Consider the following 72089-nt stretch of genomic DNA (forward strand, 5'->3'; position numbering starts at 1 on the left):
AAACAGGAGAAATGTTACTCTAAAGGATTTCCATGAGAGTAAATATATATTTATATATATATATATATATATACACACACACACATATACAACAAGAATTTTTTATTTATTTATTTATGGTAAATTCAAGAGAATATTTTAAGAACAGTTGCATTGCTTCAAAGATCATAATTAAAAATGCATTAGAATACTATATGGGAAAAATAAACCATATGTAAACTAGTTAGCAAACCATTAATATATAATTTTTGAATCTCAACTTAATGCAAATAAAGAAAAGTCTTAATTTTAAAATCGTCCGATTAATTTGATGTGATTACAATTAATCTAGAAGCCACGCAGTGAGAGTTAAAAAAAAAAAAAAATATTGAGGCTTTACATAAAGAAACAATAATCATAATAGAAACAACAAAATGAAAAAAGCAAGCAGTAATCATAAGCAAAAGAGAAGATATTTTTTTTTTGCCCATAAATTCCACGTGGTATAAAATCAATTGAATCAAAAACGATATCCAATGGTGGTGCGAGCCCGCTGAAATTTGATCAGAGCTAGTCTCTCAGCCAGACCAAATAAAAGTTAATGGTCAATTATGTGTTTTTTTTTGGTAAGCCAATAATTTCCTAAGCAATTGCATATCTTATTCGAAATTAATTTGAGAGAAAAACAGGCCACCGATAAAGTGCAACAAACGGAAAAAAATGATTACCAGCAAAGTTTTGGAAAAAAAAAAAAAAAAAAAGGAAAAATGAGAACTACAATATCTTCTTTTACATTTTTTTGTCAATATAATGCTATTAGCTCAAAGAGATTAAGTGGGTTGTTTTTCTTCCTCTAAATATAGTAAAAAAAATTAGCAAACCAGAATGAGTTGGCAAAATATATAGTTTTTGACTAATTAATATCACGTGTTTTTTTTTTTTTAATGCTATTATATACACATATATTAAAAATATTGATTTTGTGATAAAAGAATATTATCTTCCAATTTATAATGGAATAAAAAATGTTTAAAGAAACATATCTACACGGAGTGGTAAAAAAAGATATAAAATAAATTATTATTTATTTTTAATCAATTTAAGTTTTTGAAAAAAATAATAATTCAATTTAATATATAAAATAAACCCACATATAGATCTGTATTTTTTGGTTTTTTGTATGTGTATCTTTTTTTTTTTCTTTTTATGATAGAATTGCTAAATTAACTTTGATACTAAATTAAATTATTATTTTTTTCAAAAATTTAAACCAATAAAAGGTAGACAATTATTTCTTTCATATTTTCTTTAACAGATCATATAATATGATAAGATAAATAAATATGAGTGACACCTTAAATATCAATTAAAATTAAAAAACTAAAAATTTATTTCAAAAGATGTAACAACCTTAAACATTTGCCAATCTTCTATTATAAATTGAAAAAGGATTTTCGTACTATTGGTTTTTTTGGGGGGGTTGGGGGTGGGGGGAGCTTCCATAGGCTTGAGAGAGTCTTTGGTAGATCAAGTACGTACATTATTAGCTTTTCTAAAGGTTTGATCTGGGGCCGGTTTTCACCCAAAAATAATAAAATAAAGGGCTTGTGTCACACACACGCCAAGTTGTAGTATCATAGGAATTTAAAGAGGCCTGTGTCAAACACACGCCTAATATTTACCTACGCGAAGCAAGAGTCAGTCTTTATCCGCTTTTCTTGACCACATTCCCTACTACATTTTCAAAAATGTAAAATATCCTATTAAGTATCATAATGTTGTTACTTCACCGAACCTTAATGTGATTGTGGGGTTCATGATTCGACATCTGCTCAAGGCATGTGCTTCACACACGACTCTATTTTTGTACTTTTTTTTTTTTGTTTTTTTTTTTGTTTTTTTTGGGTTAATTAATGTTTTTGCTTTCGACTAAGACTCTTCTGGTTGACTCGTATATACCAACCCAATTAATAGACTGCCGAACCTGTGGTGGGATGCTATACCAAAGTTAAGTTAGAATTATTATTAATTTGATGGATTTATGATATGTGGAATATTTGGAAAAGTGTTTAATGTAAACTTGATTAAAGATTAGGATACTTGGAAGATATTATGAAAAAATATATATTATGAATGATATTGGTCACATAAAATAGATGAAGTTTATGTGGGGAAATATTTCATCATTTTTTAAGACCTATTTGGTAAGCAGGATATGATTGGATTAGTGTAGGGATTGGGATTATATGAGATAAAAATTAATCTAATCTTTTGTTTGGTTTCAATAAAATTAGACCAATTTTTTTTTTATAATAACTAATAAAAATGAATATAAATTTTCAATAACATATTAATTTTAAAATTAATCCAAGTGATTTGAATTAGATTTCTTTATTTAATATTTTTTTAATTATTCACGTAACTTATTATATTATTAACATTAATTATCCAAATTGTATATATTATTTTGAATATCCAAAAAAATTCTTAAATGTAACTATTATATTGCAAAAAAATAAAACAAAACTTAAACATGAGAGGAGGAAACCTAAAAAAGAAAAAAAAAATGAAAGCTGAAGATAAACAGAAAAAAAATACTGGAAGACAAAGAAAAACAATTAAAAAAAGTAGAAACTAAAACATTAGGAAAAAAAAAAAAACTAAAGATAGTAGAATGAAAAGAAACTAAAAGATAGAAAATAAAAATAACAATGTAAGGTAATTTAAAAAAAAAAAAAACTATGGTCGAGAGGTAGAAAAGAAAAAAAAATTAGAAAGTAAGTTTTTGCTAGAGTGGTATAATTTTATTCCGGGGATAGAAGTGGGATAATTTTATCCTGCTAGAATGGGATAATTTTGTGGGTTTAAGATTTTCTTTATTCTGTTAGCTGCTGCAGCATGGGATTAAGACTATTTTATCCTAATCCCAATCTTTATCGTGCTTACCAAATAGATTTTAAATATTTAGATACAAAAATATGTATATATTCAAAATGTCTAAAATAATTAGGATTATGTGATCTAATATATTTAGATTGTCTTTTTTTAGACAATTTAGATATAATTTTCTTTTTTGTTTAGATATTTAAAAAGTGATGAAATGTTTCCACAATGTCCCATAAATATTATATACAATGCAAGCATGGAAAATGAAAAAGTAAAAACAAAGCTAATTAAACTAAGCAAAAAGACAAGCAAATCAGAAGTTGGATATAGAAGATAAACAATTTTGATCAATTTTTATACTACTTTGATAGGTGTATATCTATCAGCTTTTTAATTAATTTTTTTATTACTTGTTTGTTTGAGTAATTTTATGTCCATTCTCTCATTCTACTTCTATTTTATTTATTGAAATATTAGAAATCCCCTAATCAATGAGCCATTGGTTAGGTTTGGAAGTTTAAAGATTTCAAATAAATCTCATTTATTTTGTCTTCTTATTACTAATGACATTTATATTTCCAAGTTTATATTTAGTTCTTTTATGTGTCTAGGGTTTATAGGGTTCTAGATTTTAGGAGAGAAGCACCAATTTAGAGTGAGCACAACTTTTTGATTTTTCCCCAATCGGCGGCAGAACAAAAAGCAGTGGGTAAGTGGACCCAGAAAAAGAAAAATATTCTTTCTATTTATTTATTTATTTGGGGTGGGGGGTGGAGAATCTGAAGAAAACCTACCAACTTTTCTTAATTTTGCTTTTAGACACCACTTAATTCAACCCACATTTCCTGCTATATAAACCCTTCAACTTAAGACTCCGAACACAAAAAAAAAAAAAAAACCACTTCAAGCATTTGTTTGGTTACTAATTTTCCTTTTCTCATATATTTTCCAAGAAAACAGTTTGAAATGGAAGAAAATGGGTTTGCAGACTTAGAGAAGCAGATGTTGCTTCTCCATGATGTTCATGAAGAGAAACACTTCACGTCCAGTGAAGTCGTTCGTGACATCATCATCGGTGTATCGGACGGTCTCACCGTTCCGTTCGCCTTGGCGGCAGGTTTATCCGGCGCCGATGTTAGCTCCTCTATCATTCTCATTGCTGGTGTTGCTGAAGTTGCTGCTGGTGCCATTTCTATGGGGCTCGGCGGGTATTTTATTAATAATTTATCTCTCATAATATATTATTAATTTTTGTAATATGCTTAGTTTATTATTATTAATTTTTGTTAGGGACTAATTTATTAATTAAGATAGCAAAAGGTATTATTGCAAATAGAACAAATTATAGAAAGTTAATTAATATTTCTTTGCTAGTGTGGGTTTATAATATACTTCATATATATGTGTATGGCAGGTATCTCGCAGCAAAAAGTGAAGCGGACCATTATATGAGAGAGCTAAAAAGAGAACAAGATGAAATCATCACTGTCCCTGAAATAGGTCTCTATTTATTATAGTCATTATTATTTAATTAATTAGATTGGATTAAATAAAATATCACATAAATCTGACATTATTAATTTTAAATGAAATATTCCATAGAGGCTGCTGAGGTTGCAGAGATATTGGCACAGTATGGGGCAGAACCACATGAATATGGGCCAGTGGTGAATGCTTTAAGGAGAAACCCCGAAGCATGGGTGGATTTCATGATGAAGTAAGAAATTAATATTAATCTCATTAACATATTAATTAATCTTACTTAGAGTAATTAATTAGCGTTATATATATATAGAGTAATTAATTAGCGTTATATATATATATATATATATTGAGGGTGGGAATTTGAGCTTGGGATTATTTTGCCGCTGGACAAGTACTTGATCAGTTAATGGGGATTAATATTTAATTGATTAATAATATATAAAAATGCAGGTTTGAACTAGGGCTGGAAAAGCCAGATCCAATGAGAGCACTACAGAGTGCATTGACAATAGCAATTTCATATATAATGGGAGGAGTGGTTCCATTGATGCCATACATGGTGATTCCAGCAGCAGATGAAGCTGTGGTAGCATCAGTAATATTGACAATAGTAGCATTGCTGATATTTGGTTTTGCCAAGGGATATTTCACTGGTAGCCAACCCTTCAAGAGTGCCATGCAGACTGCTTTAATTGGTGCCATTGCTTCTGCAGCTGCTTATAGTATTGCTAAGGTTTTCAGAGCTTAATTATTAAGATATATATATATATATATATATATGTATCTTAATTTCTCTTTTATTTTTCTTGTCTTTTTTAACTTGATTTTCTATTTAGGAGAACGGGATAGTGCGGTGTTTGGATTAACTAGTGAAGTAATGTTGCTTTGTACTTTTTACCTAGTTAATTAATATATATATATATATATATTTAATTTCATAAGCAATTCACTTGCCTTAATAAACTTTTAATGCAAAACTAATGAAAGTTATGCAAATTGAATGAAAGTTCATCCTAGTATCAATTTAGCAGTGAAAAAACAGTGTTCACTATTATAAACTCACAATAATTTTGAATTCAAATTTCTTGAAATGAAAAGCTAGCTCAAATGATTAAGATTGTCCTAATATCTAGATTAAATACACAAGGGAAGAGCATTCGGACTTTCCCTAATAGGCCAATGTAATTATTAATTTTGGATTAATGCTTGATTAAAGATTATTAATATTGTTTGAAGTGTATATATATATATATATATATATGCAATATAAGCAAACGAGACCCCTAAACTGTCTGCCATATTTTAAGACCTTGACGATTATTGAAATACTGGAAAATATATCACCTGGTTTTTGAAGTTCGATATTCCCCCATAAAGCACAATCATTGTGTTACCGATATGCATCAACAAAAGTATCTTGGACTATACATATAAATATTAATTATTTTATCCACACCTTTTCACCTAACTCTTTTTGAAGCTGGAAACTTGGTAATAATGATCAAAGTTAATATATATTATTGATCACTTCCTGTTTCAAACGCTCTATATGCTGAAGAAAAATAAAATTAAAAAAAAAAAAAAGAAGAAGGGAAACTCCTCTATATCGTGTGTGTGTGTGTGTGTATATTATTCAGGTCATTATAAAATAAAAATGTGGCATCATTTAACCATGTGGTTCTTCCTGAGATACGTGTTAGGTTTTTAATTTGAAGGGCAAAAGTTAGGAAGGATGTAATAATGGCTTTCTCTCTCATATCTTTCATTTTCTTTTAATCTAGTATATGAAGGGGTCGAACTCAGTATCACTATGTGACGAAATAGTGGTTTCTCCTCTAATCATTATCAAATTTCGTTTTTTAATTAATGTATATATGTATGTTATGTAGAAATTAACACCGTGTAAAAAAAAGGCTAAGTGGTTATTAACTACAGCCATTTAGAGAAATTTGCTAGGTTGGCACTTTTGAAAGAAAGCCAAGATTCCATTTGATACATCTCATTCCTAAGCTTCATGGACTACAGTTGTCAACTGGATTGGGTAGGAAATTTGGTTTGCAACTCTAAATGGAAAAGTACTTTCTCAATTATTTTAAGAAGTCTAAAATATAATAACATTCCAGTTGCTTGGATTTTCACTTGGGCACCCTATCTTCATGCTAAAATTTCAGATTGCAGATTGCTTTTTCTAGATCTACTTAATTAGACGGTAGTCACACTTAAATTGGCAGCAAAATAAAGATATAATAATCTTAAGCCAGTAATTCTGGATCTTGAAAGGGAAACCCCATTTATAGTATATGATGATGCTGATGTGGATAAGAACTATTTAATTTCAATACTTATGTATATAAGCGGAAAAAAAAAAAAATTAAAGAGGGATGTGAGATTTAGGTTAGAATATTGAGCCTGTAGGTGAGAAGGGATGTTTTTGATGGTTAGAAACAAAATTGAGGCATATGGCTTCAACAAAAATAAGCTGCTAATTATGTTCCTTTCATTTTCAGTCTCTCATTCAATATGTATATTAAGATGAAAATTTTTTTTTGGACGAAGTGATTGAGAAAGGGAACCGTGTGAATTAGCAGTACTAAGGCAAGACTATGGGTGTCAGGACCCGTCCAGAATTCCTCCTCCGGAACCCTAGACAGCCCTGATCCCAGGGAAATACCACCGAACCTTCCAACGGAAAATCCGGCAGCACCTCCCCTAAGGGATTTACTTACCACAAATTTACCTGCACTGAAAACACACTTCAAAAATATCCCCTTATTCCTCCCACAAACTACAAATTGGTTCCACAAATTCCAGCACTTCAAAATACAGTAATCCAGTGCAAAATAAATACAACAAGAATGAAAGAAATAGTACAACCGCAATAAAGAAGAACAGGGTACTTCACGAAGTAAAACAGCGAGGAAGATCAAGTCCGCTCCGAATGAACACCGACAACCTGGAACCTAGAGGAACGGAATTTAAGAGTGTGAGATGCTAATCATCTCAGTGAGCGACCCTACTACTATACCATATAATATCACAGTAATAAGTATAAATAATAATTATTTGGAAATAATATTTTCTCTCACAACCCTTACAATTCTCTCAGTTGGAAAGGTTCCCCTTTTAAAACAATTTCACAAAACCCTTTATCCATATTCCCCGAAAACCAAGACATCAATTAAATACCATAAGCGGTAACAATTATATTTTTAATTCCAATTCAGTTTCCAAACATTTTATTTTTTTAAAACACAGTTCTGAAAATCATTTGATGCACCCACTATATACCAGTGGCGCCAACAGTACCCAGCGTCCCAAGGTACCGCCAGACAGGAGGTTATAGAGAGAAACCGGCATACGGTCGCGTGGCGTCCCACAGCGCCGCTGCTAACCTGGTGTCCCGGCCAAAGGGGGGTGGCCGCCCTCTCCGATGGCATCCACAGGACACCCTCATAATATCAACCGCGCGCTACTCACACCCACCTGCGCGCTAATCACATCACCTGCGCGCTAATCACACCCACCTGCGCGCTAATCACAACCGTGTGCACACTAACCATATCACATATACCATATCACATAATCAGAACACCAGTACGTGCACGGTGCATCTAAAAATCATAAAATCCATAAATTTAAATCATAAAACAAATTTCACATTTTTCATAAGCATAGCGGGCATAATCCATCCGCTTGAACCGGGAAATTCTCCACAATTTCCTTATAATCCATACCATAAATTCCATGATTTTCAAATCCACCAACTTCCAAATCCATCAATTCAAATATCCACATTTTCCCAATAGCATAAATAATTTCTCGAAATATCATAATCAAATCTCATAATATTCCATGGGCATATTTTATAAAAATTGAAATCACCAATATAACCAAATATTTTCTTTGAAATATTTGAAAATCAAATCATGCCCAATTTACCATTAAAACCACACCAATTTCAAAATCCTCAAAACCATAAAATAATTCCACATGGCATAAATTGTAGAATTCGCATTTTCTTAAATCCAATAAATTCATAAATAATTCTACAATAAATTCAATAAATATTTGGCACATAGAAATTAAATTCCAAATATTTAATTCACACATAATATATTCATCAATTAAATTCCCCAAAATTAATTTGAAGGTGGGTCACTCACCTGGAGCTCACAGACAGTCAAATAAATTAATATTTTATTCGGGTAAATAATACCCGGTATCTGGGGGGTCAAAACACAAACGATAACTAAAATTTACGAATCATATACCGAATCGAAGCTCGAGTGATGCTAATCACAGATCCGGTCTTAATTTCCGATGATCGTACCCGACGGGGTTTGAATTTCGTCGGGAAGCTTTTCGGGTTTCGGCTCCGCAATTCTCCCAAACCGTCGCGAATTGGCGGAAACGGAAGTCGGATTTGGGTTCAGGAGGTCGAACACTGCGGACTGGAGCTGGCCGGAATTTTCGGGTACTCGCCGGAACAGTATTTTCCGGCGGGCCGCCACGTCACCGGCAACCATCGTCGGAACAGTATTTTCCGGCGGTGGCCGTTTGCTGTGAAATTTTGCAGATTTGTAGATCGTGAGGAGAGCAATCCAACGGGACCGACGGTGAGTAAAACGGAGGTCGGACGGCGGAGAAATCACCGTTTGAAGATTTTCGACCCCTCGCCGGAAAACGCTCCGATCCCGGCGCGTCGGTGGTCCGATGGCCGTGATTTTTGGTGGGTAGGCCGGACTTGAGGAGAGGATCAAGGCTGTCAGGCGCGTGTGGCCGGAAAATGGCCGGAACAGTGCCGATTCGCGGTGGCCGGCGGTGGAGGGGAAAAATCGCCGCCAAACTTCGGACATCCGATCCGGGCGCGTCCGGCGGCCGTTCGCCGTGAAATTTGGAGGTTTTGCCGGAAATGAGGTGGGCAAGCTTTCTGTCCGGTGCGTGTACAGTAACTCAACCGGAACAGTGGCAAAATCCGGTGGCCGGCGGTGGCTCTCTCTCTCTCTCTTTCTCTCTCCTCTCTCTCTTTCTCTCTCTTCTTTCTCTTTCTCTCTCTTCCCCGAGAGTTTTTCAAAATTAAAACCCTGCGTGACACTGTTCATGCCACGTGGACCACTCAGAAGCTGACACGTGGCATTTCACTGTTCACGACCCAAAAACATTAAAATAATACAGTATCCGATAAACTTCAAACGTCCATAACTTTTTAACCGGATGTCCGTTTTGAGCGTGCCGCTAGTCTGTGAACTCGTATCGACGAGCACTTCACAACCATGCATGAGTCAAAGCTCAATTCCCCATAAACAAAAAGTCAACTCCGGCACCCCTTGGACAGTTTGGACCGCAACTTGTTTCGTCCATAACTTTCAAACCGTAGCTCCGTTTTCGACGTGCTACCAGTCTACGAACTCGTGGCATCGTGCACTTCGCCACGGTGCCCTAGTCATCTCGAAATTCCCACCGAGTCAAAAAGTCAACTTTTGACCCCTTTGGTCAACGGTCAACGGTCAACCTCGGTCAACGTGCACGGATTCCGGTGCGATTTGGGACGGGGTGTTACAATGGGTGACTTAAGATAATGTAGTATAGATATAAACATGTATTCATTGCCAAACAAACAAAATCATTGGCATTGAGGCCATTAAAAAAAGAAAGAAAGAAAGAAAGAAAGAGGGTTTTACCATGTATTTCTTTTCACTTCCTCTATGTAAAAAAACCAACTATGATTTTCATGTACAGAAAATTTTCGGTTCTTGTGATTCCGTGCAAGGATTAGAATGCAAGGTAGTAGAAAATCTGTCGTCAAGTCGTACAAAGTCTGATCTTTTAGAAAGATTTTTTACAATGTTAAATAGATGGATTGCTTAAGACATCATGAGAGTGGTCAAAAAGGAGAATGTCACTTAGGATGAGAAGAGAATAGTTTAAGAAAACATGTTTACATATTGTCTTGTAATAAAGAATACCTTTAATTAAACCGCATTTTCAAATTAAATTTCTTTTTTTTTTTTACGAATAAATAGTCAATAAAAAATACAATATATACCAAAAAAATTTAAAAAATGATTCCTCATAATCAGCTTACTATAATTACTTTATATAATCATTGGTTATTTTTATAACCATATAAGCTTGAATTTATACAATTAATCCAACAAAAAAAATGAATAAATTTCCAATTGAATGTGTCTAATTTTTGTGTAATTAAGCACGTGCAAACATGGAATAATCCAGTGTATATATACATTTGTTTGGATATAATTTAATTTGGAATTTTTATTAATTTAATATTTAATTATTGAAATATTCTTTTAATTATTGCTCATATATTGAAAAAGAATGGATTGTTCTACTAGAAAGCTTTAAATAGTCACAAGTACAAATAAAATTCATTAACAATGTAAAATGAAAAGTCCCACATCGGAAATACAACAAATATATTGAGAAACTTTCCACCTATACATACATATATATACAGACTTCTACATATAATTAAAAGACTTTAAAATATTTAAATTTATTCTTATTAGAATTTAATTTTAATTAGTCAGTTGTTCTTAGTTAAAATTTTATTTTTTAAAGTTTTTTTAATCATTAAGGTAATTGCAATTGAATCTTATAGATTTTAAAGCTATTGCTGTTGAATCTTGTAGATTATTTAGAAGCCAATTCAATATATGTTTAAAGTGGTACACATTGACATACATTTCTTGCATATTTAGAGAACAAAAGATTGTTGAAAATTTTTCTAACATATGTTTGAAGCGGTTTCCAACATGAAATGGTATACCCCAATGCACATTTCTTACATATTTATAAGACAACATATTATTGAAAATTTTTCCAACATATTCCAAGGACAGTCAAAATTACATATTAATTGCTTTTTTTGTTTTCTATGTTATAAACCATTTTGTATTACGGAATAAAAAATTTAAAAAAAAAATCTTTAACAAGTGGTTGAGAATTTTTCAAGAAAAATAATATAATTGGTAAGGGTAGTCTTAGTGTCATAGCTTCCATTTGAACTCTAATAAAATTTGATTTGACTGCTTATAAACTTTAAATTATTTAAGTTTATTCTTATTAAAATTTAATTTTAATTAGTCAGTTGTTTTTAGTTGAAATTTTATTTTTTAAAGTCTTTAATCATTAAGGCAATTGCAATTGAATTTTGTAGCTTTTTTTTTTTTTTGAATAGTTTTTTTACTTGGATAGTTTGAAGTTGTACACCTTGACGCATATTTCTTACATATTAGAAAATAATAGATTGTTGAAATTTTTTCCAACATATGTTTGAAGTGGTACACCCTAATGCACATTTCTTACATATTTAGAAAACAACATATTGTTGAAATTTTTATTTTAACATATTCCAACAACAGTCGAAATTACTATCAATTGATTTTTTTGTTTTCTATGTTATAAACAATTTTGTATTACCAACGAAAAAAATTAAAAAAATCTTCAACAAGTGGTTGAGAAATTTTCAGGAAAAATTGTATAATTGGCAAGGGGTAATCCCTGTGTCATAGCTTCTGTTTGAACTCCAATAAAATCTGATTTTTAGCTGCTTACAAATTTACAAAAAGATTTGTGTATTATTAATTCATCAAAAAGAAGGTTGGTGTACATTATTAAAGTGCCACAAGATCATGGAATACATGAGATTTTGTTTCATTTGATGGAGATCTCTAAAAAAGGCCAATTTTTTAAATTACATTTTAGGTTAGCATCTCTCTCCTAATTATATTATATGAATATATAATATAAAAAATGGATAAATTTAGCACGATCGAATTCTATTTTTTTTTAATCAAAATTTTAGTATCTATGATTTAGAATTTTTTAAGTGAACATATTTTCATAAAAATAGAAAAATATCAATTTAATATCATTAAAAAACTATTATATAATTAATTATTAAAATTTTGATAAAAAAATTTAATACATGTAACATTTCTCATAAAAAATAGTTTGACAGCACCTCGTGAAAAACCCTAAAATACATTTATTGGTATATATAAAAATTAAGCCAACCTTTTTTATAACTTTCTTATTGTATTAATAAATTTTATTAGAACAGAGAAGCCTACCTTTCACCACGCCTGAAAGAGAATATAGGCCTGAAAATAAAGTGAGTCACTATTCGCTTTTGTCTAGTTAGTATTCACTTTTTAGTTTTTAGATGTTGTTGTTCCTGCTTGGCATGTCACTGCTGAGGGTTGAGGCTCCACTTGTGATGTGATTGCTCATGTCATGCGCTTCAGTACTCGTGCCCTTTGCTTTGAAACACCTATATCCAATTCAGATTGAGGTGTCTTGGTCGCTGGGTGCAATTTCTTCAAGGTGTCCATGTGGCCATGGGTCCCACGTATACTTGTTGAGTTGGCCTTCGATCATGAATGTTTGACTCTGATCTTTCCTACCCAACACAAAAAGGTTGGTTTGGTTGGTTGGTAAAACCTAAATACATTTTAATGGTGCTTGGTATATTGGTATATTTATTTAAATTACAAAAAAACTCTAAAAAATTAAAATTAGCGATAAAGACTTGGGGTTTATTTGAATATATATATATATATATATATGACAGCACTGTGGTTAAAATGAAAACTGCATTTCTAGAAAAAGAAAAATGTAAGAGAAAAATACAGAAGCTTAAAAGCCGCACTAGATTAGAATATATATATATATATAAATATTTGAAAAACCCAGAAAAAGCAAGCATCCAATTATCGTACATACACTGAGTTAAAAATCCACAAAGAGGAAAAAGTCATCTCACTCACACCATAACCCACGTTCTAAAGCACTGATACATTATTTAATAGAAAAACTAGAATTTAAAAATGGGCCAGAAATATCAACAGCCTTAACACCAGGCTTCTTCGCCTCCTCTTTTGGAACAGGCTCTTTGAGAACTCCATTCTCCATGCTGATCTTTACTTAATGCATCCATCCATTCTCTAGCCTAGTCTTTACTTAATGCATCCATCTTAGCATTTTTAGACCGTTTATACCGGTGAAGAAACTTCTCACTGCTCCTCTCTATCCAATATCATTTATAATTCTTCTTCTCTTGTTCTTTGTCCCTGTCTCCAATGATCTGCAGTATTCTGTCATCTTCAAATTCAACCTCCAATATCTCTTTCAGGAAGAATAACCTTGAAAACATGAGTTTCAAGGGTCTTCTTCTGATCAATAGAGGAGAAGAGACAAAAAGTATAGATTTTACGTTTTGAAAATGTTCTTTCAAACCTATAACATGTTTCATTTGCTGTCACAGTTGAATTTATGAAGATCGGTTAATGATTGTTCCCTTCCTTGGAAAAATGATACTCAGGAGCTTTCACCTCCATGTCTCCGCTTTTTCTCTTCCCTCTCTTCAGAATCGCTTCCTCTGGTGACGTTGCACAATTTTAAATGGACGATGTCATCTCCCTTGTTATGGGAAGTTTCATACTTGCTCTCACGGTTGACCATTATAACATCCATAGACGCTTGGCTCTCAATGTTAGAATTTTCAAAATACCTCTTCTCTTCATTTCCTTTTTTATCTTTTACATATATGTATATATATATATATATATACAAGTAGCCCAAAATTTCGTAGCATTTGATATATGAAAACCAAGATGAACCCATCTATGCTTCAAGCATTCTCATTATATATTCAGATTAAAATAATTAGATATTCACATGAAAATAAATACATAAACGAACCCAAAAAAAAAAAATCCTGGCATGTATTAAACTTTGATGCTTGTTTTTCTTTCTTTACAAAAAAAGGAACTGACCGCTTTCACTAGAAAAGAAAAATAGAGGAACTGACCTCCAGTAATTATATATGTTACAATCAAAATTGTGCTACAGATTGATTGCCAAGGACATATATGCAATGTTGGAAACTGTGATTAGTGACTGCAGTTTTAACCTGTTTCCTTATTCAGCTCTACTGGTGCTTTGGACCGTCCACCATGTTCCAATTTGTATGAAGGCCTTTGCTTTGTTTTCGGTCATGAAAAAAGTACTTGCCCTTCTTGTATAATTTCCTCACTCTTTCAGTAGATAAGCTATGAAAATCTTCATTTGAAGGACATTTTGAAGTTTGGAAAATATGCTAATCTTACAAGGCCACAAGATCTTTGACAACTGGCAGGGCTTTGCAAAAGCTGTCCCAATATAATTTAAATTTGCCAATGCACGTCCATATTAGTCTCCAGATAATTAAACTTCAACCAAAAGCCCATTCCTCCTGTTGGGAAAAACTTTCGTGAATAAGAAGCCTTGCTGTTTATCATTCTTTATATTCTTGTTGATATGATTTTCAAGTATTCAATTAGTGTACAACATAGTTTGTATTAGGACTATAATTAAAATCATCCTAATATCCAGATTAAGTAAATATATAAAGGAAGAGCATTGGATCGTCCCTTATAGGCGAATTAAGTAAGCGATGTCCCTAAAAGTCTGGCATATATATTTTAAGAGCATGGCAATTATTGAAATACTACAAAATATCACCGTGAGTTTTTGAAAACTGGACTTGGATCTTCCCCCATAAAGCACAATCATTAAGCTATCGATATATGACGTCAACAAAAGGATCTTGGATAGTTGGACTATATTTAATGATAAATGTTACTATACATTTACTTTCTATTTCAAACGCTCAATATGCTAAAGAAAAAAAAAAATGCTAAAGAAAAAGAAAATGCAAAAAAGAAAAAGAAAAAGAAACCACTCTATATCGTATATATAATATTCAGATCATTATAAAATAAAAATGTGGCATCATTCAACAATATGGTTCTTCGTGAGCTCCGTGTTAGCTTTGTAATTTGAAGGGCATCATTTAACAATTAATATGGTTTTTATTTATTTATTTATTTTTCTCTCCTTTTTATTCTGATCTAGGATATGGAGGAGTCAGAACTCAATATCATTATGTGATGAATAGGATATGCCTCTAATCATTTTCAAAATTTATTTTTTAATTAATATATGTATGTTATGTAGAAACATTGATACGATGTAACAAAAAGGCTATAATTAGCGGTTACCGACCACGGCCAATCAGAGACCCTTTTTCTTTTTATTTTATTTTTTATTTTTTGGTGTTTGGCTGAGAAAAAGAATAACAATGTCAAATAAATTACCATTTTCGATCTCTTCTGCATGTTTACAACAATGCCATCGAAAACATTTGTTTCTAATTCAAGCTAGCAAAATAATTTTTTTGTTCAAACTATTCTAATGATAAAGAGAAGAAACACTCGTAAAAGTTTGATTTTTCTTTTCATAAATATATTGACTTAGATTTCTAGGTAATTGAGAAAAATTAAAATTCATTATGAGTAAATAAGTAATTATACAATTATATTCATTATTATTGATATTAAAAGAAAACAACACAAAACAATGTCACTTATTATAAATTGATTAGAATCATTTACACATTAAAAAAAAAAAAAAAGAAGGATAAATTTTGTTTGAATTATTAGAAATAATTTATATGGCATTATTGTAAACATGTGAAAGAAAATAATTACTTTAGAAGTGAATTGTAACACCCCGACCCAAACCACATTTGAATTCGTGCATGTTGACCGAGGTTGACCGTTGACCGAGTGGGTCAAAAGTTGATTTTTTGTTCCAGTTGAAATTTCTAGTTGACCATGGTACCGTGGCGAAGTGCATGATTCCCTGAGTTCGTAGACTAGTAGCACGTCGAAAACGGAGCTACGGTTTGAAAGTTATGGGCAAAACAAGTCGAGGTGCAAACTGGCCAAAAGGTGCCGGGAGTTGACTTTTTCTTATTGTGTAATTTTGTTTTGACTTTTGTATGGTTGTAAGGTACTCGTCGATATGAGTTCATAGACTAGCGGCACGCTTAAATTGGACATCTGGTTAAAAAGTTATGCATGTTTGAAGTTCGCCGGATACCGTAATATTTTATTATATCTGGCTTAAGTGCACAGTAATGCCATGTGTCATCACCTGATTGGTCCATGTGGGTGAACAGTGTCACTCACGGTGGCTTTTATTTGGCAAAAACACTGGGGAGGAGAGAGAGGAGAGAGAGAGGGAGAGAGAAACGACCGGCCGCCGAAAATCGTCAAATTTTCCGGTCGATCCTTGCTACACGCACCGGCCAAACGGGAGTGCCTTCCCATTTCTGGCCGAACCCCAAAACCTCACTACCGTCTGTCGCCGAACGTGCCCAGACCGAGCCAGCGAAGCTCGGCGGCGATTTTTCCCCTCCACCGCCAGCCACCGCCGTTGACCTGTTTCCGACCACTTTTAAGCCACACGCGCCTAACCAGTCTCTCACCCGTGGGGATTCCGGCCTACCCACCAAATTTCACGGCCACCGGACCTCCGACGCGCTGGGATCGAAGCATTTTCCGGCGAGACGCAGAAAATCTTCAAACCCCAATCTCTTCGCCGTCCGGCCTCTGTTTGCCTCACCGCCGGTTCTGTTGGAATCCTCTCCCCTCGATCTACAAAACCCCCAAAAATCTCAGCCAACGGCCACCGCACGCGCCGCCGCGGGTGACAGTTGCAGGTGACCGCGGCGGCTCGCCAGAAGTCACTGTTCCGGCGAGTACCCAGTTGCACCGCCGGTCCCTGTCCACTGATTCCGACCTCCTGAATCCAAATCCGGCATCCTTTTCCTCCAATTTGCGACGGTTTGGGAGAATTGAGGAGTCGAATCCCAAAAGCTTTCCAGCGAGATTCCAGCCACCTCGAGTCCGATCTCCGGGAAGTAAGACCGAATCCGTGATCCTCATCACTCAAGCTTCGATTCGGTATATTATTCGTAATTTTTAGTTGTTGTTTGTGTTCGCTCCTCGGGTACCCATTTGGGAGTTACCCGATTAAAATATTAATATAATTGGTTGGTGTACTGTGGATGTTTTAGGTGCGCGTGCGAGTAGTGGAGTTGATCCTGTGGAGGATTTTAGCTGATCTACGCGCTTAAGGTGAGTGATCCACTTTTAAAAATATTTTGGAGCAATTAATTATATTTAATTGGTGTTTAATTGGTATTTGAATTATGCTCATGTGGTGCAATTTAATTATGATTTTATTGTGACTTAATTTCATTTATTATGCATGAGCAAGGTATTTTCAGTAATAAATCGTATGTGGTTTTAAATATTATTTTTTGGCATAATTGGTTTAAATATTTTGAGAAAATATTTGTTTGGTTTAATTTTTATAATTATGCCCATGGTATTTTATTTGTTGAACTTTGTGTTATGAGAAAAATTATTATTTTATTGTTATCGATGCTTTCGTACCGGGTTTGTTAAAGGAAAATATGTGGGATGGTAAATGTGAAAATTGGTATATTTCCCACGGTGATTTTGGAAAAACGGTACGGTTATAATTAATTTAATAATTATTTTAGAGGCATTCATACAGTATTGGTGTTCTGGTGTATATGTGGTTAGCGCGCAAGTATTATGTCTCCCGTGAGTTGCCATTGGACCATGGGTAGGCAAGTTTGATATTGGCCACAGCCGCCCCCCTCCTTGGCCGGGATGACGGTTTCAGCAGCGGTACTGTCGGGATGCCGAAGTGCGGTTTGCAAGTTTCTCTCTTTAATCTCCCCGCCAGTCGGTGCTCAGGACGCTGGGTATCGGAGGGCATCACTGGTATATGGTGTGGTGCGTCAAGTGTAAATTTTCAAATAAAATTTCAAACCCCAAAGTGTTCAAAAGCTATTTATTATATTTATCTACATTTTAATTACATTTGGGGTATTTATTTATTTATTGTTTATTAAGTTGTTTGATCCCTTGGTTTTCGGGAAATACGAATATCGGATTTTGTGAAAATGTTTTAAAAAGGGAACATTTCCAACGGAGTGATTAGTGAGAGTTTTGAAAGAAATTATTATGTTCAACTGTTATTATTTATTTACCTATTTAATTGCTGGTATTAATTAAATTCCCTTATTTGTTATATTATTACTATTAAAAGTGTTCAATAGCTAGGGTCGCTCACTGAGATGATTAGCATCTCACGTTTTTAAATTCCGTTCCCTTAGGTGCAAGGGGTGGTAGGCGTTCTTCCGGAGCGAACCAAATCCCCGCCGCTATCGTGTTTCGAGAAGTACTTTTGTACTCATTCATTTCAATTGTATTATTTCTTTCATGTTTGTTGTATTTTCTATCAAATAGCACTTCATGAAGCTCCATATACTGTTCTGGACACTTATGTATTATTTATGCACTGAATTATTGTTATTCCTGTGAAGTGCTGTAAAATTGTGGAATCAATTTGTAGTATTGTGGGAGGAATAAGAGGATGATTATAGAAGTGTGTTTTCAGTGCAGGTAATTTTTGGTAAATCCTACCCTTAGGGGAGGTACTGCCGTATTTTCCGTTGGAAGGTTTAATGGTATTTCCCTGGGATCAGGGCTTGTCTAAGATTCCGGAGAGAAATTCTAGACAGGTCCTGACAGAATCTATTTGGCTTTGTACGTTATAAAACTGTTGCTGGAAAAGTGAATTGGTAATTAAGATTAATTATGATTGGCGAGTGAGAAAATTAAGGCCCTGTTGTCAGCTTTACTTTCTCTTGGTAATGGCCGATGGGGAGCAAATCACAAGTCATAAATCACAAATCTCAAGCTCATGGGGGTTGGGTCATTGGGCGGGTGTGAAGGTTCAATGAAACATCACACAAACTTTTGAATTTTATGTAGAACCAAAAAAAAAAACAATGGACCATACGTAGTATTATTGGACCCAAATTATGATATACGCTTTCTATATGTATGTTCTTTTAATTTTCTTTAATAAGCAGAAAAGTCACCAACAACCTTTTCAATTCCTTTACAATCCCCACCATTTCGTGCTACAAGACCATCTCAAGAGAGTGAGAAGAAAAAAAAAAAAAAAATGCCTTCTGTATCATTGTTATATCATTGTTTTCTTACTTTAATTACTCATTTTCCCAAGAAAATTAATTAAATAGTTTTTCAAATGGGAGAAGAAAATGGGTTTGCAGACATAGAGACCAATTGCTTCTTCTGCGTGAAGAGAAGCATTTTACGTCTAGTGAAACCGTTTAGGACATCATAATTGGTGTATCGGACGGCCGCACTGTTCCGTTTGCCTTGGCGGCAGGTTTGTCCGGCGCCGATGTTACCTTCTCCATTATTCTCATTGCTGGCATTGGTAAAATTGCAACTATTATTAATAATAATCTTTGGATTTTATTTTTTGATAAATTTTTTTTTTCAACTGCATCCATAAATTTCTGTATCATAGAATTTTCATAGATTTCTATATCTAGATATATATATATATATATATATATGTGTGTGTGTGTGTGTGTATGAAATGGAGGTATCTTGCAGCGAAGAGTGAAGCTGATCACTATATGATAGAATTAAAAAGAGAACAAGATGAAATCATCGCCGTCCCTAAAATAGGTCTCCATATGATTCTAATTTTTTTATTTTTTATTTTTTGCTTTCCATAATTAAATTAATCAATTTGATTAAATAAATTTAAAATATATGCGACAAAATTTTAAAACTATATGTTAATGTTGAAGAACATTTTAAGCAGAGGCTGTGGAAGTTGCAGAAATATTGGCACAATATGGGGCAGAACAACATAAATATGGGCCAACGGTGAATGCTTTTAGGAGGGACTCTGAAGCATGGGTAGATTACATAATGAAGTAAATATATGAATTAATTTCATAAATATGTATAGATATACAATAATTTTTAGCTTCCAATTACATATGATCTGTGAGATTTTTCATTTGAATTGTATAAAATCAAGCGTGATACTCCCCCATTATAAATTGGACGACCACTTGAGGAGTATAATAATATTTTAGACACATGTATTTAATTAATCTTAGAAAATAAATTGATAATTATATTTTTAATTAAATTACTGATAATTAAAAAAATGGTATTCTAGAAATCTGAACTGGGACTGGAGAAACCAGATCGATTGAGAGTTATACAGAGTGCATTAGCAATTGCTATGTGTTACATAACAGGAGGGATAATGCCACTGCTGCCATACATGGTGATTTCAGTGGCAAGGGAGGCTGTGGTGGCGTATCCGTGGTAATAACAACAACAGCATGGCTAATTTTTGGTTTTGCCAAGGGATATTTCACCAATGACCAGCCCTTCAAGATTGCTTTGCAGACTGCCTTCACTGGTGCCATTGCTGCTGCTGCTGCTTATGCCATTGCTAAGATTTTCGGAGCATAAATTAAAATCTATTATTTTCTTAATTATATTTAAAAAAAAAAAAGGGTATAGGGGCATATATGTATCATTACCGGTAATCAAATGTGGTTATTTTCTTGTTTCTACTGCTTATGTTTAATATCTATGTATGTTTGTGAGTAATCAGTCGGTCCAAATATATTTTATTTGCTTGTCTTATACCTTCAATGTATAAATAAACAATAATCATGATTAATTTTAGTGTCAGTAAAAAAAAATTGTGATTAATTTTTTAAAATTGTTTCAATTTATCAACATTAATTAAAACATCATAATTAAAAACAAAATCTATAAAAAAATTCATATTTTGATTTTTTTTTTTTTTTTAATTCTTGTAAGATTTTAAACTCAATTCATTATATATATATATATATATATATATATATATAAAGCTTTTACCTGGAATGTCACTACAGAAGACCAAATACATCACCCTGTTTGAAAGCTGGAAAGGGGGGGAATTATGCGATCGTTCTTTGTATTAAGGTTTTTTTACTAATCTTTATGATAAAAATTTTTAGCTTTTCATATTTTATTCACTGTTAGATTAAACCATTTCAATTTCAATGTTCACGATGATTTAGTGGACTATTTAATATATTTTTATTATTAACTATTTCAAAATAGAATCAGTAAAATTATATATAACAGTATTAATTTAATCTGTTATATCAAAACTATATATATATATGTAAGAAAAATATATATTTGTATAATTTTTTTCGTACGCAGAAAATTCCAGAAGAATTTTAAAACACTGATAAAGAGGGCTTATTTTTAGACTCTCTCTATATTTGTATATATATTATTGTTATGTAAGAGTATCTTTTTCATTTGTCATTTCAAAATGCAGTAGAGTTGGAAAAAAGTTGTATTTCATCAAATTGTCCTTTATTTGAAAATATTACCTATTTTCTACCTTTAATTCAAATATCTTGCCCAGTGCCAAAGCTAATTGTTTTTAATAATTTGCCCCAGATTCGGACTTTCAAAAATATGCCCGATCCGTTGACCCTGGTGGGCCAAACTATCTGGCTCGCACAAGTAAAACCCGACCTACTTCAGAAGACTAGATTCCAAAAGAAGATAATTCATCACACGGATAGAGACAATTCACAAGAGACTACTATTAGACACTTTGATTTCTACAACACAAATCGGTTGTGCTCATTACCCACAAAAAAAAAAAAAAAAAAAAAAAAAAAAAAAAAGGTTGTGCTTTCTTCAGCTAGCTATCTTTTTCCTTTTTTTTTTTTTTAACGGCTTCTAGCCCTTCCCAATTTGTTTTCCATAATCCATAAATTGTGTTTGTCTTTTATTATAAATGCTAGAAAAATAAATAACTTATTCATGGATATGAATTCTTAACTTGTTTTCAGCAAGTTTCTTCTAAAATAATATATATATATATAATAATTATTCAGGATATCTTAATTTTATAATTTTATAAAATCAAGATACAGTAAAAAAAATTTAGACTGAAATGAAAATGACTAATTTATCACTATTGGTTTTAACTGTATCATGATTTTTTAAAATCAAAACATCTTAAATTTTTAAAAACTAGATATTCTAATTGAATCAGAACTATATATATATATATATATATATATATGAATATATATAACGAGATTCAAATCAATTCTTAATATCAAAACATTTTCAACTCTGGATTGCTTTAATGATTTAAATTTAAAATTATATTAATTAATTATTGAAATTCGATAAAGTTTATTTTTTTTAAATAGAATTTTAAATTTTACTGCATCATTAAATTTATATTTGATTTTTTCTTTTATTTATTTATTGTGGAATGTTGGCTATTCTGGAAGTGGAGATGTAAATCTATCTTTAATGAATTTATTTTTTGCCTTTCAATCCTAGTGAAGTTATTAGTAACTATGCTTTGGATATGAATCTAGCTATTTAAAGTAATCAACTTGGTCTGTTAAGTAGACTTGTTAGTTTAAATGGGAGTTTCCCAAAAAGGTTTTATGAGGTTAAATACTGATGACAGTTGTAAATTTGATTATAAAGTGGCTAAAACTGGAAAGGTTATCCATAGATAGAAAGGTAATTGGATCGTGAGTTCTATTGCTAATATTGGAAATGCCAATTTTATTTTAGCATAATTATGGGCTCTCTATTAGGGTTTTCAATTGGTTAAAAACAGAGGCTTTACGAAGAATACAATGGATCTAGATTTGGCTATCGTGATTAAATGGATAACTGCAAAGTTGTGATTAAACAAAATCGAGATTTTGTTGTTAATCATATTTTTGATGAATGATTATACTGTGGATGGGTTAGCTAATATTGGTTACCAATATAGTGTTGGGGTCTATGTTTTTGATAAAGTTCCAAAAGGTGGAAGTCATTTAGTGTATTAGGACAGTTTGAGAAAAATTTCTTCACATGTTATTGTAGGTTTTTGTAATTCTTTTTCTTTATTAATAAAAAAATTCATATTTGATCACCTTTTAAATTTTAAATTCTAATATTTAATTTAAACTTAAAATCTTTTAAATCAGTTGATATTATACAAGTTGAATTAGCATTTCTACCAAGAGTTTAAGCTAATAGGAGGTACATTATCATTTCTTTTATACTTTTTTTAATTTTCTATAACAAGAGCTAATTAAGAAATTCTTAATATTAAAATCATCAAATTGTTCTGATGTAAACTTAACTCTTATTCTCTCTCTCTCTCACTATCTATCTATATATATATATATATGTTTAATTCTATAAAATTGCATCGCCTATGTAATATTATAAATATCTTTCTAGGAGCATCTTCAACAAATTTTTCATAAGTTTTATTTTCTCTACATTAAATAGAAATACTTTTTTTTTCATAATTTCATTAGACTTTTTAAATCAAAAGATTAAAATAAATCATGGGATTTTGTTTTTCATATGTAGAAAGTCCAACTCACTTCCTATATAAAACTTTTAATAAATTAATTTATTGTCCTATAAATTTTTATGGAAAATTATAATTTCGTATTTCTTTTTCTTAAGAGAAAAAAAAAACTAAATCCTAATTGTACAATTATGGGGAAATATAAAATAATAATAATAGAAAATGCTATTAGAATCAGATAATAAATCTCACTTTTTATTTTTTTTAATTTTTAATTTTTTTTATTTTTAAAATTATACTATTTAAAATGAAGAGCACTATTGCACATGCTAAGTGCAACATTCCAAAGAAAATTTATTTTTGCGATTTGAATGAACGTGCCTTATGAAAAAAAAAAAAAAAAGGAATCTACAAAAGTATGGGAATTAATATTAATTTACATACTTTTTAAGTTTTCTCAATAATAATAATAATAATAATAATAATGATACAAACCAATACTCAAATGCTAAAAGATATCATCTATAAAATTTAATATTTTGTTCAAAAATTTATATCAATTAATATAATAATTGCAATATTGAACATGGCCTTTGAGATTCATTTTTTTTTTTTTAAACAAAAAACTTAAATTTATCTAATGTACTTGTGTAACCACAAGTTGAATAGATAATTAATGCTTAAAAAATAAAATAAAATAGCAAATTAAAATGACCCAATTGAGCGCGACTTGTTGGAGTGCACAATATAGCACGAAACTATCCATATATATAAAAGAAATCCAAAAATAGGTCATTAATGCTATTGTCCTAGTTAATAATTAGACCAACAAAATTTGATTAAAACAAAAAATATACCTATTTGATCGATATAGTGAGTAGGTTTTGAGTTCGACAAGTTTCATATTTGATCTAGATCTATACCTATTTATTTGATCTTTGGTTTTTAGTTAATCTAAGGAAAAGTTCAAAGTTTTTCGGAGCTTTCTCTGAACTCATGCTATTCAATGAATCAAAACGTACCAAAACCATGCAAACTAAGCAATGGCCACAGCTTTTTAATTAACAAGTTTAGTACTCCAACTTACATTATCAAATCGCAAAACTTAAACCCATATGGATATATTCCCTTTACACCCATATAATATATACATATCTGTATAATAAATTTTATAGATTATTGGCCTCCTCCTTAATTGAATTTTACTATGCATCTTTACAGGTGCCAAAATTTAAAATGTATGGTATGTTAATATAATTTATTTTTACTTTAATTAAATGAATATACACCTCCAAATCTAGAATTAAAAGTTTAAACCTAATAAATAGACTGAAATATATGCCACCTCAGTTATTTTTTTATGCCATCTCGATATTAAGGACAGTTATACAAAAAGCTTATATTTAAAAAAACAAAAATGCTAAAATGAAATTCTATATAGAAGACACATGAGTTAATTACTAGTTTCTCCTCTATATAATCTGTATATATATATATATATATATACACACACACATTCCCGTGTACATTCCTTTCCAACTAATTGATCTTCTTATCTGGTGTAAACTTTATCCGTCTCTTTCGCACAAAATATATATATATATATATATATATATATATATTTATATTTTATAATAAGAAAAAACAAATAAACTCCCAAGTACCATTGTAATCTTTAATTTATTAACTGTAATAATAAATAATAGAGTTATCAAAATTTTTATTAAATAACATGGCAAACAATATGATAATATTATTTTTTTAAATCAATTGTTTATATGAATTTTATATAAATCTATCAACTAATAATATTTTAACACATCATTTTATATATATATTAAATATTTTAATGCTTTTATCATATTGTTGTGATAATTTCTATATATATCATCAAATTGAAAGACTACATTACTATTATTAATTGATTTTTATTTAAATTTTAGTTAACTTTTTAAAATTGAAGAAGTAAAAATAAACCAATAGCATTTTGCCAATTAAATTAGTACTTTAAAACATCTCTAATGGTTTTATGACTTGTTTTGTAACATAAAGGTTGAAATGTTTACTTGATAGACATTCAATCTAAAAGTTCTTTAATAATTTTACCTAAATTTCAATAAATTAATGCTATATATATATATATTATCAAAAAAATAATAATAACCGATAATTATTTATTTATCTTCTAAAAGTAGACAGTTTTTTTTTTACTATATTTTATTTTTTGCCATATTAGCTTTGGAGACAAAGCCATTATAATGATGTTTTTTTTAATTTGAAAATTTTGTTTATATTTCTAATGAAGAATATAACAAATCACAAAGGCGTTAAAGGATCCTTTTATATCCAAGTCCCGTAAGTATTTATCGCATTGCCTTATATGTGTGCCCTTGTGATACTCAATTGGAAATGGCTATTAATGTTTAAGATTTGATGCTAAAATATAATTTCTTATTTTATCTCAAAAAAGAAAAAAAAAATTGCCTTATATGTAATTTGTTGGTTCTCTATCTATGGGGTAACAACACATTACCCAAATCGACGTTGTTATCATTTGCACTTTGGCATCCAAAATATAGATCTCATCACTTTGTCTTATAGACCATGTATTATATTTCAGTCAATTTAGTCTACTCATACAATTTTTTATATTAAATTAAACAAAATTACTCATACATATATGATCTAAAAAGTAAATTAAAATAGAATAAAACAGTTTTTAAAATTGAGTTACATGAGAGCTGTATATGATCAATTTATGCATTATTCAGCTTAATTGATAAAAAATTAATAGTTTTGTGATTAGTTTTGTAGTATAAAAAAGGCAGAGTGCAAAAGTAACATAGTTTTTTTTACTAGAAAATTTACTTACCATTTATTCATTTTTTGGTTACATATTACGTATAAAAAAAGGGTGTACGGGTTCAACAACAAGAAGCAGCCTAGCAGCATATATGTCCAATGATTAGCGCATTGGTTTCGCTTATAAAAACGAATCCAAGCAAAACCCATTTATATTCACCAAAAAAAAAAAAAAAAAGCAAAACCCATTTATACACAACCAAACACCAATTCTCAGACCGACAAAAAGAAAAGAAAAACTTTTCCTACATATCACCTTCTTTTCTTCTCTCTCTCTCTCTCTCTCTCTCTCTCTCTCTTATTTCATTACCTTCCTTTTCTCTTTACTAATATCTATGGCTGATGAACAAAGAATCAGTTTGGAACCAGAGAAGCAGACCCTCCTCAACCATCACAAAGAGAAACACTTCACCGCCGGCGAGATCGTCCGTGACATCATTATCGGCGTTTCCGACGGCCTCACCGTCCCTTTCGCCCTCGCCGCTGGACTTTCCGGTGCCAATGCCACGTCATCCATTGTCCTCACCGCCGGCATCGCTGAGGTCGCCGCCGGTGCCATCTCGATGGGCCTCGGCGGGTATTCATTTTCCCATCCCATTATTTATTTATTTATTTTTTTTTTGTCTTTTTCTCGATTGTGCTGCTGTATCGTAAATTGGGATTTTTTTTTTTTTTTCTACCTTTCCGTTTTCAAAGAACTGAAACGTCTGAATTAGTAAATTTGCTTTCGAAACTTTCCCAGTAGCCAAACAAGGCTTTTGTCTTCTTTCAAAAATATTGATAATAAAAAAGAACTTTCCGTGTCACCAAACAAGAGCGTCAGACGAAACATGTGATCTCTTGCTGGGTTTTTCCAATTTTAATTTTGATTTTTTTTTTAATTTTTTCGCAGATATCTCGCTGCCAAAAGTGAAGCTGATCACTATAAGAGAGAATTGAAAAGAGAACAAGAAGAAATTATAACCGTCCCAGAAACAGGTTTGGGGAATTTTTTTTTTTTTGTTAATTATTATTATTATTATTATTATTATGCTTTCATTGATGGTTAGATATTCAAATGGAAAATTAATAAAAAATCATAAAAAAAATAACTAATTAATTGCAGAGGCTGCAGAAGTAGCAGAGGTACTTGCACAGTATGGAATAGAACCACATGAATATGCACCTGTTGTGAATGCTCTTAGAAAAAGGCCCCAAGCATGGTTGGATTTCATGATGAAGTAAGTTCAATTTTTTGAAATTAATATTACATAAAGTTCAATTTTTTGAAATTAATATTACATTTTTGCTTCTTGGGCTTTTTTTTTTTTTTAGGCAAATTAAAAAAAGAAAAAAGAAAAAAAGTGCTTACCCATAATGATCTTAATATTTGGATTCAGTATATGGCATTTTGCAAGAATGTTGGAATGGTAAATAATGCATAAAAGTGGACCCAAAAAAGATATTGGAGTGGGACTAGTTTTGAAAGGTGGGAACAAATATCGACCATTGCCGACCATATGGAATAATAGAAAAGCCAACTTTTGCTTTAAAAAGTTGGTATCATTTCAAATATGGACAAGCTTCCATGTGCATGCTTGAAAAAAAGTTTAAGCTTTTTTAGCTTCTTATACTAATTTTTAATTTGCTACATAATTATATGCTTTCGATTACTATACATATATATATATATATATATATATATGTTTTTCTTTTGTGATATTAGAATTAAAACAAAGAAGATGATTATCATATCTTAACCGTTTGATTTTGATGATATATAGTTTTGTTTACATGGTTTTCTTTTCTTTATTTACTTTTTGGTGCTAAAATGGTACAAAAATATTGATTACGTGACTAACAAACAATATGCAAGGAAAAAGGTAGATGTAATTGGTCATTTTTTTTTTTTTTTTTTGGAACAAAAAATTAATGACAAGGAAAACATAGTTTTAGATTTTGGTTTATTTTTAATTGTTCTCAAGCAGCTAAAATATCTTCTTGATGGTTTTGTCTCCTGTGCCTTTTTTGTTTTCTTTAAGTTATTCTTCTTCCAAGCTGTTGCTGTTGCCAACCGTTAATTTGTTCACAGAAATGAGCAATACTAAGAAAACATGTTGTGAACACATGCCACCAAATATTTATATACACATGAAGGTTTAGTGAAAAATTTACAATTTAAAAAGCATATTTCAGTTTCCAAGTTGAATTCTTATATCTCTATGTCATTTATAAGAAGGTGAAAAAATGAAAACCGAAAAAAAAAAAAAAAAAGGAATTGCATTTTATCTTTGATTTTGTTTTTGTAGATATGTTAAAAGAACTTGCTTCTATCTCTTCTTGTTCTGCAACATTTTTTTAATTTGTAATTAGTAGTGCTTGATTTTCCAACTAATGGAAAACAGGTTTGAACTGGGATTGGAAAAGCCAGATCCAAGAAGAGCACTGCAGAGTGCACTTACAATTGCAATTGCATACGTTTTGGGAGGTTTGGTGCCTTTGGTTCCTTATATGTTCATTCCAAGGGCTAGAGAAGCCATGTTTGCCTCTGTTATAGTAACCTTGGTGGCCTTGTTGATCTTTGGCTATGCTAAGGGTTATTTTACAGGGAGTAAACCCCTTATGAGTGCCATCCAAACAGCCCTTATTGGAGCTATTGCATCTGCTGCTGCTTTTGCCATGGCAAAAGTTGTTCAAAACTGATTTCGCTTTTGTAAACTCAACTTGCTATATTTAATTAAGAGAGTTCATATGTAATATCTATAGCTATGTGTGTAATATCTATAGCCATGTACTATAGCTTGTGTGTTCAATAATATTATAATTCCATAGTTTTTTTTTTTTTTTTTTAAAAGGTGTGCGTGATCAAATTTGCTCCTGTATAAATGTCATGTTATGATAATTTACATAATTCCTTTCTTTTTATGTTTCATTCCTGCATTTAAGATAGAAATTTTTATTTTTAAATGTATTATGAAAATGACAAATTACTTTCTGGAAAATAAAAGCTGGAAAAAGAAAATGAGGTTTTTTTTTTTATTTTTTTATTTTTTTATTTTTTTTAATGAAAAGGTGAGTTATATTAACCAAAAAGGCAGGCAAAACAGAGTTCAGCTACAAAAGCAGGAACAGCCTACCAGATCAGGCTGCAGAAAGGGAACTGCAGTCCTGAGACAAAATATTTACAAAAAGATTCGAGTTTAACAGAAGGGAGATAGGGAGATGATAGTTATTAGTAGTACCCCATTTGGACAATAATCTCTTTGATGATGCCAACTGTGGCCCAGTGAATAGAGCAGTCATTTTGGTTGTTTAGCTTTTGGATGATGGCTTTCGCATCACTTTCGTAGCAAACGATCGACAAACCAGCTTCCAAGGCCAGTAACATTGCACGATGAATAGCGACTGCTTCCCCTGCTTCAGGGGAGTCAATAATTTCTCTAGTAATGTTGATTTTGATAATATTCCCAGCTTGATCTCTGGCCACCACTCCCAGGCGAAACCATTTCCCATAGAGGCATTCGTATTCAGCTTGATAACACCCTGTAGGGGAGGAGACCAAGATCTAGAGATGGTTGAGGGGGTATTTGGGGGAGCAATATGTTCAGCCATGGCACTATGGAATTCATTAAATATGCCAAAAATAGACTTCACTTCTAAATCCAAGGAAATTCTTGTTCCCTCAAACAAAAATCTGTTCCGAAGAGACCATAAGGTTTCAAGAACCACTACTGCAAAGGGAAAGAATTTAGATCCATCATCAGGGTGAATGGGGAGTTTCCCTCCAGGATTAGCTAGCCAGTCCAAATGTGTCTCTAAACTTGTCAAGTTGAAGCCTACCCATCTGATGCTCCATGGGGTTGCTAGCCATAAAGCTCGAGCAACTGAACATATAAAAAACAAGTGTAGTTCATCCTCCTCAGCATCACAACCATGAGGGTAATTGGAGTTATCGATCTTCCAATTTGTTTTAAGTAAATTTATTCTAACTGGTAATCCTCGAGAACAGAGTTTCCACATGAAGAATTTAAGTCTTTCATGGAATCCACTATTCCAAAGATGGTACCACCATTTCCATTGTTGAGTTTCTTGTGGCTGAAGAAACTTGTATACTGTCTTCACTTGGAAATTGCCCGCGGGACTGCCAAGCCATATTAGTTCATCCTCCATGGAGTTTTTTGCCCAGAAAATCTTTTGAATATTACTCAATGAGTAACTATCAAAGAGGGTGGTCAACATTGAAGGTTCCAATTACCATTCTCTAGGCGCAGAGAGTCTACCATTCCAAAAGAGTGAGAAGGCGCATTCTGGTTTGGGGTGGGCTTAAAATTGGGATTGTTGGGAATCCAAGGATCCTCCCAAAAGTTGATATTGTTTCTTTTGCCCACCCTAAAGCACATACCCTTAGCTAAAATGGGTCTAATACTCAAAGTTCCTTTCCACTGCCAAGAGTTAGTCTTCTTCCGAATACTTCTCATAAAAGAAGAGGAGGGGAAGTACTTAGCTTTTAGGGATCTGACCTAGAGCTTATTCTGGTTGCTCTCTAAAGACCAACCAAATTTACATAGCAATGCTGAATTGACTGCTTCCATCTTTCAGATGCCTAGTCCTCCCCATAGCTTGGATTTACAAACCATATTCCAAGAAGTTAGGACGAATTTATTAGGACTTTGAGCGTTGCCCCTCCAAAGAAAATTTCGAGCTAACTTACCGATGGCCTTGCACCAAGTCAAAGGGAGTTTACAAGTAGAAAGTGTATAAATTGGAGTAGCAGTGATGACCGACTTGACCAAAACATATCTGCCTGATTCCGTCCCTGCAACTTTGCCTCAACCCTTTTCTTTAAGTCTTCATAATCTTTAGACTTGTGAATTCCCAAGAATAAAGGATTTCGTGGGTACTTAGCATCCTTTGGTAACTCTTTCAAGTTAAGAATACTTTTCACAACTGCTTTTGTCCTTCCTAAAACATTATTAGAGAAGAAACATCCCGATTTGGAGAAGTTGATGGATTGCCCCATCCAAGTGCAGAATTGCTGGAGGCACTAAGAGACAGCTAAAGCTTCGGTCTTGGTAGCTCTGCAAAAAATGAGTAAATCATCTGCAAAGAAAAGGTGGGATATAGAAGGACCGCTTCTTCCCAATTTAATGCCATGGATGGTCCCTTGATGGTCTAGCTTATTGAGCATTCGAGAGAGCAGCTTAGTGAATAAGATGAACAGATAGGGGGAGATCAGATCTCCTTGGCGTAAACCTCTTTCCATCTTGACTTGACCACAAATACTCCCATTTAATAAGATTGAGGCTTGATCTGTTGAGTAGCATTGGCCTAGCAGCCCTACTACTCTAGTCGAGAACCCAAAAGTAATAAGGATTTCATTTAGAGTCATCCAATTAATACGGTCATAGGCCTTATTAAGATCAAACTTTATGCCTAGGAGACCATTACCACCTTTTTTCTTTTTCATAGAGTGAACAATCTCATTTACTAGGATTGAGTTTTCACCAATCCATCGTCCGGGGATGAAGGCTGTCTGATTAGGTGAAATTAGTTTATGTAGCAACGGACGAATGCGATTAGCAAGAAGCTTTGAAATCACCTTGTACATCGTATTGCAGAGGCTAATGGGGCGAATGTGATTAAACTGAGAGATGGGATTAATCTTCAGAACAAGAGTTATAAGAGTCCGATTCAAGGCTACTAGGACAATACTAGAGATAAACACATTTTGCACTGTTCTGACTACATCATTCCCCAAAATATCCCAACAATGCTAAAAGAAGATCGCTGGCATACCATCAGGACTAGGGGTTTTTGTCGGGTTCATGCTTTTGAGAATAACGAGGATTTCGAATTCAGAAGGTAAAAGGCTAACATGTTATTCTCGGAGTGTGAAATCGAAGGTTGGATAAAATCTTCTAGATACGGGCAAGGAATCACCCCTTCATCCTTATAGAGCTCAGAGAATTTCTGGATAATGTAACCTCCTACAGCTTCTCTGTCATCAAGCCAGGAACCATCATAAGCCTTCAAAGTCGCTATATAGGTCCTTCGTCTATGTAACAATTCAGAAGAATGAAAAAATTTCGAGTTTCGATCCCCTGCTTTTAACCAACAGTTCTCTAGATTTCTATCGCCATAAAATTTTCAGTCTCAGTTGCCACTCAGATAGCTCTTTTTTCAGCTTTGGCTACAAGGGAAAGGTTTGCTTCCGAAGAGTCCAAACTCTGGAGGTAGGCTAAGTGATGCTCAAGGTCCTGGATTTTGAACTGACAATAACCAAAATTTTTCTTATTCCACACTTTAAGAGCATTCGTTGTATGTTGTATTTTTGCTATAAGAGAGGTTTGTCTGTCAGTCTGTGCATCTTGCATCTGGCAGTGTGAATGACTGGTTCACATGTGGGATCACGAATCCAAGCTTCCAAGAACTGGATAGGTCGAGGGGCTTTTTTGTGATCGAGCATCAGCCATAAGAGAATAGGAACATGGTCCAACCTTGGAGCTGTGAGATGAATTAGACCTGCACGATCATAGTAACAATGCCAATCTGGGCTTACCAAGGCGCGGTCTAAACGTTCTCGAATGTTGGCTTGCCCCCCTCTCTTGTTACACCATGTGAAAGGATTGCCCAAGAAACCTAAATCAATGGCCCCAACAGCATGCATAAAATTTTTTAAGAAAAAATTCTATTTTTCCGAAACTTATCTTCCTCCTTTTTTTTCCCGCTGATCTAATATGTTATTAAAATCCCCAAGGCACACCAAAGCCTTCAAACCCAAGTGAATATACATTGTCAAATCAGTCCAAAAGTCTTTTCTAAGAACCCGTTCAGCAGGGCAGTAACAAAACCAGATGTTCCAACAAAAGCCTTTGTGAGAAAGAACATAAACACCTATGACCCATCGAGAACTAAAGATAACATCACAACCACAGTCATCAGTCCACAAAAGAGCTAGTCCCCCACTGCCATTACAAGCTTCTACAATAAACTTATGCTGATACTTGAGAGTTCTTGCTATACGTTCCTTTTTTCCTAAGGCTGCTTTTGTCTCTATAAGAAAGAGACCTTCTGGGGAAGATCGGTTGACCAAAACACGAAGGCTTCTCACTGCAGAGGGTCTTCCCAACCCTCTGCAATTCCACGACCTTATCTTCATTAGGGGGGTGGGGGCTTGATAAGGCTCGCCTCCTCGGCCAACGAATTTATAGAAGAGCAATCAGTATGGATGTTGCTAACCTGTGAGAAATGGATGTCGCCCCTTTGCCTCCTTCTGGCCTGTTCTTTCAAATTTAATCTGGTTGACTTTGAGTGTCGGGTAAAGGAAGAAGGCAGGGGCTGGGATGGACCAGCGAAGGGAAGATTTGGTTCAGAAAAAGACCTAAAAACGGTGGGCAGGTTAATCTTTGGAGGATCGGATGAATTCCTTGTAGACAATCCTGGGTGGGTTTTAGTTAATTTGTGAGATGCTTTAGGTCCAGGAAAGTTTGCCTTGCATTTACGAACCACGTGGGTCTACATGTTGAGGTAGGCCCTATCTAGCAGAATTTGTGTTTCCTCAACCCATTTCTCTGGCCCACTAGAGATATCAGAGGGAGCGGGAAAAGTTGAATTTGAATAAGAAAAGGCTGGAGTTGTGTCAGGGGGTGGTTGAGAGCTATCATTCAGAGTGGCAGAGTCGTCCACGTGGACTTCTTGGATAGATTCTCTGGAGGGGTGTGAATCAGAGTGACTCGTTTGCTAAAACTTTGAGTTGACTCGGACTTGTTCATGGGTAGACTCATCTTCATCTTCCTGAGTTGGATTGATTTGGGTGGCAGCAGAGGTGTAACAGCCCAGTCCAACCGCATGCGATATTGTCCTCTTTGGGTCCAGCCCGCATGGTTTTGTCAAAACACATCGCAAGGGAAAGATATCCACACCCTCTTTTAAGGCATGCTTCTTTTCCCTTTCCAACCAATGTGGGATCTCACAATCCTCCCTCCTTGGGGCCCAGCGTCCTCGTTGGCACACCGATCCGGGTACTGGCTCTGATACCATCTGTAACAGCCAGTCCACCCGCATGCGATATTGTCTGCTTTGGGCCCAGTGCGCACAGTTTTTTCAAAACGTGTCGCAAGGGAAATGTATTCACACCCTCTTTTAAGGCATGCTTCGTTCCCCTTTCCAACCAATGTGGGATCTCACAATCCTTCCCCCTTGGGCCCAGCGTCCTCGCTAGCACATCGATCCGGGTACTGGCTCTGATACTATCTATAACAACCCAGTCCACCCGCATGCGATATTGTCCAATTTGGGTCCAGCCCGTACAGTTTTGTCAAAACGCGTCGCAAGGGAAATGTATCCACACCCTTTTTTAAGGCATGCTTCGTTCCCCTTTCCAACCGATGTGAGATCTCACAAGAAGCCCCAGCTTCATCATCTTGTCAGCCATCCTTTAGGTCTGTGTTGGTATCAGAAGAAAAGGTATAAAAAATTTTGCCTTGAGGAATTTCGACTCGTCTCAAATACGATCCTTCAGAGATGACTGTAAATGCATCAGCTTCTACTCTTAGCCAAGGGCCATATAAGTCCCCGTTGGTGATCTGATTATGAGAGAGTGGCTGACTACAAGAATACTTTCCATGACCGATCAAGCCGCAGTTATACTAGAATTCTATTAATCTTTCATAGCATAACTGAATCCACGAACCTCCTTTTCCCATTCTTTGAAGAAACCCAGTTGGAATAGGCTTTCTAATATCAAGCTCTACTTGAATCTGCATGTACTTCGTACCTATGATATTGTTACGAGATAATTGTTCACAGTGTAAAACATTTGCAAAAAGGCCCTAATTCTGGTTGCATTATCCTTAGTCATAAACTGAAGAGGAAGTCCATGAATCTGAACCTAAAAGGTGGATAAGTTGAAATCTATGTCTCTTGCTGCCTTGGCCGGGTCCCATTCCCTCAGCACCAGGTCGGAACCATTTATAGACCAGGGTCTTCTGTGCCATATTCGGTTTCTGTCTGAGGCCTTCTTGAAAGAAAACAGAAAAATATTCTGATCTAGTTGTTCCACTCCCACTGAATCATCGGTAAACCACACTCATTTAGTTATAAGCTAAACCTTGTGCTTGCTGATGGATTTCACCGAGATTATTTTGTCCACTAAGAAGCATTTCGAAAGTTGTTGAGCACTGGATTCATCGGCAACCAGATGTAATTCAGGAACTCCAGATTCTCCTGTACAGACAGTCGCCTCCATGGAGGGAACCTTCAAACATCTAGATGAAGACCACCACACTTAGGGTCGTAAAGGGGTACACTCAGATACCCAGATCTTGAATCTTCGGGGAAACTCAATTCACGAAGTCAAGATGGAATCTACTAAAAAGAAACTCAGGCTGCATCAAAGAAAAAGAAATTAGATTTGAGAGAGGAGAAGCGAACGGGATCGAGATCTGCCGCCGCCGAAACCTGCCACTGTTTGGGAACTCAGGAAATGTCGCAGAAAAATTTCCAAAGCGGTCGATCAGAGATCAGAACGTGCTTTATGATATACTTTACCCATTCTGTAAGAAAACATTTTCATTTCATTCTCCATAAGAAAAAGAGAAAAAAATAAAAGAAGAAAAAAAAAATAATAAGAAAATGAGGTTTTGTCCATAAAAAAGGATATACGATATATAATGTTATTTATTTATTTTCCTGTAATGAAACCCAGTTGGAATCTTTGTACCCTTTTGTAAAAATAAAAATAAAAACTTAGACAACAAAATGACAATTTATTTGCGCTTTTGGATAACATTAGAATTATTGTGAAAATTGTTTATTAAATTTTGAATAACTACGTATGCTGCTTTTTTTTTTTTTTTTTTTTCCGAACGAACTAGTATGGTATTTGATTTGTCTGCATTAGACACACAAGATATAATCATACTTCTGTTTTGCATCTCAGATGTTGCCACATTAGTTCTTAATGTCCGAAATTTGATAAATAATTAGTTTACATTCTGGTATCACTTTCAACAAAATAATAAGTTTTTCTTTTTTGAAAACGTGACATAATTTGCAAAAATAAAATGAGTAAATAAAAGACCTTTTTCCCATGACATATATCTTAGAAAACATGGATAATATTTCCTTGTTTAATTGGAAGAAACTCTTAGAAGGTCTTCAAGAGGCAAAATTATTATATTTGATACAAAGTCCTGGAATTATCTTCCTTAATCCAAAATCAGCAAGTATATCACAATGGATAACATATTATTTAGATTGAAATAATTAATTTTTTATAAAAAAAATATCTTTTATAATTAAATAATTCAACAAATAATTTTCTAACATAAGAAATAGTTTATATCACAAAGATTTTATTTGCATGTGACATGACTTGTATATTTTGCAGTGAAACAAAGAGTGATTCATGGTACAGGGATTTCCATTGTCAACCATCTTCAAGTTGACTGACATGTCAAATCAAATATAAACCAAATCTAGCCGTAGAATTGCTAACCAAAAAACAAAATCTAGCCGTAGGTTTTATCTAATTTTAGTAAGCATTTTTTTTTTTATAATTATTCTTTTATTTTATTTTTTTAAAAATGAAAAGTCAAAAGTAGAAGAAGCAAACCCAGGTCTTGAGGTGGGCCCTATAAGTTGCTGGAACCGACCCACAGAGTTCATTTCCACACACCTTCCAAGTTCCCTAACTGTGACACAAAAGTGGGACCCACCGAAAATTACCAACATAACCAAGTTGGGAAGGAAAAAAAGTTAAAAAAAAAAAAAGGGGCAGTAATTCCAATGGTTCTCACTGGGCTACCGCGTTAACTCACACCCCGCGAAACCGCAGAGGAAAGTGGGAAAATAAAGGCTCTGTTAAATTGACCGAAACACCCCTAAGCATCTTCCTAAAGCCCATCCCACACGGCAGGGTAGCATAAAAGCCTCTCTCTCTCTCTCTCTCTCTCTGAACACAGAAAATTCCATTCTGGTTCCGTACAATTTCCTCTGATATTTATTCAAGTCTTTCTTTTGCCCTTTTTATCTTTATCTTTTTTCTATCTGGGGGTCCATATTTTGAATTGGGTTTTCTGATTTTCGTTGTTCTTGTTATTGGGTTTTCGAAGTGTCTGAGAGAGGTTTCTTTTTGAAGGACGAAGGAAAGCTTTAATATTACAGTCATGGTGAAGTCTGTGGATAAGAAGGGTAATAATAATGATGGGTCTGAGTCTTTGGGATCGGTAGCGCCATTTCTGAGGAAATGCTATGAGATGGTGGATGATGAAGCTACCAACTCTATAATCTCTTGGAATGAAACCAATGATTGTTTTGTCATTTGGGATATGACCCAATTCTCTGTTCAATTGCTTCCGAAGTATTTCAAGCACAGCAACTTCTCTAGCTTCATGAGGCAACTCAATATATATGTGAGCTTCCCTTTTCTTGTTCTTGTTTCCTAATTAATTTTTTTTTTTTTTTGCTTGTTTTGTTTTGATTTTTGGGTTTGTTGGGTTTATTCTGCTCTTTGTTTGTTATATGAGGATTGCTTATTTGAATTTGGTTTTGCGTTTTTTAATGGCTTCTGAAGTGTTTTTTTCCCTCAAATCAGTAAAGGGTTTTTCCAAGATTACTAGTGGGTGCTGTTGTTATTGTTCATAGTTCGAAATTTGGAAGAAAAGAAAGGAAATTTAAAAAACTTGTTTTCCTTCCACACTACATGTTTAATTTGCTCTTTTACTGCATAGACTCTTGCCCAATCACATCCGAAGGAAAGATGGGATACGAACTATTTCTGTGACCTTCTGAGCGAACTTCTTGTAAATTTTTTCGATTTGTTTCCAGCAGAATTTACAATGTAATTCAGCGAGGTATTGTGTAGAATATTTGGAGATAAGATAAAATAAAAACTGCAAAGGGAAGAAAAGTTATTTTTCTTTTTAGTAAACAGAGGAAAGTGAGCATGAATAAGGAATTGGAGCAATCACGATCTCCAGCATATGGTTTCTTTTATAAGTTTATTAGTTGTCTCTCAAACCCTGTTTTTGAGAAATAGTTTTTGGGACACTAGCTAAGTTTCAATTCATTGTTTATACCCACAATAGTTTATGAATGCTTGAGACTGTTAATCATAAAGAATGCGACAAAATTATAGCTTGGTGGACGTGTCTGGTGGTGATCAGTGGCAAACTACATGTATAATGAATTCTAGAATCCTTTACCAAGCACTCTAATTCTTGATAATCTTTCAAGTGGGAAGGAAGAGCAGTGGCTGTCATTTTCTTATAGCTTGATAACCCTTCTACTATGGAAGAACTTAAGGAAGCATGGTCAACAGGGTCAATGATGAAACTGGAATATGCATCATTGAGAAAAACCAATGCCATGTTTACAATTTCTTGAGTGACCACCTTTCCATTGCTTATTTTCTTCGACTTTTATGTTTAACTCAGTTCTTATTTTCTTGTTTGAACTATACCTGATCATATAGAATGTTCATTATGAGGAAAACAAACTACTTTTGGATGAGAAGTCTTTTCTATATCGTGTAAATGTTCCTGAAACCAAGAAGTAGAAGTAGTACACACTGAATTCCTGAAACTTTCTGTGTGTCTCCTTGGTTAAGTTTGTAATGGGATTAAAACAAAATTCAAAGGCCTTTAGTTTGGGTATATATGATATGAATTGTACTGTATCTATGAATACTAAGTTTATATTTTACATGGAAGGCCATGGATTGAGGAGCATAGTTGCAGCTGGCCTTTTGATGACTTGTATGTATAACAATATGAAAGCAACTATATGCTGTTAATTGCATACTCAATAATATATGCACATGAAGTTACTTGAAGTGAGCATGCTTAATCTTGATTGTTTATGCACTGCAATTTACATTAAATATTATATTGATTCTGGTTTTAGAAGGATGGCATGTTAAAGTCAATGCTTTACTTATGACTGGGTTGTCTTTTGTCCGCATGACTCTTCTAAACATTGCTTCATCAGGAAGCTGATTTTAACAATATTTTTTTCTTGATAGAAAATAATAACCATAGAATATGGAATGACATCTGTTTTTATACCAAAGTACATTAAACCATTTTGATTGAAGCCCCATTCTAGCACTCTTTGACTCTCTTTTCAAAGTCCTTTTCATCTTTCCCTCGCGGTACTTGTTTGCTATCGGTCTCTCGCCCATATTTAGCCTTGGACGGAATTTACCGCCCGATTTGGGCTGCATTCCCAAACAACCCGACTCGCCGACAGCGCCTCATGGTGCGACAGGGTCTGGGCACACCCATCGGCTTTGCCCCTATACGGGCCAGGCTACAACAAGGATGGCAAAGGGGTTAGTCTCCATGAAATTTTGTTTAGAATGTGTATGCAAACATGCTAAAGGACAAATAAATTTAATAATCCTAGTAAGATTTCTTAACTGCCTTTCCTTATTATGTGCACAAAGTTAAATATAACTTTCATTTTATCTCTATTACCACTGCATTCTTGAAATCTGGTTAATGGTTTCTTGGGCTTTTGTTAAGTATCATTAGTTCCACAAATCTTATAAGTTGTTAGGAAGTGGGCCCTAATTGGTACTTCCAGCTAACTCACAGGCACACTCAAAGCTTTATCACAAGTTACTTATATCTAGAAGTAGGAGAGGAGATTTTTTTGGAGTTATGCTCTTTAAAAATGCATTTAGAAGATATTTTAGGTGGTCCTTTTGAACTCATAAATTCAGGAGATTTTGAATGAAGGTTGGAGTTATTGGAAGACATTCGACTGCTTGACTGCAATATTTGGTTAGGCTTTTAATGTTTCTCATCTGAAAAAGAAAGGTTAAGATTACTTTTAAATATTTCAGCGGGTATTGTTTTGATGTCTTCTTTTTGTCTGCAAAGTTTAAACACCCTCTTTACTTTATTCTCAGAGTGGTTGGTGATGTTTTAGGTGTTCTAAATGACATCTTAAGTAGTTGTGAGAATAGGAACTGTTACTGTGTTTTATCATGTTAATTGTACAGTGACAAATAAATTTGCTTATTTGCTTGTGCAAAAAATACAATGAGTAGGTAATCTAGTTGTCTTCTCGCTCAATAATGCTATTTTGTTGAAGTGATATAGACTGAGAATTAGTGCAAGCCAAATCTTTCAAATGCTTAACATAGAGGTACTATACACCAAGAATGTGACAAGGTCAAGTGTGTTTTGTGGTTTTTAGGAAAATGGAAAATCTTGTGCGGACTTGCATCAGTTATTTATTGCTGTGGGTATGGAAGGGAGATTATACTTTTTGAAGTATGAGTTGATACTTAAAAGTAAATTAATAACTATGGGTGTGAAAGTGAGATTAGACATTTTGAATTATCAATTAATTGTCAAGTAAATTAATGACATTTACTGGTTTCAGGGCTTCAGGGATTAATAACTATGGGTGTGAAAGTGAGATTATACATTTTGAATCATCAATTAATTGTCAAGTTAATTAATGATATTTAATGGTTTCAGGGCTTTAGAAAAGTTGATACAGACCGGTGGGTATTTGCAAATGATGGATTTATCCGAGGCAAGAAGTACTTGTTAAAGAATATTGTGAGAAGAAAACATCCTCAGAGCTTAGATCAGCGAAAGACATCACAGCCAAAAGAAACCCCTGATGAACAGTGCGAAAAAATTGAAGATGGTCTATGGAAGGAGGTTGAGAACCTGAAGATTGATAAAAATGCACTCATGCAGGAGCTTGTCAAACTTAGGCAACACCAGGAAACTGCAGATAATAAGTTGCTTCTCTTGCGAGATCGCATTCAAGGAATGGAAAAAAATCAGCAGCAGCTGCTATCGTTTTTAGTGATGGCCATGCAAAGCCCTGGCTTTTTAGTTCAGCTGCTTCACCCGAAAGAAAATAACTGGCGCTTGGCTGAAGCAGATAATATGCTGGAACAGGATGATAAATCTGTGTCTTCTGATGCTATGATAGTAAGATACCAGCCACCTGTGGATGAAACTTCACAGCCTGTATGCACACCAACATCAGGGGCAGATACAACACCAGAATCGGATCCCTTTCCAGATGGGATTCAAGACTTTTTCATGAATTCTGATTTCATGAAAATTCTTATGGATGAGAAATTATGTTCATTAGAAAGCCACGCCCCATTTATTTTACCCGATTTGAGTGATGATTGTTCATGGGAGCAGCTTCTTTTAGCTAGTCCATCCTTGGAAAATTCTGAATTCACGAAGCATGAAGGCAAAGAGCATGTTGACTCCGAAATGGAGGTGGAGTTAACAGGCCCTGGAATTGCATTGGAAAACTTCCAAAGTTTTGATTCTTTAATTAAAGAAATGGAAAAATCTCAAAACTTGGAACTTCAAACCGAAAAAATTGATCTTTTGTCTTCTAACAACAAATGTGGTACGCCAACAGAAGCATAGTCACCTCCAATTCTAAGGATCATGGAGGATCTTCCAACACCTTCTGTATTTTCGTACTACGTAAACATATCAGCTTTCAAACCATTTTTCTTCCGCAAGTCGATGTCACCTATTCAAATGGGAGTTGGTTAGCTTGATTTATCCCTTACACATTCATGGAAGAATTATCATCATACTTTATACCTCTACACCTAGAGGCTATTAGAAGTTGTTTGCATGCTGCTAGTCCATTTTCTCTCCTTGATTCTTACCCTGATTATTGACAGATTTTTGGCATGTTGATATATATGCAGCCACTGGGAAGAATGGCTATTTCACACTGTCATTATAGCTACTTAAAAAGGTATAGTGCTGAAACACTTTTGTTCAAGTCGTGTGGCTATTTCTTAGTCATTATAGCTACTTAAAAAGGCACAGTGCTGAAACACTTTTGTTCAAGTCGTGCCCTTCTCCTTCCACAACTTGAGATAAGCTTTTCCTATGTTATATTTCTTCCGGTAATTTTCATGGAAGAGTAACGCTGTAATAAGCTCACTTGATATGAAAATTTTCTACGTCCTCTCTCTGTCTCTGCCTCTGTCTCCATTTCATATAATATAATGCGTATATATTTTATGTATCTTTGCATGTATGTTCAGGTTAACCTTATCGCCTTCATTTTTGGTCATTTTTAACAAAGTTGCAGGAGCTAACAGTGTGAGAGGAAATACTGTGTTTTCAGAGAGTGTCAGTGTCTCAATCTCAATGCCGTTTTCATTGGCTAAGTCAATGACAGATTTGATTGGTTGATTGATTAATGTGAACGAACTAACAACAAAATTTGGCAAGATGCCAAATTCCAACAAACTTGGTTGGTCGTTAATTGAGTTTGGTTCAATTGATATATTCCCTCCACATCCATACTAATAAGGTCACTCGGATTCAAGATCGTACATTTCCTTCTCTTTTAGATTAGAAGTTGTTCTAAGGATACGTATAAAAAATAATAATAATAATAATAACTTGGTTAGTTGATTATCTCCGCCTAAAGCTGTAAGAAAAATGGCAAATAGATTCATAGGAATTGCTTCTCCTTTGAGAAGTGGTTTTTTAAAATTCACTGTTTTTTCATGAACAAAATTTGTAGAATGTGATTTTACATTTTTGAGCCAAGTACCACAGGAAGTGGTTCTATCTCTTGAAAAATGATTTTAGGCATTTTGAAATCACTTCGAAGCAGAGAACTAAAGTTGTGCCCCAATTTTTGGCATTTTAGAACTAAAGTTTTTGCTCATTTTATCTCTAGCAGCGTTACAGTAGTTAACAGAGTGAAAGAAAATATGTGTTGAATCCCAACCTCTCAATGGCTATGTCAATGACAGATTTTGATTGGCTAATTGATTAATCTGAACGAAGTAACACCAGAATTTGACTATGTCCCAAATTCCAACTAACCTTGGTTGCTTGATTGTCTCTACCTAAAGCTATAAGAAAAAGGGCAAGTAGATTTCTAGGAATCATTTCCCCTTTAAAAAGTGATTATTTAAAATCAGCAAATATTTATTTTTCAACAAAATCATTAAAATGTGATCTCATATTTTTAAACCAAATATTAAATATAAAGTGATTTTATCTTTTTCTAAACAAGTTTAGACATTTTAAAATTACTCTTTAACAGGGAATTGAGTTTTGTGATGAACCAATGTTTGTAATGGAAACTGAAATACTATAGAAATTCAAATTTCTATTTTCCTTTCTATGATTTTATTATTATATAATTGGTTTAAAAAATATTAAACATAATCTTAACTTAAACATTGTATATATTGAATAAGATAAAATTTTCTCTTCTTTATTAATGTTTAAGGGTGAATCTATTCACACTATAAAGTTTAATAATCACACTACTTTATATATACACTTATTTTTAATTTAATTTTTACTATCTACAAACTACACATCTTTTTACCTATAATTACTAATTCCTTTTGTAATTGGTTGGTATACACGCTTCAACCTAATTCCTAAACAATCAAGCCCAGTTTTTTTCTTGCATTCAACAATCTTGGCAAGTTCAATCAAAAACCAAGCTGAAGAAGCATAACCCTTCGGAAAAACTACAATTGCATATCTTGATTCTCCAAGTGAGACATCATTTACCATTTTTAGTTTGTTATCGTCACCAAGGGTATAAATTCTTTTGTCACTCAAAAGTCTTGTATAAATGGTCTACGAAACTTTTGCGAATGTCCTCACCTCTGAGGCTTGGAACACATGACCATAATTTCGCTAGAATTTACTAAATTGTTAATTGTTGTGTTTGAGAAGTGGAAAATACTCTTGTAACATATAAATATGTATATCATCTTTGGTTGTTTGGGCTTTTGGGTTGTTGGAGGAAGTCTAACAAGTCATTCGACAGTATATTATTAACAAAAATTCGAAAGACTTGCTTTAGAATAATATATTATGCAAGAAGAGGAAATTTTTTTGAAACTTGTGTAGTATTTTCCTCTCGGCACACAAGTCTAACAAGTTATTCTACAATATATTATTTAACAAAAAAATTAAAGACTAACTTTAATTTAAAATATATTATCCTCCGGCACACAAGTCTAACAAGTCATTCTACAATATATAATTTAACAAAAATTTTAAAGACTAACTTTAATTTAAAATATATTATTTGACAAAAATTTAAAAGACTAATTTTAATTTAAAATATATCATACGCGTACAGGAAATTTGTTTGGAACTAATGTAGTATTTTCTCTCGGCACAGGTGTAAATGTAAAGTAATTTATATGTATATCTGTTCAAATTCACTTTGATATGCTTTTTGAATATAAAACCTTCTGATCGCATGATGATCCTTTATTGGACCTTCTGAATATAATGAAGGACGCGTCATGCACCAAGAAATAGACATGCGGCGCTTTTCAGGGAAAAAAATAACAAAAAGAAAAAGAAGACATTGGACCGGGAAAGCATGCATATTAATTATCAAATAGTGTAGAAGTTAAAAATGTAACAAAATATCTAGTCATATACATAAAATTGTTCTGTTGGAAACATAGCGTGTCAAATGTCATAATTTCATATTTAATACTTAACCTATGAATCCCATTTAAATTTTAGGAAAAAAAACAAAAAAAAAAAAAACCCTCACCAGTTAAATACGGCAATGTTCTTAGATTTTCAATCTCATGTCTTCTTTTTTTATTGGCAAAGTCATGACTAGGCTTTGCTGTGGACATTTTAAAAGTGATTTTATGTATTTTAAAATCATTCCCAAACTGGGAATTAAGTTTTGCAATGAACATTGTACCACTATAAAAATTCAAATTATCTATTTTCCTTTTTTATGATTTGTTACTATGGGAATTGGTCCCAAGACAATTGAGAATTGTCCTGACTTCAGTGAACATCATGCATGTTGTATAAGACAAAACTCTCTCTACTTTATTATATATGAATAAATATTTCATGATTTCATATAAGTATCCATCACATAAGTGGATACTTAGCGGATGATTCCCATTTAAACTTTAGAAAAGTTCCCTAACCATGTAAATACGGCAGTCTTTTTCAGACTCTGTCTCATGTCCTCTCTTTTTATGGGCAAATCATGTAAGATAAATAGGTAACTACCTACCCATATGGCATAAAGCTCAAACAAAGGCAAATAAATTATGTTCAGGGATAACATTTATTTATGGTGACAATTCGAGGATAATATTTATGTTTTTGGTTTTTTATATTCAGACGTATAATTTCACGTTTAAGTGAAGGTGCACTAACACTTTTAAACATTTGAACGATTACCTTTAGGAGACAATGGCAGTGTGACAGAAGAAAATGATGTAAAAATGGATTAGCTTTAATAAATGTGAATGATTTATCAAATAAATGAATTTCACTTAATTATTTCAATCCAAGACTTAATGAATAATTTATTTACATTCTACAATTATATTAATTACTGGGTAAATAAAAATTGATGAATATTCACTGCGCGAAAATTGATATCTAGCGACACTTATTTAGCGACGCTACGAAACAAACACGTCTGAAAAAACAAAACCGCGACTCTGAGGTTAATGCGTCAGTAAAAATTCAATAAATATACGACGTACTATATAGATTCTGCGTCGCCTGTTCTCTCCTCCATTTTTTTTTTTTTAGTTCTTTTAATTAATCTTAATTTAACAACAAATAACCCATAAAGATATTAGAGCAACATAACTGAGATTGATTTTTTTTTTTTCTTTTTTGTTATACGTTTAACAGGCGACCCACAGGCGACGCACCAATAAGATTGTGCGTCGCCTGTTCTTTTTTTTTTTTTCAATTTTTTTGTTTAAACATTTAAAAAAAATCAAAATAGGACCATAACAAGAATTGAACCCAGGACCTCTTACACTCTCACGAAATCACCACACCACTAGGCCAAATCACTTATATGTACTAATACAGCAAAAATTGGCTAATATAGTGTTAGACGACGCATTATTCAAACAATGCGTCGCCAAATACAAGAACAGGCGACGCATTCCTCAACAAATGCGTCGCCTGTTCTTTTTTTTTTTCAATTTTTTTGTTTAAACATTTAAAAAAAATAAAATCAAAATAAGACCAATTGAACCCAGGACCTCATTCACTCTCAGAAAATCACCACACCACTAGGCCAAATCACTTATATGTACTAATACAACAAAAATTGGCTAATAGAGTGTTAGGCGACGTATTCCTCAACAAATGCGTCGCCTGTTCTTTTTTTTTTTTTCAATTTTTTTGTTTAAACATTTAAAAAAAATAAAATCAAAATAGGACCATAACAAGAATTGAACCCAGGACCTCATTCACTCTCAGAAAATCACCACACCACTAGGCCAAATCATTTATATGTAATAATACAACAAAAATTGGCTAATAGAGTGTTAGGCGACGCATTATTGAAACAATGCGTCGCCAAATACAAGAACAGGACGTATTCCTCAACAAATGCGTCGCCTGTTCTTTTTTTTTTTTCAATTTTTTTGTTTAAACATTTAAAAAAAAAATCAAAATAGGACCATAACAAGAATTGAACCCAGGATCTCTTACACTCTCAGGAAATCACCACACCACTAGGCCAAATCACTTATATGTACTAGTATAGCAAATATTGGCTAATATAGTGTTAGGCGACGCATTATTGAATCAATGCGTCGCCAAATACAAGAACAGGCGACGCATTCCTCAACAAATGCGTCGCCTGTTCTTTTTTTTTTTTCAATTTTTTTGTTTAAACATTTAAAAAAAAATCAAAATAGGACCATAACAAGAATTGAACCCAGGACCTCTTACACTCTCAAGAAATCACCACACCACTAGACCAAATCACTTTTATGTACTAATACAGCAAAAATTGGCTAATATAGTGTTAGGCGACGCATTATTCAAACAATACGTCGCCAAATACAAGAACAGGCGACGCATTCATCAACAAATACGTCGCCTGTTCTTTTTTTTTTTTCAATTTTTTTGTTTAAACATTTAAAAAAAATAAAATCAAAATAGAACCATAACAAGAATTGAACCCAGGACCTCTTACACTCTCAGGAAATCACCACACCACTAGGCCAAATCACTTATATGTACTAGTATAGCAAATATTGGCTAATATAGTGTTAGGCGACGCATTATTGAATCAATGCGTCGCCAAATACAAGAACAGGCGACGCATTCCTCAACAAATGCGTCGCCTGTTCTTTTTTTTTTTTCAATTTTTTTGTTTAAACATTTAAAAAAAAAAAAAACAAAATAGGACCATAACAAGAATTGAACCCAGGACCTCTTACACTCTTAAGAAATCACCACACCACTAGACCAAATCACTTTTATGTACTAATACAGCAAAAATTGGTTAATATAGTGTTAGGCGACGCATTATTCAAACAATGCGTCGCCAAATACAAGAACAGGCGACGCATTCCTCAACAAATGCGTCGCTTGTTCTTTTTTTTTTTTCAATTTTTTTGTTTAAACATATAAAAAAAAATCAAAATAGGACCATAACAAAAATTGAACCCAGGACCTCTTACACTCTCAAGAAATCACCACACCACTAGACCAAATCACTTTTATGTACTAATACAGCAAAAATTGGCTAATATAGTGTTAGGCGACGCATTATTCAAACAATACGTCGCCAAATACAAGAACAGGCGACGCATTCATCAACAAATACGTCGCAGGACCATAACAAGAATTGAACCCAGGACCTCTTACACTCTCAGGAAATCACCACACCACTAGGCCAAATCACTTATATGTACTAGTATAGCAAATATTGGCTAATATAGTGTTAGGCGACGCATTATTGAATCAATGCGTCGCCAAATACCTTTTTTTTTTTTCAATTTTTTTGTTTAAACATTTAAAAAAAAATCAAAATAGGACCATAACAAGAATTGAACCCAGGACCTCTTACACTCTCAAGAAATCACCACACCACTAGACCAAATCACTTTTATGTACTAATACAGCAAAAATTGGCTAATATAGTGTTAGGCGACGCATTATTCAAACAATACGTCGCCAAATACAAGAACAGGCGACGCATTCATCAACAAATACGTCGCCTGTTCTTTTTTTTTTTTCAATTTTTTTGTTTAAACATTTAAAAAAAATAAAATCAAAATAGAACCATAACAAGAATTGAACCCAGGACCTCTTACACTCTCAGGAAATCACCACACCACTAGGCCAAATCACTTATATGTACTAGTATAGCAAATATTGGCTAATATAGTGTTAGGCGACGCATTATTGAATCAATGCGTCGCCAAATACAAGAACAGGCGACGCATTCCTCAACAAATGCGTCGCCTGTTCTTTTTTTTTTTTCAATTTTTTTGTTTAAACATTTAAAAAAAAAAAAAACAAAATAGGACCATAACAAGAATTGAACCCAGGACCTCTTACACTCTCAAGAAATCACCACACCACTAGACCAAATCACTTTTATGTACTAATACAGCAAAAATTGGTTAATATAGTGTTAGGCGACGCATTATTCAAACAATGCGTCGCCAAATACAAGAACAGGCGACGCATTCCTCAACAAATGCGTCGCTTGTTCTTTTTTTTTTTTCAATTTTTTTGTTTAAACATATAAAAAAAAATCAAAATAGGACCATAACAAAAATTGAACCCAGGACCTCTTACACTCTCAAGAAATCACCACACCACTAGACCAAATCACTTTTATGTACTAATACAGCAAAAATTGGCTAATATAGTGTTAGGCGACGCATTATTCAAACAATACGTCGCCAAATACAAGAACAGGCGACGCATTCATCAACAAATACGTCGCAGGACCATAACAAGAATTGAACCCAGGACCTCTTACACTCTCAGGAAATCACCACACCACTAGGCCAAATCACTTATATGTACTAGTATAGCAAATATTGGCTAATATAGTGTTAGGCGACGCATTATTGAATCAATGCGTCGCCAAATACAAGAACAGGCGACGCATTCCTCAACAAATGCGTCGCCTGTTCTTTTTTTTTTTTTCAATTTTTTTGTTTAAACATTTAAAAAAAAAATCAAAATAGGACCATAACAAGAATTGAACCCAGGACCTCTTACACTCTCAAGAAATCACCACACCACTAGACCAAATCACTTTTATGTACTAATACAGCAAAAATTGGCTAATATAGTGTTAGGCGACGCATTATTCAAACAATGCGTCGCCAAATACAAGAACAGCGCATTCCTCAACAAATGCGTCGCCTGTTCTTTTTTTTTTTTCAATTTTTTTGTTTAAACATTTAAAAAAAATAAAATTAAAATAAGACCATAACAAGAATTGAACCCAGGACCTCATTCACTCTCAGAAAATCACCACACCACTAGGCCAAATCACTTATATGTACTAGTACAACAAAAATTGGCTAATAGAGTGTTAACAAATGCGTCGCCTGTTCTTTTTTTTTTTTTTCAATTTTTTTGTTTAAACATTTAAAAAAAATAAAATCAAAATAGGACCATAATAAGAATTGAACCCAAGACCTCATACACTCTCAGAAAATAACCACACCAATAGACCAAATCACTTATATGTACTAATACAGTAAAAATTTGCTAATATAGTGTTAGGCGACGCATTATTGAATCAATGCGTCGCCAAACACAAGAACAGGCGACGCATTCCTCAACAAATGCGTCGCCTGTTCTTTTTTTTTTTCAATTTTTTTGTTTAAACATTTAAAAAAAATAAAATCAAAATAAGACCATAACAAAAATTGAACCCAAGACCTCATACACTCTCAAAAAATAACCACACCACTAGGCCAAATCACTTATATGTACTAATATAGCAAAAATTGGCTAATATAATGCGTCGCCAAATACAAGAACAGGCGACGCATTTGTTGAGGAATGCGTCGCCTGTTCTTTTTTTTTTTCAATTTTTTTGTTTAAACATTTAAAAAAAATAAAATCAAAATAGGACCATAACAAGAATTGAACCCAAGACCTCATACACTCTCAGGAAATCACCACACCACTAGGCCAAATCACTTATATGTACTAATATAGCAAATATTGGCTAATATAGTGTTAGGCGACGCATTATTGAATCAATGCGTCGCCAAATACAAGAACAGGCGACGCATCTCGCCTGTTCTTTTTTTTTTTTAATTTTTTTGTTTAAACATTTAAAAAAAAAATCAAAATAGGACCATAACAAGAATTGAACCCAGGACCTCTTACACTCTCAAGAAATCACCACACCACTAGGCCAAATCACTTATATGTACTAATACAGCAAAAATTGGCTAATATAGTGTTAGGCGACGCATTATTCAAACAATGCGTCGCCAAATACAAGAACAGGCGACGCATTCCTCAACAAATGCGTCGCCTGTTCCTTTTTTTTTTTTAATTTTTTTTTAAACATTTTAAAAAAATAAAATCAAAATAGGACCATAACAAGAATTGAACCCAAGACCTCCTACACTATCAAGAAATCACCACACCACAGGCAATCCTTCTTGAAGAGAATACGTTGCCTATTCTCTCAATTAACAAAAACAAAAATTTTGAAAGACATGCAAATTTTATAATGAATAAAGGTGTACTTGAAAAACAGAAAAATAAACAGCAATCTTCGATATTTTGCTTCGCATTTTTAAGAAATATTTTCAGTTTTTATTTGTAGTTGAAAAATAAAAATATTAATCAAAGAAAAAAATGCAATTGGGAGAAAAGGCGCGTTCTTGCCATTTTTTGAAAATTTTTGGCGCGTTTTTAAATTTTTACGCGCTCCTTTAAATCCATTTTTTCTTTTTTAAAACTACATCAAGTACACCACCTAATCGATATTAGATTTGGAAGCAATCTAAGAGAGACTTGAAGAGTGAGATATTCCAGGTTTCATTTTTCATTTGCCTACGTTGTCGTCGGCCGAGAAGCTAGATTTCTCTTTGTCGCCCTCGTGATTTTTTGGTTTTCTTCTTTCTTTATCTCCATCGTTTAGGTGAGTTTCTTTTTTCTTAACATGAGGTAGGTTGTTTTTTTTTTTTTTTTTTTCATTTTAACTGCAGCTTAGGTTCATTGGGTTTTATTAATCTTGCTTTTTTAGAAATTATGTTTGTGATATTGCTTGACATTATTTTGCTAAGTTCAACAAGTATTTTGTGTTGAAGATTAACTTGAATCAAGATGGTCTATTGTTTTAACTTCACCACAACATCGTACGGTTGTTGAAGAAGATGTTCTTGGAGATACAAAGATGGCTCACAATCCATTTGTCATATAGTTGCCAAGTGTCGATGAAAATGATAATGAGGATGAATGTGAGAGTGACTATGTTTGTAATGACTATGAGGGGAGAAATGTGATTCGCCAAATCTTAAGAACAATGGTAATATTTTTTAAATTTTCATTTATACTAAATTACAAATTTAATAATGATTAATATTTTATTTATTTTGCATAAGTGCATGCTAATAACTTTTTTAATGTTTCCATATGCAGTATGAGGATGTAATATCGTCAACAAGAGGTCAACTTCCATCTCAATGAATATGCATTCATGGAAGTTTAATTAATATTAAATTTGTTATGAAAAATACAATAGCTTACAAATTATGTAAAAATATATCAATGAGATGATATTTAATTTATTTGATAATTAATTTGTTATGACAAAATATTTATTTAAAATTTTTGTATTCTATTTATTTTGGATGAAGCTAGTTTTCATTTTTTTGTATTTTAATTATTTTTATATTTTTACTATTTTAATCACTTTTCACAAAATTTAAAAAAATTAAAAAAAAAAAGAAGGGGCGACGCATTAAGAAATAATGCGTCGCTAAAAGTGTCGATCCGTCGTTAAATAGGCGACTCTATTAATGCGTCTCTAAATAGGCAATTCTACTAATGCGTCGCTAAATAGTCAACTCTATTAATGCGTCACTAAATAGGCGACTCTATTAATGCGTCGCTAAATAGTCACTTTATTAATGCGTCGCTAAATAGACGACTCTACTAATGCGTCGCTAAATAGTAAAATGCGTCGCTAAATAGGCGACACTAATAATGCGTCTCTAAATAGTCAATGCGTCGCTAAATAGGCGACTCTATTAATGCGTCGCTAAAAGCAAATATGAGTCGCTAAAAAGTCAAAGATAGGCGACTCTTATAATGCGTCGCTTGTTGTCTTATAGATTTAGCGACAAGACATTAGGCGACACCGTGCGATACGTCGTTATTTATTTTGTGCGACGCATTTATTGCGTCAGTTATCAACGCGATTCTAGTAGTGATTTTTATGACAGAGTAGATTTCCCAAGATTAACCAAAAAAAAAAGAAAAAAACAAAATGGTTAGTTAGGAGACCGGGAATGTGAAAAAGCAGCAGTCCCACGTCAAACCAAATAATAGTAAACGTAGGCCCCGAAAATAAATTAGCAAAAGTTAGTCAAGTGGCCCTTAGAGTAAGAAATGCGTCTCAAACGGCAAAATGTTTTAGAGTTTTTTTGAAAAATAACCATATCATAAATAGAAATTTCAAAAATAGTAAAATTTAAAAAAAAAAAAAAACCAACTATAGATAAAAATATTCTTGATTAAATTGAAAATTACAAATTATTGTTTCTTTTACTCTTTCCTTTTTCTCCCTTCCCAAATAAGCACCAATTTTCTTTTGAAAAAAAAAAAAAACATTTTCACTTGTGGCAACAATCCCCTTGGCATTTCAACTGCTTTCTCTCTCTTTTTCTCGTATTATCTCACATTCGAAGCTAAAATCAAGTAAACATCTATATATGAGTATGTATTTTCTCCTTTGCATGTCTTGTATTTGTTCTCCTTGGCATCTCTTATATTTTCTCACATTCTTTTAAGATTTTTTTGAGATGGGTATATAATAAATTAGTTTATAAGCTGTTATATTTGAGTTTAAAGATCCTTAAATGATATATGGTGTGAAAATAGTGAAAAAATTGTATAGAATTGAAAAATTGTGAAATCCTGTAAAAGTATAGAAAAATTAGTAAAAAAGATGAACTTCCGTCATTTTCTGCCAGTTTATCAGTTTTCGCTAATTTCCCGCCAGCAGGAAAATGTAATATTTGGCCAAAAAAAAAAAAAAAAACGGTTTTTTTGGAACAGTTAATATGTTTATTCTGTATTATTCATATTTTTATATATTTATTAATTTAGTTTAACGTTACTTATTTAATTTTGTAGTAAAATAGAAGATGATAATATTGTAATTGCAGTTTTATACAATGGAACATTGATATAAAATGATTGTGGTCATTGGGAGTATCAAAATGGTAAAAATATAATGGTTTCCGTCAGCAAAAGATGCACAGAATCAGAGTTAGAGGATGAGATTTTCTATTCTATTGAGATAGACTGAAATGAATATTTGATAAAGCTAAAATGGATATATGGGCGATGTGCAGAAAAGTTGGATTATACAAAAATACGCAGTGATAGGGATATGAAATGCTTTCTTCAAAAAGTGAGGAATGGAGGGATAACAATGATGCAACCACCATTGTATGTTAAGGTGATTTCAAAAGTTGACCATGCATCTACAAATGTCCATCAAACAGTCTTTGCTTCGGACAGTGGGAGTAATCATCATCTTTTGTTCGTCCTCCAATTGGTGTTCGTCTACCATAAGTTCACGATTCTGAACCTATTGAGGCTTCATTTCATGAAATTATAGTTCATGAAACTCAGTTTAGAGATCAAGTTGATGTTTGTGGGGCTTACACATCATTTAACATCCATGAAGGAGTTGATGTTGGAGGTGATTATGCTGAATGGTTTCCTAACAAAGAGGAGTATGAGCAGCTATATAATATTAATCATATGAGAATTATAACGCAGCAGGAGATGATGCTAGTATTCAGTCACATGATGTTGATCATAATGATACAAATTTTGAACATGAGTTGCCTAACCATAATAATGATATGCATCCTGAAATAAACAATGAAGGAGTTGATGATGGTTTAATATCTTTTGATAATTATTTTTTATCATGGATATTATATTTTCTACTCGATAGTTATACTTTGTTTGTGTTGTGATAATGATGTAGTACGTATTTAGCAATTTTATTTTAAGAATTCAATCCCAAATGAAAAGAGGCATTCTGGAATTGATTTTGAATCTTTAATTTACATCTTATTTTGTAAAATGTCCAAATGATTTTGAAAAGAAAAACAACTATATATCATTCTTTCTTTCCTTTTAATTGGTTATTGATTTTCAAAGTCAATATATTTTTTTGTTAAATCCATATTCATCTTATATAACATTTTGTCTCCACTCTCAATTTTTTTACCCCAATATTAATTTATTCATCTATTAGAAATTGATTTTCCAAGTGGAGGAAATTAATTTCCAACAGGAGTAAATATTTTCCGACAGGAAGAAATATTTTTCGACAACAGGAAAATAATTTCCGCTTGGAGGAAATGCTTTCCGACAAGCAAAAAATTATCTAGAAGCTTGAATTGAGCTACATATAAGAGGTTTATGCAAAATGGAATTCTAATAAACATGTCACATTTTGTAGACAGTAAAAATTAGTTATTTTTACATCAAAACCCATCATTATCTTCGATAAATGAACATCAAAATAATCCATTATTATCTTTACAATTAAATGCTAATATAGGAAAAACGATGCAGCTTCAGCAGGCAGCCGCTTATGGAGGACACTACTAAACATAACCTGCAATGAACAGATCACCTTTACATGAGCTAATGAAAAAGATCGAAATAGAGCAAGCACAATCTTCATGATGCTGATAAGGAATTTCCATGGGCACACATAACACATAGACACTTTATTTTTCTAGGTACAAAAATGATACATCAATTTAAAGGTGCCAAGGGCTGCAACAAACTTATTTAAAAAAAACAAAAAATACACAAATTAAAGAAGTATAAGCATTGTCTCTTGCTTATAGTCTATTTGGAAAGCAATTCAATTTACAAGTTGAATGTTAAGTTAAAAGAAAACTACATCCTTATGCACCTATATTTTCTTACTATCACAATTATCTTTCCATATATGTACTATAAATTATATTGGCACAAAAAATTCTAAGAGCTATTTGTATGAAATCCATTAAATAATCATTAAATAGGTTTATAATGGAGCCTGAAGATTTTTTTTTTCTTTTCTTTTTTCACAAAATGAATGGAGATTACTTGGACAAATAGCTAAGTGTTGTTTAAAATAACTTAATAGGCTTAAGGATACAATAAATAAATAAATAAATAAAATAATAATAATAATAAACTAAGGATAATAAATTTGGATGGAAATGAACCAAATCAAGCAGCTAGAAAATACAAAAAACTCCAAATTAAATAATCTAATAACAAAAAAGAGAGTGAAATGAAGAAAGCCCCTTACTTGAAATCTCTGAAAGTGTAGCAGAAAACCCATTGACAGCGTTCTTGTAGCTACAAATCAGAGCCTCCTTCGTAGCATCCTAACTGTGCGTTAATTATAGTATTGCACAATTACTGTGTGTCACATAAAATTGGAAGTCTGAACCAAAAAATGATAGGTAGACTAAAAGATCGTCTCAAAAGGCAACCTAGATAGAAACCCAAAAAATAAAAAATAAAAACAGCAAAAAAAAGAAGAAAATAATATGAGAATTTATAAAAAAACAAAATAATAAAACAATTTCAATTCCAAAAAACTGCTTTTCAAATATCCAAAAAAAAATTGGATATTGCAGATTATACCAAAAATAGAATAAACAAATCAAAATTTACAGTTGGCTATTGACTAATCTTACTTGATATTTAGAAAAAAAAAGAAAAAAAAAAGAAAATTCGAACCCAAAAGGAGGTGGGATTAAAGTGGGGGAATCGGAGGGTGAGAGAAGGAGGAGGAGAGAGGGTAATCACAAAGCTCGACGTGGGTGCTTTGTCGAAAGAAGCAGATCGAGAAAGAAGATGATCGACGTCGTAGCAAGAAAGGAGCAGATTCTCAAGAGAGAGAAGCTCGATATGTTGTGTCTGGCTGTGACCCAAGAGCTGTGGTGGGTCAGATTTATCCTATTCTAGCTTCGCTATTTAGGATCTCGGATTAATGTGTCCCATTTACAAAAAGCATCACCAAGCACCAGATTAGGACTAAGTCCTCTCCTAGCCTGCAAAACAAACATGCCCTTGAAGTTGAAGACTCCTCCTCCCTATATTGGCTCCTTGATCATACTACACAATTTTGATAGGAGAATTTTGGTAGAAGTGGCAATGGCAATGGTGTTTTTCAAAAGGAAAGTAAAAAAAAAAAATTTAATTAAAAAAAAAACTGGGCTGCGTTTTGAAAAGGAAATGGGGAAAGTAGAGAGAAAAAAGAAGAAGGTATTTTTTGTCCAGATGGAACAAAAGTTGGTTAGTTTAAAAAAAAAAAAAATTGTTATGTTTCAACTATTGAATCAGCAAGTGGCTATTTTTCAAAAAAACCCAAAGTTTTATCTAATGCGAATCCGCCTTTGCTCGTATAACCGATAATCCATTGGGGAGCTAACCCAATACGGATGAAGACCGGGCCAATCACCAGGGCCCAATCTAAGAGGTTTAAGGACAACCTTACTGCCTTTATCTAGAGATTAATTCATTCTCAAGAGGGCTTGTCTATACTCGAAGATCCAAGACTTATTTTGAGCATACAAATGGTGGAAATCGATACGGACCTGGATAGTGGTTTTGGTGCATTTATGGAGTCCAGGCAATAGGAGATGGATCTAATGTGCTAACCCAATACGGATGAAGACCGGGCCAATCACTAGGGCTCAATCTAAGAGGTTTAAGGACAACCTTACTGCCTTTATCCAGGGATTAATTCATTCTCAAGAGGGCTTATCCGTACCCGAAGATCCAAGACTTGTTTTGAGCATACAAGTGGTGGAAACCGATACGGACCCGGGTAGTGGTTTTGGTGCATTTATGGAGTCCAGGCAACATGAGATGGATCTAATGCTTCATGGATTCAATAAATATCACTAAGAGATCATGGAAACAAATCAAGGCAGAAGTAAAACCAACTTGTACGGACTTGGCTTTACTATATTTTGCTGAGTTGGCTTTTTCTCTTTCTTCCAAGCAAGGGAAACATGTGGAAATCCATGATAAGTATATTTTTCATCCTACAAGGCTCATGGAAGCTGATTTGGAGCTTGAATTGGTCAAAGATTGATCATAGTCAACTTAGTAAAAAAGATAGTATTTTAGTTTCCTAATTTGATTCTACTTTTTATTTTAGAAAATTACCTTTACTTTTTGGTTTTTATTTATTTATTTGCTGGACAAATAAGTTTAGGAAAGTTATTATTTTATTCTTCAATGTAAATTAATTAATTCCTAATTTAAAATAAAGAAATTGATTAATCAAAATTATATTAGGAAAAGAGCGAGAGTTTTGGCCATATTAGGAATCTTCATTGCATGGCTTGTTTTACCTATTGTAATTAGGGTTTATTTTTGTTTTCTCTTAGCCTATATAACGGCTTATTTTTTAGGAAGAACACATCACTAATAATTTTTAGAATTTATTTTGTGAGATTGAATTTCTCCTTGTTCTTTTGAACATCTAAAACACCATTAGAGAGTGAGTGTTTTAGTTTTAACTTATTAATAGGACTTCCATCACCTATTGTGGCGTCTTCATTATATACCAAGGTTTCTAATCACATGTTGGTTAGGGGTTAAGGTGACCATTAGAACTTGAACATAATTAGATTCGGGCTAATATAATACGGGTTTAGGAGCAGGTCGTCCTAGATTTTTATCATTATCTCCGTAGGACTAGGGGCCAAATAATAGTAAATGTAGGCCTTGAGAACAAATTACCAAATACCAGTTAAGCCCCCATAACAATAAATATGGAGATCTATATAATTCTTAACATGAAGAGATGAGAAAACACTTCTCTTGCCTACAGCACCAGTGGACAAGAAAGAAGCAAAGTGAGTAGTTTTAGTGTGTGAAAAAAAAAAAAAAAAAAGACAGAGAAAAGGTGAACAAATTTTTGTGCCAACAAATATCATGAAGATGAGAGGTGCTGGTAGATGGCTTGCATTGTGCAGTGGACTTATTCTATTCATTGCAATAATCACTATATTCAGCAAGGGTGGTGAAAGTAAAGTTCAAGCACGGTGCATTGACAGCAAGAGACAAGCTCTTCTCAACTTCAAACAGGGCGTTGAAGATTATTATAACAATTTATCCTTTTGGAGAAGCGGCGAAGGATAAGACTGTTGCCTGTGGAGAGGTGTAAAATGCGACAACAAAACCAATCATGTTATGGTACTTCTTCTTGGTGCTGATGAAGATCATATACCACATGACATTGATGGTGACCCCTCCAAATACTCTTATGACTTTAATTATTTTAACTTCGTCATGCCTGCGATTAAATTCGATGATGAGATTGGCCCTTCCTTGGTTGAATTGAAATACTTAAAGTGCTTGGACTTCCAAAGTGCATTGGTTCTTTCTCTCGGCTCAGATATTTCAGCCTTCGATACAATCTAATAGGTGGAACTATCCCTTCCCAACTTGGCAATCTCACTAGGCTGCATTTTCTTGATATAAATTCTCTTGAAGGTACGACTGCTGACAATCTCGAATGGCTTCCTCATCTCTTTTCTCTGAAAACCCTATCATTGGGTCTTATCAATCTATCCAAGCCTGTGGATTGGCTTTAATCAATCAAAATGGCCCCTTCATTGTCAAGCGTAGAATTATTTGAGTGGCATTATCCTTATAAGGTATCTAATTCATCCCTTTCTCATATAAATTCTTCCAATTCTATTAGAGCTCTTGTTATAAAAGCCAGTAAATTCCATCCTACAACAATTCCTTGGTTGCTCAATGTTAGCAGTAATTTAGTCAATCTTACAATATCGGATAGTAAAATAATAGGTCCACTTCCAAATTCTTTTGACAATATGAGGTCCCTAGAAAATATTGACTTGCCATCAAACAATATAGAAGGTGGAATACCAAAATCCTTGGGGAATCTTTGCAATTTAAAGTCATTGGATTTTTCTTTCAACTCTTTAACTGGAACACTAGTTGATCTTTTAGAGAGTTTGGCTGGTTGTGCTACAAAATCCTTAGAGATTTTGAATCCAATTGGATTCCAGCTTTTCAACTGTTTGTCTTAAATTTGGGTCCTTGTAAGCTAGGTGCACCATTTCCTAGTTGGCTTCGAAAACAATTGGAATTGTTTAGCCTTGATATCTCCAATTTCGAGATTTCAGATAATATCCCTGACTGGTTTCATAATCTGACATCCAAATTAGTCTACTTAAATCTGGCATTCAATTCTATCAATGGTACGTTACCAAATTTTCCCTTGAGATTTGATAATTACCCAATTATTGATTTGAGCTCCAACCAGTTTCATGGTTCAATTCCAATTTCTCTTGCTAATGCAACTACATTAAATCTCTCCTACAACACATTCACCATTGTCCAGCCTTTCTTATGTACAGAACTATCTGATAGGCCAACAACTTTTCTTGACCTTTCTAACAATATGTTGTCTGGAAGTCTTCCTGACTGTTGGATACATTTGAGTAAATTGATAGTTCTTAATTTGGAAAACAATAAATTTTCTGGAAATATTCCTTCCTCATTGGGTTTGCTGGATCAAATTTCAACACTGTGTTTGAGCAACAATAGGATCTCGGGAATTTTGCCTTCCTCATTGAAGAATTGCAGTTTGTTACAACTTTTAGATGTTGGACAAAACAATTTTTATGGAGAAATACCAACATGGATTGGAGATTATCTAATTGATTTAATTGTCCTACATTTAAAATCGAATAGATTCTATGGGAGCTTACCTTTAAATTTATGTCAGCTTAGTGATATTCAAATAATTGACCTTTTCCTAAATGATTTATCTGGAGTCATTCCGTGGTGCTTCCATAACTTTACCCCGATGGTTTGTAAAGTAGATGATTCTGATATCATTGATTCTTCTGATAGAGTTTATTCTTCATATACTATTGATCCATCAAGAGGTTATGGAAGAATCTATGAAAATTATGAATACATAACATGGAAAGGGAAAAACTACAAGTACGACAAGAATCTGGGACTTTTCAGAATTATTGATCTTTCAAGTATTAAACTGACCAAGGAGATTCCTACAAATCTGACAAATCTTGTAGAGTTGGTCTGGTTAAACCTCTCAAGGAGGAATTTGAGTGGAACCATCCCTGAGAGCATATCAAATAACCGGTTGTAGGGGAGAATCCCTACAGGCACTCAATTGCAAAGCTTTGAAGCTTCCCAATATTCAAAGAACAGAGGACTTTGTGGACCTCCTCTAAATGTTACATGTTGTGGAGATAGAGAATTGTAAGAAACGTCTACTTCATGCGAAACCAGTGCTGGAAGAAACGTTGAAAAAGATAATAAAGAATGGGTTGATATGTCATGGTTTTACATGGGAATTGGAGTTGGATTTGGTATTGGGTTTCTAGGAGCCTGTGGGTTGGCTTGGCATTTCAACACTTCCTGGATACGTGTCTATTTTAACCAGCTTTTGAATCGTCAGAGGAGGAGGACTAGCAACTATGGAGCTAGATTGAGAAGGCCACTTTAAACTTAGTTGGTAAGAGTGTTTCCATTTTTTTTCTTATTTTAATCTGCTTTTTAATTATTATTTTTGTGTGTCTGTGATATAACTTTTATTGTGTTTTTATTTTAATGTTTACAAAGACCTCATCGCATTGGCACTTTGAAGAACCATCAATTATATTATTATCCAGCAAAGGGCATGTGGAAATTAACCATCTGATACATATGTTGTTCGATGATGAAATCATTCCTTTCAAAAGAAAAACAAAACAAAAACAGAAAAGATTTATGTTTGTGTGTTGTGTGTATCTAGGTTGTTGTGAAATGAAATAAACGCTATTAGTATGGCATTCCCCTGGCAGTTCTTTCGGTTGCTTATATAATTGTGTTTTGTGTTGTTGTAAACTCTATCGGTAAAGCCTTTATGTAAACTTCTTACGAAAATAAGTATTAATATTTTCTATTGTAATTTTATTTCTTCCATTTTCGATCCATTTGTCGAAAATTTCTTTAACCTCTTTCTAGTTATGTGTAACTTGATTAGAGGTGGCAATTTTGGTTATGACACGGCGACACAACTCAAAAACGACACGGAGTAAATGTGTTTAGGTTTATCATAAATGGGTTCGGATCATAATCGGATCAACCCGTTTAACACGATTATTAATCGTGTCATTTTCAAATTGACCCGTTTAACTCAAAATTGACCCGTTATGACCCATTTATTAAATGTGTCAATTTCAACCCGACATAATTACATACCTATTACAACCCATTTAAATTTAATTTTAAATTATAATTTTATCCATAATATAATATTTAATAACTAAAAAGTATTATAAATTAAAAAATTTATAAAAATAATTTTCTATTATTAATTTTTTAAAGAGAAAAAATAAATAGGTTAATTTTTTGGTTAATAGGTTAGTTTTCGAATTAACGGGTCAATTTTAGGTTAACAGGTTAATAGGTCAATACAACCCGTTAAAGTAATCGTGTTAAACGGGTTGTGTCGTGTTGATCTGTTTATAAACAGGTCGGGTTAGTATTTTAGGTACCTGACACGATTAATAAATGGATCATGTCCAGGTTAGGCATTTTTGACACGATTATTAAATGGGTTGACACGAATACGACCCATGAACACGAATTACCAGGTCTAAACTTGATGTATTCTTAATACTATATATTAATCTGCTTGAATTTCATTCTTAAGTACTATTTTTTTTTTAAAAAAAAAATTATAAAGTAGATAATCTCTATTGAATGTTGAAGTATAACCTATTGTGCTGATGTGGAGACTAATGCTGACGTGGATAAATGAAGCTGCATAGGTGTATCTCACAGTGGCTTACATGCCAGGTGTCATAGAAACAGCTAGAAGAATGTGTGTGTGAGTGCGTGAAAGTGTGAGAGAGAGGAATGAAATTTATGCTTTATAACAGAATTGTAATCATTGCTTTTATGATGTAAGAAAGAATGTATACTGTTACATTGAAAAATATAAAATATACAAGCTGAGCTCACGTTTTCTTCTCCTCTAACTTTTCTCTCAAATTTTCATCATTCTCTTTACAAATATACAAAAATATATAAAGCTCTTCAAGATTCATTAATATGGTATCAGAGCTTGTTGACTCAGAGTTGGGAGTAAGCACTGTGTTCTTAAAAAAAAAAAAAAGCAACAAAAAAAAAATCGAGTAAATCTAAGCTTGACTGGAGAGTACAAGCTGGAAGTTCAAATCTGTATAATCAATGGCTGGATTTGAAGTAAGAGCTCCAATATTCTCAGGTGAGAATTATGAGTTCTGGAGAATCAAGATGGTAACCATTTTTAAATCCTTTGGGCTTTGGAAATTCATGGAGGAAAGAATTCCAATTTTTGATGAAAAGCAAAAAGGGAAGAGTGGAGAAGCTAAAGGAAGCTCAACAATGGAAAATGATGAACAAATGGTAGAGTTCTACATGAAGGATGCAAAAGCTTTGGGAATTATTCAAGGTGCTATTACAGATCAGATCTTCCCGAGGATAGCAAATGCAGAGACCTTAAAAGAAGCTTGGGAGCTCCTATACAAAGAATTTCATGGTGGAGATCAGGTAAGGTCTGTGAAATTACAGAGTTTAAGAAGAGAATTAGAATATACTAATATGAAGGATGATGAAATATTATCTAGTTATCTTACTAGGCTGAATGATCTGATAAATCATATGAAAACATTTAGAAAGAGTGTCTAATGAGAGAATGGTTTAAAAGGTTTTAATCAATTTGACAAAAGCATATGAACCTATATGTTTGGTGATAGAGAACATTAAGCATTTAACATTTGTGGAATTTCAAGAAGTAATTGTAGTTTTTAAGAGTCAAGACCAGAGACTTGACTTGCAAGTTACTGATTCCATAGAGAAAGCTTTCTCTATCTTATCTATAAACTTTAGAACATAGAACAAAGGAATAACACAAGCCAATGTAGCTAAGTTTCAAAAGACTTAGACTTCAAAAGAGAAGAAGTGGGAACCGAAGCAGAGGTTTCATGGAAATCAAACTGTAAACACTCATTCTATAAACTCTATTCATGGTGGAAATAGATGGCAAGTAGGAGGCAATCAAGAAAACTCAAAACCACAATGTAAAACTTGTGGTAAATATCATTTTGGAGAATGAAGGTTCAAAGGAAAACCAAAGTGCTATAATTGTGACAGATTTGGACATTGGGCAAGAGAATGTTCAAATGGAAAGAATGTGTAGAAAGCTAATTACACAAATCAAATGGAACTGTCAAGTAACATGTTCTATGCTGCAAGTGAAACTGATAGCTCAAGTAAAAGTACTGAGTGGTATATAGACAGTGGTTGTAGTAATCACATGATAGGGAATATGAATCTATTAGTTGATGTTAAGAGAAATTTGTATGGAAGAGTTCAAATGTCTAATGGAACACTAGAGAACATAGCTGGAAAAGGCACACTGGTGATTGATATTGACAAAGGAAAAAGACATATTAAAGAGATATTGTATCTACCTGATTTGAAAGAAAATTTGTTATGTGTTGGTCAAATGGATGAGGATGGTTACTATCTAATGTTTGGTGAAGGAATGTGTCATGTTTATGATGGACCTACATTAGAAAATCTAGTTGTGAAGGTTAAAGCAAAGACAAATCGATGCTATCCATTAACTATGATATTGAGTGAGGAGCTTGCACTAAGAGTTCAAACTGAATTCAGTGTGAAAATTTGGCACAAAAGAATGGGACATCTTCATTTGAATGCATTGCTTGAATTAAAAAAGAAGGATATGGTTTTGGGATTACCAAAACTTAGAAAAATTATGAAGGTTTGTGAAGGATGTTAGTTTGGAAAGCAGCATGAGAGGTTTTCCAAAAGAATAGTGCATGGCGAGCAAATTAGCCACTGCAACTAGTCCATACTGATTTGATTCATCCCTTACACATATTTATGGAAGAATTATAGACTATTAGAAGTTGTTTGCGTGCTACTAGTCCATCTTTTTTCCTTGATTCTTACCCTACTTATTGACAGATTTTTGGCATGTTGATATATCTATTGCCACTAGGAAGAATGGCTATTTCATACTGTCATTATAGCTACTTAAAAAGGCATAGTGCTTAAACACTTTTAAAATGATAAAACCAATTACACAACTAAAGTAAAACCTTAAAAGAAAGAAAAATTTTAATTCAAAACCAATTACCAAAGGAGCACTAAAATAACCAATTTATATATAAACCAACCAGGTTTCACTTTAGCAAGGATCTTTGTTGCATTCAAAGCATACACCAAATGGCAAAAATTTGGTACTTTACAACTAAAATCCCTACAAGCCTCAATAACTATGTAAAAAAGGGTAAATATTATAATATTTTTTTTAATAAGAAAGAGAAATCTGTGATATTTAGGAAGAGAAACCGTATCCAAAATTTTCTCTTACCTTGCCTATCCGCTCAAACTGCCATCTCTACTCAGACTTCTCCTCTTCTTCTTCTTCTTCTTCTTCTTCTTCTTCTTCTCTCTCTCTCTCTCTCTCTCTCTCTCTCTCTCTCTCTCTCTCTCTCTCTCTCTCTCTCTCTAAATCCTCATTTGCCAAAGTTAGTTCAAACCATTTTGCTTTGTAAGCAATTCATTCTACTCCAGGAAACTGCAGGAAGTAAAGTTAATGAATCCAGTCACTCTTAACAAGCAAACAAAAAGTTGTAGAAGTTCAAGAAGAATGATATCTTGCAAAATGGAATTTTTGTAGAAATTGTTAATCATACAAGGAAGCTATGAACCGCTTCTTAATCTTATTAGAAAAGAATCTCAATAATTTTTATCAATGAAATACTTTCACACATGCAAATTCATTGAATAAACATCCATTCGGAATGCAGGACTGGACTGGACTATTTGAAGGAATGTCCAATCAAATTTGGCTAAATTCAAAATAGTCCAATCTGATTGGATTGGACATAAAATAGTCCAGTCCAATCTAGATCAATCCTACTTCTCAAACAGATGCACATTTCTGTAATTAAAGAAATGGAAAAGTCTCAAAACTTAGGAGTAGAACCGACCATATTTGGAGCTCATTTGGAGCATTCTCAAAACTTGGAACTTCAAACCAAACAAATTGATCTTTTGTCTTCTGATTCTAACGACAAAGTTGGAACGCCAACAAAAGCATAGTCACGTCCACTTCTAAGGATTATGGAGGATCTTCCAACACCTTCTGTATTTTCATATTACATAAACGTATCAGCTTTCAAACCATATTTCTTCTGCAAGTCGATGTCACCTATACAAATCTGAGTTGGTTACCTTGATTCATCCTTTACACATATTCATGGAAGAGTTGTCATTTTACTTTATACGGCTACACCTAGAGACTATTAGAAGTTGTTTGCATGCTGCTAGTCCACTTTCTCTCATTGATTCTTACCACTGCTTATTGATAGATTTTTGGCATGTTGATATGTCTGTAGCCACTGGGAAAATGGCTATTTCATACTGTCATTATAGCTACTTAAAAAGGCACAATGCTGAACCGCTTTTGTTGAAGTCGTGCCTTTCTCCTTCCACAACTTGAGATCAGCTTTTCCAATGTTATATTACTTTTTGTATTTTTCATGGAAGAATAATGCTGTAATAAGCTCACCTGATATGAAAATTTATTCTACGTCCTCTTTCTCTCTCTTTGCCTCTATCTTCTTTTCATATAATATAATGCGTATATGTTTACGTATCTTTTCATATATGTTTGGATTAACCTTATCGCTTTCATTTTTTATTTTTTTTCCATTTTAAACAACGTCATTTGAGCTAACAATGTGAAAGATAATATTGTGTTTTCAAGAATCCTAGTTTCTCAATCTCAATGCTGCTTTCATTGGCCAAGTCAATGACAGATTTGATTGGTTGATTGATTAGTATGAACGAACTAACAACAAAATTTGGCAATATGCCAAATTCCAACAAACTTGGTTGGTTGTCAAGTGGGTTTGGTTGAATGGGTATATGCCTCTCATATCCATATCTATAAGATCGGGGTTTAAGATCTTAAATATCCTCTTTTAGATTAGAAATTGTTATAAGTATATATATAAAATAATAATAATAATAATAATAATAACTTGGTTAGTTGATTATCCCTGCCTAAAGCTATAAGAAAAAGATCAAGTAGATTCCTAGGATGTAATTTTACATTTTTTTAGCCAAGCACCATAGGAAGTGCTCTTATCTCTTAAAAATTTATTTCAAGCATTTTGAAATCACTTCGAAGCGGAGAACTAAAGTTGTCCCTAGTTTTATGCATTTTAGAACTAAAGTTTTCATTCATTTATCTCTAACAATGTTACAGTAGTTAACAAAGTGAAAATAAAGTACTTGTTGGATATTTTGTGTAGACTAGCCATAATTATGTAACTCATTTATAGGGCTTGCTTGTACTAGTAATTGGACTATCTTATTTATTGACCTTTTTAGTAGAGCCTTTGGATATATACTTTTTATAATACTCCAGTTGGTCCATTAGACTAAATAATTTGTTCTCTCTAAAAGCCCATTTGATATATTCTCTGTTCTATTATTATATTATTATATATATTATATTACTATTATTACTATTATTATTTTATTAATTATTATATATATATATATATAATAAATGGGTAATAAGTCATCAATGAGAATAGTACGATACATACAAATGAGATAAGGTTTTGAGGCGTCTATGATACCTATTAGGTGAAAACCTGAGGCAGAAAGATTAAAGAGTAATGTATCAATAAGGTACTATTTCTATCATTTTGTTTTTTGTTTTGCATATCAAAGAATTTATTTTATACATGATTCAATAGCTGCATTTAGAAGGTTAGTAATTTAATTAAATATAGTTCTATAATTGTGTATAAATCCTGAATTTACAGTGTTGTAGTTGATACATGTTTAATTATTTGTATTATAGTAGCACTAATAGTACTGTGTTTTCAGAGAATCCAAATCTCTCAATGGCTAAGTCAATAACAGATTATGATTGGCTAATATGATTAATCTGAACGATGTAACACCATAATTTAGCTATGTCCCAAATTCCAACTAACATTGATTTATTTTTAATTTAATTTTTACTATCTATAGGCTGCACCAATAAATTATACCTAATTATCATTATAATAAATATAATTAACTGCATACACTATATCTTTTCACCCCTAATTCCTAATTCCTTTCATAATTGGTTGGTATACATTCTTCAACCAAATTGCTAAACAATCAAACCCAGTTTTTTTCTTGCACTCAACAATCTTGGTGAGTTCAATCAAACACCAAGCTGAAGAAGCATAATCCTTCGGAAAAACTCTATTGCAAATCTTGATTCTTCAAGTGAGACATCATTCACCATTTTAAGTTTGTTATCGTCACCAAGGGTATAAAGTCCTTTGGTATAAATTCCTTTTTCGCTCAAAAGCTTGTATAAATGGTCAGCGGAACTTTTGCGAATGTCCTCACCTCTGAGGCTAAGGAACACATGATCATATTTTCGCCGGAATTTACTAAATTGTTAATTGTTGTGTGTTTGAGAAGTGGAAAAAACTCTTGTAACATATGAATATTCATTCTACAATATATTATTCGACAAAAATGCGAAAGACTTGCTTTAGAATATATTATACGCGAAGAGGAAATTTCTTTGAAACTTATATAGTATTTTTCTCTCGGCACAAGTCATTCTACAATATATTATTTAACAAAACTTGAAAGACTAACTTTAATTTAAAATATATTATACGCGTAAAGGAAATTTCTTTGAAACTTATGTACTGTTTTTCTCTGGGCACCCATGTAAATATAAAGTAATTTATATGTACATATATTCAAATCCACTTTGTCACACTTTGTGGATATAAAACCTTGTCATTACATGATGTCCATAGCAATTATATTTTATTCTTTTTTGGGTTGAAATCTTGTTAGATTATTGACCCTTTATTGAAACTTATGAACACAATGAAAGACGCGTCATGCACCAAAAAATAGGCATGAGGCGCTTTTCAGGGACAGAAATAATAATAATAATAACAAAAAGAAAAAGAAGACATTGGACCTGCAAAGCAAGCATATTAATTATCAAATAGTGTACAAGTTATGCATCAATCCTGGACCTGAGGTTAGTCATCCTTTCTTGAATAGTATAGAGTTGGCCACCTTTTTGTCTTCTCTAATGTACTTTGCTTGGAAATGCAGGAATGATAAGATGTTTTCAGGTGTTAGATCTTCATAATACGAGGTCTTGCTTTTGTGGTCAGGGATTGGAGAGGAAACCTGCAGTTTCTGGCTTTGAAACGAATTTCGTGTTCCTCTGCCTTAGAAGCTGGGCTAAAAGCGGTTCTTTGGGCAGCGAGAGTTGCAGTTGATCGGAATTGGAACAAGTTGGAGTGGTCATCTGACTCAGTCTTTGTGGTTGAGAACATTACAGGTGTGGAAGACCCCTCAAAATGGGATATCAGATATGATTTCATTTTCCTTCGTTCTTTATTTGCTAAATTCATCTGGGTGTTATGTTGGAACTCAAGGGATTCTAATAGGTTGGCTGATTGTGTAGCTAAGTTAGCTTTAAATGATAGGGTGGTTTTTGATTTGGAGAGCTCTTGCTGTGAGTCTCTTCCTAGGCAGGTCTCAGATATTTTATTTTCTGATATGTTTAGTTCCTGTGTAGGCTTGTGTTAAGCCTCTTTTGGAGGTTTTCTTTTTTCTTTTGGCAATATATTTCCTTTTATCCCAAAAAAAAAAAAAAAAAAAATCTACAATCGTACACATAAAATTATTCTGTTGGAAACACGGCGTGTCAAATATCATAATTTCATAATAAATGCGTAACCTATGTATCCCATTTAAACTTTAGGAAAATCCCCTCACCGGTTAAATACGGCAATGTTTTTAGATTCTCAATCTCATGCCCTCTTTTTTGATTGGCAAAATCATGATTAGGCTTCGCAGTGGACATTTTAAAAGTGATTTTAAGCATTTTAAAATCATTCCCAAACCAAGAATTAAGTTTTGCAATGGACATTGTACTACTATAAAAATTCAAATTATCTATTTTCCTTTTTTATGATTTTGTTACTATAGAAATTGGTCCCGAGAGTATTGAGAATAGTCCTGACTTCAGTGAACATCTTTCATGTTGTATAAGACAAAACTTTTCCTACTTTATTATATATGAATAAATATTTCATGATTTCATATAAGTGGATACTTAGCGGATGATTCCCATTTAAATTTTAGAAAAGTTCCACGCCCTCTTTTTTAGACTCTGAGTCTCACGCCCTCTTTTTTATTGGCAAATCATGAAAGATAAGTGGGTACCTACCCATAAGGCATAAAGCTCAAACAAAAGCTAATAAATTATGTTTAGAGATAATATTTATAACAATTCGAGGATAATATTTATGTTTTTGGTTTTTTATATTCAGACGTATAATTTGGTACACTAACACTTTTAAACATTTAAACGATTACCTTTGGGGTGCAATGACAAAATCACTTGAAATTTCTTGACTAATGACTTGGTTAATGAAGTAATCATGATAATGGGTTTCTTTTTGGCTGTAGATACATTGCTGCAAGGTAAAGCAATGGTTTATTATATTTTCATATTTTGGGTGGACCTCCAACTGCATATATTTAATTTGGATTCCAAAGTGATAGCAATTAGCATTGTATTTTTCTTGGAATTTCATGATCACTCTTTCTTTGACTATTAATATTTTATAGGGAAATCAAATGAATTTGGAGTTTTCCTCTTGTGAAAAATGAGCAAGTTCAGGCGGGGAGATCGGCTTGGCACTCTATAAACTCACACTCAATCCAAGTTTCAGGTATATACAACAACAACAACAACAACAACAACAACATATAATTGGTGCTTAAACAAGAGAGTTTTGAGTGATGTTTCCTATTTGCTGCTTCAGCAGTACTTTTGCAGTGATTAGTATCATCGTGATGAGAGGCACTGGTAGATCGCTTTCATTGTGCGCTGGACTTGTATTATCTATTGCAACAGTCGCTATAATCTGCGAGGGTGGCAAAATTACAGTTCAAGCACGGTGCATAGACAGCGAAAGACAAGCTCTTCTCGACTTCAAACAGGGCCTTGAAGATTATCATAACACTTTATCCTCTTGGACGAGTAGCGAAGAAGAAGATTGCTGCCAGTGGAGAGGTATCAAATGCGACAACAAAACGAATCATGTAGTGGTACTTCTTCTTGGTGCTCGTCGTGATCATAGACCAGACAACATTGGTCATGACTACTCCAAATACTTTCATGACTTTGATTATTATGTCATAGAGGTACCTGAGAGCAAATTCGGCGGTGAGATTGGCTCTTCCTTGGTTAAATTGAAATCCTTGAGGCACTTGGACCTTAGTTACAATGATTTTTCAAGGATTCCAGAGTTCATTGGTTCTTTAACTCGGCTTAGATACCTTAACCTTGGATTTAATCCAATAAGTGGAACTATCCCTTCCCAACTTGGTAATCTCACTAGGCTGCGTTTTCTTGCTCTTGATCGTGCCGATGAGTTGATTGCTGATAATCTGGAATGGCTTCCCCGTCTTTCATCGCTGACAACCCTTAAATTGGGTACTCTCACTCTATCCAAGCCCGCCGATTGGCTTCAATCAATCAAAATGGCCCCTTCATTGTCAAGCTTGGAATTGTTTGAGTGCTATTTTCCTTATAAGGTAGCTACTTCATCTCTTTCTCATATAAATTCTTCCAATTCTCTTAGAGCTCTTGTCATAAAACACAGTAAATTCCATCCTACAGCAATTCCTTGGTTGCTCAATGTCAGCTATAATTTAGTCAATCTTACTATAAAGCATAGCGAAATAATAGGTCCACTCCCAAATTCTTTTGACAGTATGAGGTCCCTTGAAAACATTGATTTGAAATCAAATAAACTTGAAGGTGGAATACCAAAATCCTTGGGGAATCTTTGCAATGTAAAGTCTCTGGATCTTTCTTTCAACCTTTTGAATGACACGCTACATCTTATAGAGACTTTGACTGGTTGCACTGCCAAGTCCTTGGAGATTTTGTATTTGCAGGGCAACGAACTTGTAGGTTCATTGCCTGATCTTTCCCAATTTTCATCCTTGAAAGAGTTACGCTTAGCTGATAATAAACTAAATGGTAGCTTAGCGGAAAGTATTGGCCAGCTCTCTAATCTTGAGATCCTAGAAGTTTCTTCAAATTATATTACTGGAGTAATCTCCAAAGCCCACCTACAAAAATTATCCAAATTGAAGGGGTTAGATTTATCATTCAACTCCTTGACATTGAATTTTGAGTCCAAGTGGGTTCCACCCTTTCAACTCTTTTCCTTAAAGTTGAGTTCTTGTAAGTTGGGTGCACCATTTCCTGGTTGGCTTCAGACCCAGGTGAAATTGATTAACATTGATATCTCTAAATCCGGTATTTCAGACAATATCCCTGACTGGTTCTACAATTTGACACCCAAATTAATCAACTTGAATCTGTCTTTCAATTCTTTCAAAGGTATCTTACCAAATTTTCCCTTGAGATATGATATCTACCCAGTCATTGATTTGAGCTCCAACCAGTTTTATGGTTCCGTTCCCGTTTCTCTTGCTAATGCATCTGCACTGATTATCTCCAATAATTCAATTACGACCTTCAAG

General features: G+C 33.2%; 4 protein-coding genes and 1 pseudogene across 4 annotated transcripts in view; all 5 read left to right on the top strand.

The window, feature by feature from the left end:
- The first annotated feature begins 3732 nt into the window (after positions 1 to 3732).
- On the top strand, positions 3733 to 5295 carry LOC107434446 (vacuolar iron transporter 1). The gene is made up of 4 exons (XM_060813547.1): positions 3733 to 4073; positions 4280 to 4365; positions 4468 to 4582; positions 4801 to 5295. Exons 1-4 carry the CDS (start codon positions 3832 to 3834, stop codon positions 5096 to 5098), a joined length of 741 nt encoding a protein of 246 aa, XP_060669530.1. The 5' UTR covers positions 3733 to 3831; the 3' UTR covers positions 5099 to 5295.
- A 14058-nt stretch (positions 5296 to 19353) lies between these two features.
- Positions 19354 to 20612, top strand: LOC107434435 (vacuolar iron transporter 1-like; annotated as a pseudogene).
- A 5891-nt stretch (positions 20613 to 26503) lies between these two features.
- LOC125420541 (vacuolar iron transporter 1) lies at positions 26504 to 29260 on the top strand. Its single transcript, XM_016045905.4, has 4 exons — positions 26504 to 26935; positions 27251 to 27336; positions 27464 to 27578; positions 28743 to 29260. The coding sequence occupies exons 1-4, from the start codon at positions 26694 to 26696 to the stop codon at positions 29038 to 29040; spliced, it is 741 nt and encodes a 246-aa protein (XP_015901391.2). The 5' UTR covers positions 26504 to 26693; the 3' UTR covers positions 29041 to 29260.
- An 8018-nt stretch (positions 29261 to 37278) lies between these two features.
- On the top strand, positions 37279 to 42321 carry LOC107434449 (heat stress transcription factor A-8). Its single transcript, XM_016045921.3, has 2 exons — positions 37279 to 37751; positions 40830 to 42321. Exons 1-2 carry the CDS (start codon positions 37506 to 37508, stop codon positions 41754 to 41756), a joined length of 1173 nt encoding a protein of 390 aa, XP_015901407.2. The 5' UTR covers positions 37279 to 37505; the 3' UTR covers positions 41757 to 42321.
- Positions 42322 to 70385: 28064 nt separating this feature from the next.
- Positions 70386 to 72089, top strand: part of LOC125420246 (receptor-like protein EIX2) — a 2946-nt gene continuing 1242 nt past the window's right edge. The window contains exon 1 of the mRNA XM_060813165.1: positions 70386 to 72089. This exon is cut by the window's right edge and continues 1242 nt beyond it. Coding sequence (XP_060669148.1) covers positions 70386 to 72089 — 1704 coding nt within the window.

The sequence above is a fragment of the Ziziphus jujuba genome, chromosome 12 (genome assembly GCF_031755915.1).
Source record: "Ziziphus jujuba cultivar Dongzao chromosome 12, ASM3175591v1".
Lineage (NCBI taxonomy): Eukaryota > Viridiplantae > Streptophyta > Magnoliopsida > Rosales > Rhamnaceae > Ziziphus > Ziziphus jujuba.

What these genes read in the sequence shown, in the direction of transcription:
- LOC107434446 (XM_060813547.1), top strand. Translation starts at nt 3,832, where the DNA reads ATGGAAGAAAATGGGTTTGCAGACTTAGAGAAGCAGATGTTGCTTCTC. An exon ending in ATTTCTATGGGGCTCGGCGG is followed by an intron (nt 4,074 to 4,279) that starts GTATTTTATTAA and finishes TGTGTATGGCAG; the next exon opens with GTATCTCGCAGCAAAAAGTG. An exon ending in CATCACTGTCCCTGAAATAG is followed by an intron (nt 4,366 to 4,467) that starts GTCTCTATTTAT and finishes AATATTCCATAG; the next exon opens with AGGCTGCTGAGGTTGCAGAG.
- LOC125420541 (XM_016045905.4), top strand. Translation starts at nt 26,694, where the DNA reads ATGGCTGATGAACAAAGAATCAGTTTGGAACCAGAGAAGCAGACCCTC. An exon ending in TATAACCGTCCCAGAAACAG is followed by an intron (nt 27,337 to 27,463) that starts GTTTGGGGAATT and finishes AATTAATTGCAG; the next exon opens with AGGCTGCAGAAGTAGCAGAG. An exon ending in TGGTTGGATTTCATGATGAA is followed by an intron (nt 27,579 to 28,742) that starts GTAAGTTCAATT and finishes AATGGAAAACAG; the next exon opens with GTTTGAACTGGGATTGGAAA.
- LOC107434449 (XM_016045921.3), top strand. Translation starts at nt 37,506, where the DNA reads ATGGTGAAGTCTGTGGATAAGAAGGGTAATAATAATGATGGGTCTGAG. An exon ending in TGAGGCAACTCAATATATAT is followed by an intron (nt 37,752 to 40,829) that starts GTGAGCTTCCCT and finishes TAATGGTTTCAG; the next exon opens with GGCTTTAGAAAAGTTGATAC.